At 33.6% G+C, this 72089-nt stretch overlaps 7 protein-coding genes across 15 annotated transcripts; 3 read left to right on the top strand and 4 right to left on the bottom strand.

Annotated features, from left to right (window-relative positions):
• The first annotated feature begins 19559 nt into the window (after positions 1-19559).
• LOC148788525 (uncharacterized) lies at positions 19560-20500 on the top strand. The gene has a single exon (XM_088879874.1). The coding sequence runs from the start codon at positions 19719-19721 to the stop codon at positions 20202-20204; it is 486 nt and encodes a 161-aa protein (XP_088736000.1). The 5' UTR covers positions 19560-19718; the 3' UTR covers positions 20205-20500.
• A 6041-nt stretch (positions 20501-26541) lies between these two features.
• LOC105161072 (ferredoxin, root R-B2) lies at positions 26542-28644 on the bottom strand. Its single transcript, XM_011078648.3, has 2 exons — positions 28445-28644; positions 26542-27255 (listed from the first exon to the last, which is right to left on the bottom strand). Exon 2 carries the CDS (start codon positions 27245-27247, stop codon positions 26795-26797), a length of 453 nt encoding a protein of 150 aa, XP_011076950.1. The 5' UTR covers positions 27248-27255; positions 28445-28644; the 3' UTR covers positions 26542-26794.
• Positions 28645-31263: 2619 nt separating this feature from the next.
• LOC105161071 (Iron-sulfur cluster biosynthesis family protein) lies at positions 31264-34059 on the top strand. The gene is made up of 3 exons (XM_011078647.3): positions 31264-31500; positions 32998-33115; positions 33714-34059. The coding sequence occupies exons 1-3, from the start codon at positions 31359-31361 to the stop codon at positions 33826-33828; spliced, it is 375 nt and encodes a 124-aa protein (XP_011076949.1). The 5' UTR covers positions 31264-31358; the 3' UTR covers positions 33829-34059.
• Positions 34060-34646: 587 nt separating this feature from the next.
• On the bottom strand, positions 34647-38279 carry LOC105161070 (uncharacterized). Its single transcript, XM_011078644.3, has 2 exons — positions 37458-38279; positions 34647-35057 (listed from the first exon to the last, which is right to left on the bottom strand). The coding sequence occupies exons 1-2, from the start codon at positions 37999-38001 to the stop codon at positions 34825-34827; spliced, it is 777 nt and encodes a 258-aa protein (XP_011076946.1). The 5' UTR covers positions 38002-38279; the 3' UTR covers positions 34647-34824.
• A 71-nt stretch (positions 38280-38350) lies between these two features.
• Positions 38351-40447, top strand: LOC105161069 (Pentatricopeptide repeat (PPR-like) superfamily protein). Its single transcript, XM_011078643.3, has 2 exons — positions 38351-38587; positions 38787-40447. The coding sequence occupies exons 1-2, from the start codon at positions 38490-38492 to the stop codon at positions 40435-40437; spliced, it is 1749 nt and encodes a 582-aa protein (XP_011076945.1). The 5' UTR covers positions 38351-38489; the 3' UTR covers positions 40438-40447.
• A 2886-nt stretch (positions 40448-43333) lies between these two features.
• Positions 43334-46716, bottom strand: LOC105161067 (Peroxidase superfamily protein). Of its 4 annotated transcripts, none has more exons than XM_011078640.3 (5): positions 46460-46716; positions 45889-46177; positions 44533-44721; positions 44256-44421; positions 43334-43922 (listed from the first exon to the last, which is right to left on the bottom strand). In XM_011078640.3, the coding sequence occupies exons 2-5, from the start codon at positions 46174-46176 to the stop codon at positions 43432-43434; spliced, it is 1134 nt and encodes a 377-aa protein (XP_011076942.1). In that variant the 5' UTR covers position 46177; positions 46460-46716; the 3' UTR covers positions 43334-43431. The 4 variants fall into 4 exon arrangements, with proteins under 4 accessions (XP_011076942.1, XP_011076943.1, XP_011076944.1 ...); XM_011078641.3 differs by having other exon boundaries at positions 45889-46113; positions 46460-46715; XM_011078642.3 differs by having other exon boundaries at positions 45889-46107; positions 46460-46715.
• A 13078-nt stretch (positions 46717-59794) lies between these two features.
• LOC105161066 (uncharacterized) lies at positions 59795-71816 on the bottom strand. Of its 6 annotated transcripts, XM_011078639.3 has the most exons (17): positions 71595-71746; positions 70368-70842; positions 69846-70086; positions 69042-69322; positions 67067-67228; positions 66121-66894; positions 65935-66026; positions 65259-65321; positions 65090-65178; positions 64930-65004; positions 64238-64723; positions 64076-64138; positions 63780-63854; positions 63545-63612; positions 63395-63452; positions 60955-61174; positions 59795-60714 (listed from the first exon to the last, which is right to left on the bottom strand). In XM_011078639.3, exons 2-17 carry the CDS (start codon positions 70757-70759, stop codon positions 60059-60061), a joined length of 3795 nt encoding a protein of 1264 aa, XP_011076941.1. In that variant the 5' UTR covers positions 70760-70842; positions 71595-71746; the 3' UTR covers positions 59795-60058. The 6 variants fall into 6 exon arrangements, with proteins under 6 accessions (XP_011076941.1, XP_011076938.1, XP_011076937.1 ...); XM_011078636.3 differs by having other exon boundaries at positions 64076-64723; positions 71688-71816; XM_011078635.3 differs by having other exon boundaries at positions 64076-64723.
• Between the last annotated feature and the right edge of the window lie 273 nt (positions 71817-72089).

The raw sequence follows: 72089 nt of genomic DNA, 5'->3' as shown, positions 1-72089 counted from the left end.
GTCAAAGGTGTTTGACAGTTGTCAGACGGACCATACGGTTTTTATGGCTCAACAGAGAGTGGCAGTTGGACATAGAATGGGCTTTTAGGAAGTGGAAAGGCAAACACATCATTAATATGGCTTTGTGTGCATTACTTGGATCCAGCGTCTACCACATCTGGAGGGAACGCAATTTGAGGAGGTTCAAACACACTGCAAGGACACCGGTCACGTTAGCTAGCTTAATAATAGAGGATGTTAGACTACTAATTATGAGCATAAATCTTCCTAACTCTGTTAGTACTAGTGCACTTTATCGATTGTGGCGTATCCCTTGGCCTATTGAAAGAGAGCATAACTTATGAGCACTGTTGTACTATACCCATTTTTTTCTTCTATGAAACTTATCTTTTCCCAAAAAAAAAAAAAAAAAGAACATAGGATGCCAAAAGTAATTTAATGCTAACAAAAAGTGAAATTATAGGTATTATTCTTATTTTTTTTTTCTATTTTATAATAATTTATGTTATTCCTTTTCCTCCAAATTGGTATAAGAAGAGGCTGTTTTGGGTGACCTTATAAGCTGTTGAAAGCATCTTGTAAGATGTTGAATAATTTATAAAATGTTAAAAAGTATATGATAATTTTTTATTTTTTATTTATAAATGAGCTTATAATATCCTTTAAAGCAAAAGGAGTTTTTAATTTATTTTTAATTTTAACAAATTCCTTTAATTTTTTTGATGATATTCCTAGTATCTATGCAAGTACCAATCCTTCATGGGGCCAGTTACGTAAAATGATATGCTTATTCATTATTGTTTTCACATTACAGTACTTACTCTTATTAATTATTGTTTACATGTTCATATCCAGATTTAATTCATTTACTTATAGAGTAAAAAAAAAAGACATCATAATAATAGAAAAGAAAAATAATACAAAAAAAAAATGAAAAATTGAAAGAATTTTTAACTTTGTTCATGTTATATTACATGTTATATCGTCTCTTTTCCTGCATAATACATCCGCGACATGCCTTTGATCATCTATTGGTGATTTTATCAACTAAAAAAAATATTACAAGGAATATATCACAAACCTACTTTAGAGATAATTGATAAGAAATAAAATTTTAAACGGAAAAATAAAATAACTAACTATTAACTTTTTCAACTTGCCCATTTCTTTTTAAAACAAATCTTATTTCAGAAGTTAAATCAAAAGTTGGTTGATCAGCTAATAAAGACTAATTTAATACTTTATTGTATTTAATTGAACTAGTTGTAGTTTTCTTATTTTAGTTTTATGATTTTTTATTAATAATATATCATGTTAATTATATGTATTCTCCTAAATAGTATAGTGTAATATTTGTAAATTTGTAGGTCGTCAAAAATTAAAAAATTAATTATATAATATACAACTTCCACATGGAACGTCACAATGTTGGCAAGTCAACTATGAATTGTGGGGTGTGTATCAAAAGTTTATCATATACAGACGAGGACAATGACTTCTATGGAATCATCAAGAGATCATTCAATTCACATACTCACTTATTCCAAACTTGCACATCATTCTGTTCAAGTGTCGTTGGAGCGGTCCAGTAAGAAACATGAAGGTACCCCCGCGCTATCACCTCGTAGATGTAAACTTCAAAAAGGTGTACCAAAAGAATGAGCCATTTATACTTGCACAACAAGCAGTATAAATGTAATACGATGAGCACCCAAGTATGAAGAGGGGCAAAGCAGATTGGATGGATGTTTGCAAAATGTTGATGAGTCCAAGTGGATTGTGATCGCATATCAGCCGTAGGAAGTCGTACTAGTCTCTAAAGTTGCTACAGATAATCAGTCGTACGATCTACATGGTTCCAATTGTTTACAAATTGTGGTCGATCTTTTGATTGCACACCAGCAGGGTGCAGGTACTTCACGGACTCAAACTGGTCAAACTAATAATAAAGATGAAGACAAGTTCGAGGACTATGAGACTGACGAGAATGATACGAGGTTACATAATGTATATTTTTTTGATAAAATATTTCTATTTTGCAATGTTTTAAAATAAAAAAATTATAATTTGTTTTGGTTTTTTTAAAATTTATTTTTTTGGAATGACCAATTTAATTAAAAAATCGTTACAAAGACTATTACAATGTAAGGGCAGCCAACTTCTGGCGCTAGGGGGGAAATAAAATTTTGTAACGGCCAAAACGCAAACAACCATTACAAATGCAGTTACAAACTAAAATTTTTGAAATCAAAATAAAAAAAAGGTGGGGTTTTTTTTTTTCGATTGACCGTTACAAAGACTGTTACAATGAGAAATTATATCAGCTATTACAAGAGCAGTTACAAAAAACAAGCTATCTCAAAAATTCAGATTGCAAAAATACAATATCTTTACATCTGAGCACCCGATTCATATCAAATCTAAATATATACAAGTATATGTCCATTAAATAATATTACACGGTATGATTTTAAATCACATGGCCTGATTTAGAAATACACCATCTTGAACGATTACTATTACGTTCCAGGAACCATATCCCGAATCCGTATACCCAAAAAGGCTACAACATGGCTGAATGGGTTCTTTTATAAGTGTGATCATATTAATCGTTTGATATTAATTTTGACGGCCCGATTAACTCATGAACTTCAACACTGTAAGATGATAGTTACATCAATATAATACTAACATTTATAAATATGCAAATTTATTGCATACTGCGTACATGTATCATTGTCAAGTAAATTTTTATTTTCTTTTAATGTATTCCAATTATATTGGTCCACTACAATGATACGTTTCCATAATATTATATCGTTGAAAACGACATTTTTAAAAATAATTTTAATAAAAAAATTATTAATTTGAAACACTCTTTGTAACGACTTTTGTTACGGCAATGAACAAAACGACGTCGTATCCGTACTTTGTAATGTCATTTGTAACGACTTTTTAAACAGTTACAGATACTGCATAATTTTTAACGGGTTTTCAATTATTGTAACTTTCTTTGTAATAATTTTTGAAACGAACATTATATATATAAACAACACTTTGCTGATTTTTCTTCTTCCCCTCTTCTTCTTCACTATTTTCTCTCTTTCTCTCTCATGCTGCCAGCACCCCCTGCCCCACCCCCTCCCTCTCTCTATCTCTTTCTTCGTCCGTTTTTTTTTTCTAGTAGATTTCTTCGTAGGAAGTTTCTTCATTTATATGCATCCTTGTCTTCTTTTATATGAAGATCTCAATATTTATCAACTCATCTTATCAAACCTTCAACCTTTTGGATAAATAACTCAAACTTTTGATCAATTCCATACTCGAAACATCGCCTCCGTTAGAGATTTGAATATTAATATGTAATATAAATAATTATTTTTTCGATAAAATCTAAGGTTTGATATTATTTTTTAAGCAGGTGATGAACATTTGCCAAAAAGCAAGCAAACGGACTGAAATTGTTATTTTTGGAGATCTAAAGGAGTAAAATATTCTTTAATCCAGTCAAAAGACTAAAATTTTCATTTTTAGGAAAAATAGGGGACTAAAATTGCAATAATAAAGTTAAGGGACTAAAATTGAATAGTAGTATTATTCAGGGACCAAGACTGTAATTCCCCCTATTACTGTTAAATAGTCATTCTCTCTAACAATATAAAATTTTAAAATAGGTGATTGTTTTAACACTTTTACCTAATTAAATTGTAATAAAAATAATTGAACACGCACTAAAATTTGCATCATTGTATATATTATGTGGAAACCATATATATATATATATATTCATATATCTACATGCTTTGGATAATGAACACAAAAACAAAGGGAAAAGATCACCCTAAAGTAGATGATTAACTTTGTATAGTAAAGATACACATTTATTTCTTAAACATAATTATATTTACAACTCCTGAAATTTGAGTATACTATAAAAAGTCCCTTAATTTTTAAAATTTACACTCCATCCCCTAGAGGTATGACAGTAGGACTCAGGCTGAACAGTGTCGTTCTCAAAAATTAAGGAATATTTTTGAAAATACACACAAAATCCAGAGAATATATACGAAACCATCCCCAGTCATATTTTCACAAATTCTAGCCCAATTTTGAACCATATACGATAAGTGCATTGTTACACTTGTCATGTGATTGGTATATAGTTCAAGGAAAATAACCAATCATATGATAAGTGTATTATACTTATTATTATGTGATTGTTGGACTTCGTCAGACGTGCTTTGGATAAGAATTTACCATCTTATTCTGTCTTACATTGTCGAACTTACCATTCTTTGTGGACGCGTAGCAGTAAACATGCAAATAAAATCACAACCACCAAAGCTGTCGGGCCCGGTATGCTTTTCTTGCAGCTCCACCCTTTGTGATGGGGGTGGCGGTTGTTTCCTGCACCGGCTGCATACAAGGGTATCATTCCCCCGCCTCCCTGCGCATTCGGGGTGCCCGATCCGCCACTGTTTGTGTTTCCACCGGGTTGGCTGCCGCCATTAGTTCCATGGCCGAGTTTGCTTTGGTGAGCTATGGTTACGTCACTTCCTTGATCATACCTGTTATTGATGATCAATTGTTCACTTGCAGCTCTACGTTCCGTCTCGCCCTGTGAATGAACTGCGCATAGGCATCATTTAGTACATTGGTTGATTTACACTCTGCCCAAGTTGGGGAGTGTTATATTATGTTACACTATGACCAAGTTTCTGGTTGGAAAATTCTTGCCCCAACCTGGTTTGATCGAACCAATCCAATCTAATTGATAACTTTATTTAAACTGTACACTAATAATATGGTAAGTGTATATTACACTTGCATGTAATTGGTTCAAGTTTAGCCAAATCAGGTCTGGACAAGAATTTTCCATTTTTATCGGGACCATACATGTTATATGTTGGGGATCACCTTTGTAATTTTACTATAATTGTGGGATGAGGAATTCTAGTTGCAGTTGATATGTGGAAGTTTATTGTAGATTACTGAGAGGGTATTTGGATAGAAAAGAACTGTGATGTGAGATGTTAGAAAAAGAAAATTATGAAAAGAAATAATCGGAGTGCGAGAAGATGGGAAAGAAATATGGCGCACTTGTGCAGCAGAGGATTTTTGGTGTAGAATTACCTACTGTTGTTAGCACTTGTGCACTTTATCGCTTATGGCGGATTCCTTGGCCTGTCGAGGAAACCGCTTATATTAAGCAAGATGTATTGTACTATTATACTTCTTTTACTTAATTAAATTTACCTTTACCGAAAAATATGGGAGAAAGAAGAAAGAAAGAAAAATAAAATTGTAAATGTGATTTATTAAAAATATGTAAGTTTGTGAGAAAAAGAAATGTAGAGAGGTAAGGTGTGAGAGAAAAAAACTTAGAGTAATAGGATAAGTGGAAAAAATAAATAATTATGAAATTATTAAAAAAAAAATTAAAAGTACTATTTTGACCCTTTTTTTTTTTTTTGAAGTGAAGAAACAAATTAAGGATAAATTTGATTATCAAAAAGTTAGTATGATAAAAGGTTTTTTGTAATAGTATCGATAATCTTACAAGCTCGTGCATTTTGTAAAATATTTTCAAGCTTATAAGATGTCAAATTTTATAAGAGTTCGAATAAAATAACATGACGGAGCTTATAAATGGTAATAATGATAATGCTGTAATTAATTTGAAGGAGATAAGATTTTAATATTAACTTAGGAACCCTTTTACTTTTCAAAAATTATATTAATTTATATAAAAAATTATCAAACACATTGTACGTAACATCTTATAAGTCTCGAACATTTTCTAAGATGTTTTACAAAGTTTATAAACTCGCCCAAATATCCGCACACATATTATTGTATCATAGTAACAGATGGAGTTATAATCTATGTTTTGATAGTTCTTGACAAATTATTCAATGACTAGTTTACGTATTTTGATCTAATAATATTAATCCAAATTTTACCCTTTTCTTGATTTATTCTTCAAATTTGCAGATGTAAAGTTGGTATTGGACTTTTCAAATTGTTTAGAAACTTTTACCCCTATTGAAATCTACAGTAACACGATTTTAATATTATGGAATATTTATATTTTATTGCTATTTTATTTTGATATTGATCCTATATATATTTATATATAAATTTAGCTGCTACTGATTAGTTAGTGGAAAAATAATATATTTTTGCAGTCAATTTACTAAATGTGTATCAACCAGCAATCATAGTGGAAGCATTATTTAGATAAACATTAAATTTTTTTCATAATTAATATTCAATATTTAAAAAAATTTAGATAACAATTATTTGAAAAAATTAAACATAAAATATACTAATCGAAATAAAATCTAGCATTTTAATTTTTAGAATGAATAAAAAAAAAAAACTGCCCCCCCCCCCACGAAATATTCTCACCTTAATTTTTATCTACTTCTTACTAGCTTTTATAAATACTCAGCAATTTTTTTTTAAATTATAGGTCACATGGGTTGGTCATACTTGTCTTATTTTATCAGCATGTCTTTTCTTATTTCAAATCAAATAAAATTGCTTTCTCTCCCAACCAATTTTGGTCGACCCTCATAATTAATTTCTGTCACATCAAAAATACATATACATATATTCTTAATTCTCACACCTATATACCTATATTTGGAAACAATTACTCCAAACATATTCTCAATTTTCGCACAAAAATCAATAAAGCATTTTCTACACAAATACAATTGTTGGAAACTAAAAATGAAAATGAAAACACAACCAATCGGCTCTTTTCCGATAATTCACTTTTGTATAATGCAAAATGGATCGCAAGCACTCCCTTAATCCCATAGAAAAGATAAGAAGGAATAAGACGTGGATAAAAGCTTATTAGAGAAGTATAGAACGACAAACAGACTCGTGGGCTCGAACCCTAACAAGGTATACCAAACCACTAGTCCATCGTTCATCAACCGTCACATCCACTTACTAACGGCCCATCTTACAAATTCCTCGTCTAGAATCAACATATCAAACTTGAAATAGTTCAAACGCTAACCACGCAAAACAAGAAACACGGATCCAAATATCAATCGGGCAAGTAAGCATATATATACATACCTGCAGGAATAGGGCTTGCAGATGGAGAAATGTAAGAAGAGAACAACTGCAAGGCCATGATCACAAACACCACAGCTCTTTCTTTGCTCCTCATCTCTGCTTCTTACTTTCCAACTATATATGTTGTCTTAAGCAGCTTTCTTGATTCTTCACTCCTCTCATGTGTGTGCGTGTATATATATATATATGTGTGTGTGTGTGTGTGGTTGTTCATAAGTTGTTAGTCCATAATTGCGCTCTCTACTTTTACCAAAGTCGTTAAAAGCCAACTTTAAAGCTAATCCACTTGAGAGGATTGGGGGACGTTGGTATACATCATTGCACCCCTCGAATATTTAGTAGATAGTGTTCGAGAATGATAAGGAATTGAGATATATGTTCTCTACTTTTTGAGCGCGTGAGAAGTGAGTTTAGGATTCCAAATTCGTAATAATAAATTTATTAGGCTTGTCCCAACAACTTTAGTTATTTGATCATTTAAAATATGTAAATTGTGTAATTCTTGAATTATTTATTCCAGCATTGTTATGTATATGCAAGTTGCCTAATTTTTTATAGATTTCGGAATGATTACATTTTTCTTTTCTAAAATTTGATGCAATTACACTAAATTTCCTGTTATTTGGACAATTGAACTGCAATTTTAATCTTGTAAGTCTCAATTTAATGGCAACTTTAGTCCTTTTGACATAAAAATATCAAAATTTTAACAGGGCAAATTGGGGCTTAGTGTTCTGACTACCAACAGGGCAAAATTTCAATATCGGACTTATTTTAAATTTAAATCCTTTCTCCAAATAAAGCTTTAGATTATTAAAGCAGGTAGTAAGGAATCAAAACACTGTGAAATGCCACGGAAACATTGTACATAGTCAAAAAGGAAATTAATTGACGATTAGAATTATGGTTTAACCCAAGAATATTTCTAAGTGGTTTTGTTCCTTTTTTCTTTTTTATAATAAGAGTACTGAATTATTATAATTGAAATAAATTGATTACAATTATTCATATCGAGTATCACAGCAATCATATTCTGATCAATAATATAAAATACACAAAATCTAACAAACGCCTACTATTACAGTACAAACACCACCTACTATTCAATAGAAATAACCTCCATACATAAGGTGGAGTTTGAACCCATAACCTTTAAAATCATGAAATCTCAACCTCATCAATTAAATTAGACCTGATCGACGATTTTGTTCCTTTATGTGGCCTAACAAAAGGTGTGACATTTGGAATGGGGCCTCAAACATTTATACAAAGAAAAGGCACTTTTGCTTTTAGGCCATTTTTATACTTTAGAATAGAATTCATCGAAAGCCAACTACCTCTTATTGAATTGCTGATGCACAATGTTCTTTTTTTAGCGGGTAAAATTGAATTTATCCCATTGTGATAAGTAAAATAAATAAATATTTTACTGTGAAAAAAAGAATTAGCGAATTATTCTCGTGTGTTTTAAAAAATAAAATAAATTACCCCTTTATCAATAGTTTAAATAGGGATAGTTAAATTGCTTCATTTTTTAAAACACAAGAGGTAATTTATAATTTTATTTTTTGATAATTACACTCCTCTCTCCTGAAGTTTAGTGTAATTATACGTACACCCCTTGTGATTTGAGAAATTACATCTAGCACCCTTGAGTCTTGCTTTCGTCCAACAAATAAGTCTACATGTTAGTCAAAATTCACTGAATTTATTAATATTAACAAAAAAATTAAATAAAAATTGATATTTATCCTTGATTGACTTAAAACGGACTTATTGCAAATCAAATAAATTTTTTCGAACTAAACTACTTTATATTGGTCAAGATATACCTCCTCACATGAATTAATGCATGAAGACGTATGAGGGTAATTTGATCATAAAAATATTTTTTTGACCTACTATAAGTCAATAATAAATCAATTGGGGGTAAATATAGATTTTTTTTTCTATAAATATTAACAAATTCTGTGAATTATAACTAACAAATAAACTTATTTATTAGACAGAAGTATGCCTCAAGGGTGTTAAATATAATTTTTCAAATCATTAAGGGTCTGCATGTAATTGCACCAAATCTCAGAGGAGGGGGAGTGTAATTATCCCTTTTATTTTTTCAGACTGAATTTTTTACTCATTTATCATATTACAGGAGAATAAATTGTATTTTTTCTTTTTTTTAGCACTAATTATAGAATAATTAAAAATAGAAGAAATTACATCGATGCTATCTAAACTTATATTTAATAACAAAAATATGGGATAATCTTATTTTTAATATGTTAACTATTTCATTAGATCAGCTTCGGTATCCTATATTTTAATCTAATTAATTTTAGGACCTAACATTTCTTAATTTCATCATTATTAGCACCCGTCATTAATTTGACCGTGAAATCTAACGATCAATAGCACATGACACTCACGTGTTGAAGGCTGCGAGAGCTCTCTCATCCTTCCTGAAATCACTCCAAAAAAAAGGACTCGAAATTGAAACTTTACTACGACCAAATAAAAATCCGAAGTTTTTGAATTGTGGTTCCATAATTTAGAGATTGTGACAATATTAGTCCTGTAAGTTTGAGTAGTAACAATTTCAATTTTCACGTGTAAAATAAGTGGAAAATTTCTTTCCAAAAATGGCAAAATTTCCAAAGTTGCATGAGCCTATCGGAACAGAAGTGCACAAACCTTAAATATAATCAGCAAGTTTTATCATCTCAACTTTACGAAATTCTGCATTGTGTCATTTATAACTATTTTTCCACTAAATTTTTTTTGTCAAAAAAACATCACAAGCAGTGCACATGTGATATTTAAGAGTTATGCGATGTGATATTTTTCACATATACACAACATGTGATGTCAAAAAAATCAGCAAAAATACGGTCATATATGGTAAAGTGCAAATTTCTCAAAGTTGAGATGGCAAGTTGACACACAAAAAAGAAAAATTTAGATCCCAAAATATGAAAGCGAGCATAGTTCGAATAACAAAATATATATAATTCACCTTATTATTAATGTTAGACACTCTTCTGTTTTCTTTATACTGTGGTCAAGGCATACGAATAGATGTTCTACCTATTATCAAAACATTAATCATTTTTTTAGTTGCAACTAATATTTTGACATCGCATATAAAAACAAAGACTAATAATAATTGTGGAGCATAATTCATCATTACTCGTCTCAGTTTTTCAACAATTTCCTCTTGTACCCAAGTGACCACGTCTATATTCTTGGTATGCAATTGGTCAGCGCATCCTAGAATATATATTTTGCCTTTTAAAAAATAATATGTGCAAGCCACGCATGTAACCACTTTTCAGTGAGATTTTCCACCGAATAGTGATGTAAGATGGCAAAGGGTAAATCTCGCATATACCGGGTAGTGAAGTGTAATGAAAAGTAATTTTGCTGAACAAATATAAAAAGTATTATAGTTTAAATGATAAAATATAAAATATAATTTATTTAAAAAAAAGAATAAAAAATAGAGAGCAAAATCATTTTTAATGATCACTTGCTTAAGGAATAAAGATGAAGGAACCAAGCTCATGACAGCCACATGGAATAGAATCCCACCAAAACCAGGTAAAAGAGATGTTGCTTCATGATCTTCTTTAGTTTTGGCAATCATGAAGATTTCTTTTTTTTTTCTCTCTCTCTTTTTCCCTCAAAATATATATTATAATATATATATATATATTACTATATTCACATATATTCTAGTATTATCATGAATTGTACCAACCTGTCTAATTAGTATTTGTATGAGCTTTAAATTAACCGTATCGTATTGAACATAAATAAAAAATTCAGTACATGTCGAAAATCATCAAACAACCACTGAATCCCCTATTGGAGAAAGTCCTGGTATCTGGGACTCATGCAGTCATCCCAGCAGAATGACATGCGTTATCAAAATATTATGGTTAATTCTCAATCCTAGCATTTATAAATATAATGAAAAGAGATAAGTGCGGTTTCTGATTACTACAAAACTTTAAATACAACCCACTGAAAGTCTACTACCTATGCAATTATGCAGCTCGAGCTCCCAACTCAAGATATTACGTTGGCCCACCTAGTAGTACTAATAATCCACTTATAATGCAATTCAGCTAGCCACTGCGACTTATTCCCTGAAAATTGTATGGGGAGAAATGAGATGCCTACTCAATAAGTATAACTAATTGGTGCATATATACAAACATACACATACGCAGTAAGATCATTTTCATGCAATGACACCAATGCACACATTTTCAACATGCAATCACCACAAAATTATGAAATAACTAATCTCACCACCATATATTTGTCCGCGATACAATATATTCATAATCATCACACACACAAGTCTTAAGATATCCGATCATCAATTAGTATCACATAGCACATAGCCCATATGATATGTCACAGTATCAATAATATAACACAACCCGTAAGATATGTCGCAGTATCAATAATATCACACAGCACACAGCTCGTATAATATCACGCTATCTCTATCGATTAATGACTGCACACAACTCGTTATTAATCATATCATCATAGGCCGTTGCAGTATGTCTTCCGTTAGACAAGTCATCTTTTTATCCCAATTCACAGTATTTTCATAATTAATTTCATTATTTAATTCCATCCAACAATCAATTTCCCATCAATCACTTCATCGTCCAACTTTGCTCACCAATTACATATAATATAACATAATAATTCATCAATTTTTACTATACAACATAATCTCAAATAAACATATAACGACAACTTCATAGGATATCAACATAATCCTAACAAATAATGAACAAGTAACAGTCAAGTATACCAAACATATAATAAGTTATAATTATAATTATATATGTAATTCAATTAATTATATTTATCTCAAGTTCCAAAACAATTACATAGTGAAAAGAGTTGGTCAATCATTTACTTTATCCTCGTATCCTATAATAAATTATAATATGTATAATTAATATATTGAAAATATCATAAATAATAAATAAAATATTAGATAAATATTCGTACATTTTTCACCACTCTTTTAATATTTTATTTATATCGAAATTCAAATTTTCATTCAGTTTTGTTTTAAATAACTAAACATTCTAGACTTTCCATATATATATATAGATAATTTATTAATTAATTAGCTCATAAGGATTTATTTTATTAAAATCCCTCATATTCTTATATTTACCATTCTTAATGACATCCCTCGATTACTTTTCAGAATAAAATTATATAATTTTAAATTAAGTATATTATTTTTCAAATATAATTTTGTATGTTTATAATAAATTATCATTAATACCTCATCTTTAAAGCAAATAATTAATCTCATAAATAATATTAATAATCATGACAAATCAAGTTAAATCGTCTCCCTAATTAGTAATTAATCATAATATAATTTATTAAAATTGAAAACTAAAGAATTAAACTAGTTAAATTGGGTGACTAAATATTGAAAGTGATGGTAGAAATTAAGTTAATTAATTTATTAGTTCATTAGTTTGAAGAGTTAGCAATTCCAGATGAGAGAAGCATACATGTTCACTAAAAGCTTAACTCTTTCTTTATATGTAATGGTATTTACCCATATACATAAATAGCAATTCAAAAAAAAAATGAAACAATTGGTTACGAAAAAATTCGATAATAAAATTAGCGTCGAACTAATTTAATAAATATAATTTTTGTTGTAATCTATATTTTGTAATATATATTTTAAACAATTCGTTGATATATTTATTAGCAAGTAAATTTTTATTGTTAAATTTATTAATGAGTAAATTTCTTGTATTAAATAATATAGATTGGCAACAAAAATTTTACCTATTAATTAGTTAGACGTTAATTTCTTACAGTGATATAAATATATGTATATATATATATATATCATTAATCCTCATCGTTCACCCTTTTATTATAATTGGTTTTCATGAATGAGGGGTTGGTAGCCACGTACGTATTGCCTTTCCGATTTCTAACTTTTTTCTATTTTTTATATAAGTTTTGATAAAATTATAAGGAAAAATATCACTTTTGATCCTACTAAATAGGGCATTTCTCACTTTTGGTCCCACGCTTTACGTGTTCAACACCTTTAGTCCCAAAATTCTATTTTTTTTAACAGTAATGGTCCTGTTCCGTTAACAACTAACGGAAATGGCACGTGCTGTTAGTCAGCTGGCAGCTGGCGAAGAAAACAGACAACTATGCTTGTGTTTAATTTTTGGAGGGAAATAAAGGAGCCAAAAACACATTTTTTTGCTATTTATATATTTAAATAAACCCACAAACACCACACAACATTTTTATCTTTTTTTCTTAGGCCAAAAGATGTCACAAACATCTCAAAATTCTTCAAATATTGAATGTTATTGTCACAAAGCTGCTCATTTAAAGACCTTGTGGACAAGTGACAATTCAGGTAGAAGGTTTTATACTTGTTCTTCGAGGAGAGGTAGAGGTGGATGTGGATTTTTATGTGATTTGATCCACAAATGTGCGTAAGAGCTACCGTAATAATTCCCGATTTGTTGCGCCGATTGAATTTGCAAGAAGAAGAAATTCAAAAATTGCGTCGAAGAAATCAAATTTTGATTTCTGTAATGGTTGGATTTTTTTTGCTGTTGTTATGTATGTTGGTAGTTTGAGCAATTAGATTGTTATGCGTTATTTGATGTTCTTATATATTACTAGATGACCTTTTAGTAATCGTCAATTATGTGTAAAATGACTAATGGATATGCCTTCTTTGCAAGTAATTGTAGTTTATGATGTGTTTAATGTGTAAGCATATATCCTGAAAGCAATAAAAGCAAAAATTAAAATTGCACAAAAGAATTAAATTGCAAAAAAACAGAAAATATACTCAAATGCACTGATTTTGATAATTAATGAAATGTGTTGTAAATTGCAACTTTACATGCTTAAAATCTGTCAAATACTACCACTTTACAGATCCAAAATGTGCCAAAAATCTTACAATACCTAGCAACATTTTGTTCCTTAAAACTTCACAAATTTTTCTTGTCAATACAAGCCAAAAATCTGTTGCTATACAAACCAAAAACGGCTGCCAACACAATTCAAAAATCTATTGCTATACAAGCCAAAAAACTTAATGCCAATGCATCTCATTTTACCTTCTTAGCTATTTTCTTCTTCTTCTTTTTAGTACAAACAATTGCCAGTTGACAGAAAACAAACCCAAGCTGAAAAATCGTATTTCTTGTAAAACAATTTTGCAAGTTTACTAATCGTATTTCTCGTACTTAGGGTTTGAAAAATCGACGAGCACTTGGTGCCTCAAGCTCATCTTCCTTCCGCCACTCTTTGCTCCAAAAACTGAGATGATTTGTTTCGTGAATTTGGGAAAAAGGGGGAGAATTTTTTTTTTTTTTTTCCCTCTGAAAAGGCCCCATGTGACTTACCAGTTGACCAACCCAGCTACTTGCCAACTGACTCACGGCACGTGACCGTTTCCGTCAGTTGTTAACAGAACAGAACTATTACTGTTAAAAAAAATAGGATTTTGGGACTAAAGGTGTTGAACACGTAAAGCGTGGAACCAAAAGTGATATTTTGCCAAATTATAATTTGATCACAGATATTTTATAAGCTCTAATCTAATCTTCTGTATTTTTAATATATTCAAATTTTAACTCTTAATTTATTTATTACTAAACATAGATTTTTTTAATATTAACAAACTTTTCTAGTCCCATAATTATATATAAAAGTGCATAAATATTAAATTAAATTAAGCCTCTCTGATAATAATTCACAAAGATATGAGCATTGTTTTTTGTTAAACATCTGCTCCAGTTAGAAAAGTATAATAATAGTTAAAATTATTGCTAGCCACATATTTAAATATTTCATAATTGTTTGAGCTATATATATATATATATGTCATTGCAACGACCAGAATGACATTTGAATTAAGAACTCAATTTAAATTATTTACGGGGCCATGTGACCTGAGACAATTGAACCCATATGTGAATTTGAAGCTATATTAATTAATCCAATTTGTACGAATTTGAACATTGACTTGAAAATTAAATGAAACCCTTAGATGGGTTTGAAATTTGAGAAGTTAGATCGTAAACCCAATATTCATAGGGATGTCAATCAATAGGAAAAATTAATTAATTGGTTGTTTTTTAATTTATTAGTAATAAATTTAATCGATGTAAAATTTAGAATTATGAATGTTGTTTATTTTTTTATCGTTTTTATCATATTATATTGCATGTTATATATTACTGCATTACATTAACAAAGTCCATAAATCAATTAAACCAATAAAATTGGGCCGCACATTTGATAGTAAATATGGAACCAATTTGCAAGAGTTGATCTGAAACATTTCAAGTCGAGAACCAAGACTGAAGGATTTCATCCAGATCGCTTATGGCGTCACACCCCTGTCGACTGAAGGTGTGCGATGGGAGATTGGGGATGGAAGTCAAGCTAACGTGGTGGGCGACCCATGGCTACCACGTCCACCTACTGTTTTAGTATGGGCGCTTTCTAATACATTGTGTGGTCGAACTCTTTGTTTTATTTGATATAAAATCTAATTGGAAAAAAAAAGTACTTAATAAATATATCATAACTGTTTGAGGTTTATCTATATTTGTCATTGCCACGAGGACATTTGTTACGTGTGATATGTTAGCCTAGTCAACAAGCTTGAATTTTGAAAAATTTTGGTTGTTATGGAATTAAGATTGTTTAATTAGGGGGCCATGTATTTTGAATAATTGAATCCATGTGTGAAATTTAAAACAACAATTAATTAATTCAACTTATACGATTTTCGAATATTGACTTGAAAATTAATTTGAAAAATTCACAACGTAACCCCAACGATAGGGATCGATGTCAATCAAAATTGACCCATAACTTGAAATCAACAAATATCAAACTTATATTAAAATTAAATTCAATCTTCCGTGATATTATAAATAAGTAAATTATCTTTTTTATGAAAAATAAATCGTAATTTATCTCTCTGTATTTTTTATAGTACATTAATTTAGCCCCCTGTATTTTTTTAAAATAAAACGATTTATCTTCTTAAATAGGAAGGTAAATTATTTCATTTTAAAAAGTATTGAGATGTAAATTATTGCCCCAACCCAACATATGATATTTTGTAATTTAAGTGTATTGAATTCTCAATCATATATTGATATTATATAATGGTGTCACATTAATATACACTGGTATATATATTTTTTTTATTTTTAAATTATAATTTAATTTAATTATTTTTTTTAAAATTTTATAAGGAAGGTGTGTGAATATTTTGTGAGACACTAATATATAAATATCATAATGTAATAGGAAATTCACACTGTCTAAATAACGATGGAGTAATAGAAATTGAAAGAATAAAGAAGAAATATCAGATTCAAATAATATTAAAAAGAATATAATTTTTTGCTATGATTCGTTACTTCAGTCAAACAGAAAATTTTTTTTTATAGCAAATACAAATCAAAACACGATTTTGCAACGGTTATTGTTGTTATTTCTACAAGTGTAGCCAAAATATTTATTATGGCTAAAATCAAGGCAAATATTTTGACTATGACTAAAAACCATAGCGAATATTAACTGTGACAAAAGTTTAAATTTTGTTTTGGTTTTCTTTAACCTGTTTAATAGTATTGATTTTACCAAAGTTTTTAAACCGTCGCCATTTATAATGCAGTGAGGACTCAATTTTTTTGACGTGCAACACCTATGAAAAATATGAAAAATACTTAAAGTCAACTGAAAAATAGAAAGAAAAAAAAAACTTCCGAACAATAGTTGAAGCGATTGAGTTTCAGAATGAACAGTAGCCCCTGTCGACGATAATGCCAGGGATAGGATTCTCCTGAAAAAGACAATCGAAATGATAGTCAGATAGTACCATAACTCCTTCAGAAAATCAGAACTTATATGATTGTTTGAAATTCCACCGATAAGCCACACAACTAAAGGGTTAATTATTTTTATATTATAAATAATATAATAAAACTATAACGAGTCTCGGATGTAATCCGTGGCTCGAATAAAAACAAATTTATTTTTTTAGAAAAACCCGTGTCGTTGTTCCAATCCATGACTACTTTCTATTTATTTATTTTTTATGTTTAATTTAAATTAATTTTATATAGATTAATTATATAAAATTAATTTTTAAGAACATATTAAAATCTAAAAAACATAATATTAAAATTGTATTAATTTAAAAAAATTAACTATACTAATGTAATAATGTATATTTTTTTACATAATTCTCAAAAGATACAATGAACTATACAATTATTGTTGACAATCCCGCACTGGCACATTTGATTGTGTAGAAGAATTTCTTTGTTGGGCTCGTTGCCTTTTACGCGTTTGTGGCCAATCCATCTCGTTGTGAATACGTGATGTTTTGTTTCAATCAAGGCGTGTAGAGATACGAATAGTAGTTTCGTGGACCAACTCAAATTTCGGGACATCCCAATAATTTTCGAAATGCATAGGTTCAAATGACTTATATATATATATATATATATATATATTCCTGTAAGCCATTAAATCATAATAATCCTTCACCTTTGATGTAGCATTAATCATGTATGCAGCGTATACCTTTTGAGCGTGATTGCAAGGGATATCAAATTGAATTCACTTACTGCATGTGAACATTATTGGTTCGCAATTTTGACAACATGGGTATTGAGTCCATGTCCATTCTGACGTCTTGTAACAAATGAGGTGGACTGTTGAAACTGATGGTATTTAGTGACAGTATGCTCAACAGAATTTTATTGCTAATGTGTGAACATCTTTTATGCAAAATCCGTCCACAGTTGGTTGTTGGTCAACATTACACTACTCTTTGCTAACCTCTCACTAAATAATGGACAGTACATTGAAGCGTCATCTCAACTATTGCTGTCAACGGTAGGCGGTGAGTCCCTTTTAATACTCCATTGATGCATTATAACATGTTGGTCGTCAAAATACGCACCGCCATTCACCATCATGAGATGTTGTCCATTTTTCTTGTTAATCTGGTTTAACAATTCAGGCACGGCTAGTTTTTTGTTCTTTATCTCTTCCATAATTCGATTGAATTTTTTGACTTGATACTCAGAGTTAGCTCTCCAACAAAGATCCTTCAACACGATATTGAAGGATATAGTTAATAGGTGGACAAATTCAAACACGGGTTATATATTATCAAGGAAGTCAGAATCCATCAGCCACAACAATTTGCTTCACCATCTGATGATGCTCCCACAACATTACACAGGCAAAGAAGAAAGTTCTAACCGAATGTTTATTGGTTCAGTTGAACGTCATGATATTGGGGTAGATATAGTCGGTCCTTCTACAGTGTATACACCTTGATATTATTACGTGCTCCAACTGCCTTAAGATTACTACATGCCTCAACTGTCTCAAGATGATAGGTTTCAATCGGCTCCATATATGCCAACCCAAACAGAAGATTATTCTTCACAAGTACATCTTAACATTGGTTTTGGCATTACTCAACCATATGCACTAGAATATAATATTTCACCAATTTCATTTCCATTATTTAGTGCATATCGTAATAATGTGGATTCTAATTCTGCAACAACATCAAGTCGGTTGGACATTAATCCCCGTGGTGATCATAATGAGCCACAAAATGAGGCAATGCAAAATGGTGGGCATGGAAATAAGAAAACATCGGTGTCAACACCACAGACGCAATTTTGGACCGGATGGATATTTTTTACATTTGTAATTGTATAGTTTATTGTACTTTTTTTATAATTATGCAAAAAAAAATACACTGTTACATTTGTATAGTTAATTGTATTTTTTAAATTAATATAATTTTAATATTATAATTTTTTGAACTTTAATATGTTGTTAAAAATTAATTATATATAATTAATTTATATAAAATTAAATTAAATTAAAAATAAAAATAAATAAATATATAAAATGGAGTCGTGGCTCCAATCCACGACACCAAGTCATGGATCCAATCCAGGACATAGTGATTTTTAAAACAATATATATTTTTAAATTGCAATCCGCAACTCATTATAATTTTATTAAATATTTTATTTAAATTATATTTATATAATTTATTTTTTTATAATAAAAAGATAATTAACCCCACAACTGAAATACTGAATTCTTGACTTTCATCTATTCAAACATATCTAAAAATACATCCACTTTTTCTTTTACGTCACTAACATATATATTTTTTCAAATTAAAAAGTAATTAAAATAGATTATAATTTAAAAGTGAGACCAACTGAAATAAAAATAAAATGACAAAAAGATCCTTAAACCCTAAGCAGGTGGTCTAATTTCACAGCAATATCCTTTTTCACACTTAAAAATCAGATATTATTGCATCCTTATTTCACCATATGTTCTTTGAAACCTCATTTGTCTTTGAGTGGGAAAAATAAACACCATGAATCCTTGTCATTATCTTATGGGAAACATACCCATATGCTCTGCTTCTTCCCTCTCTCTCTCTCTCTCTTTCTCTCTCTCACACGCACACAGAATCGTAGAGCAGCAACTGATAATCAATGGCTTCGGAATCCAAGTCGGATCAGCCAGAAACCTTCTCTGATCTTCCGCCGGAATCCTTCTGGGTCCCCAGGGACGACGAACAAGACTGGTTCGACCGCAACGCCGTAATGCAACGCAAGACGTCGTTGAAGCTCGGCTTCAACCGCAACTCCAACTCCCTCTCTCATCGCTCCGACGCCAGAAGGGTAGGCAGAACCTCGGTTTTCGGGCTCCCCGGTACTCCCAAATCTCGTGGGGTCGACGGCGGCCCGCCGGAGAAGAAGCTCGGCAGGTTGTTGTTCAGGAGCCGGTCCGAACCGGGAGGCAAGCCCATCGTGCAGGTGCCTGAACCCGGTTCTCCCCGGGTCTCCTGCACTGGGAGAGTCGGGTTCAAGAGTGGTCATGGAAAGAAAACCAGCTTCTCGAGGCTTTTAAGTTCTTTGTTTGGAGCCGGGTCCGGGAAAAACCGACCACGGACGAGGGGAAACGACATTGTTCGTTAACCTGGAGATGGGACCGCCGGTGTGGTGGCGACTGAGCGGTTCGAACCGGGTACGGGGTCAAATCGTGGCGGCGCCAATTTGGGTTGACTGGTTATTGTGTACGTGTGTATATGAACACAGAATTTTCACTCGGTTCACATTTTCCATACTATAATTAAGAATTATTATATAATTTTGTTTTTTTCCAATGAATAAAAATAATAATAATTTTCTTCTCCTTTTTCTTCCTCTCTTGTATGTAATTTCCTTATATTATGAAAGAACTCGTGCATTGAAATTGAATTTTTTATTTCAAATTGTATTGTAATTATATATATATATATATATATACATAGTATGTGTATAAAATATTTATCATCTATTTTTATTTTAAAAATTCCACACATTTGTATATATATGTGTGTTAAATGGAACAAAAGACGCTATAATAGAATTTTTCACCATTTATTAGATAAATTTGCAACAAAAAATGTAGAAATTATGCAAATATGAAAACATGTAATTCACTTTTATTTAAAATTATTGTAGAAAAAGAGGCTTTTTAGTTGAATATTATTTGTAGAATCATACTTTATATTAAAGTAATTTATATATTGATGTAGGCAACCGTTTCATGTTGGTTACAAATAAGGAGTTTGAGTGGTTTGTCAGTCCCAAACCTCCTCCTTTTTCTAGTGAGACGTTTTTTTAGGATAAAACCATAAGGTTCATATGAAGTTAGAACAGAAAATACCTCATTCAATAGGACACTGGCCGAGTCACAAACCACATTATTTGGTGTCGTTTGTGGGAACAAGGCCGGGTGCCCGTCCCAAACTATTATTAATTAAAATAAATTGACTATAATTATAATTATTGCTGTTGATATCAATATTTAATAAAAACTATTACAATAATCATATTTTGCTCAACGACACTAACTATGACAGCAGAAAACAATTACTATACAGTAGAATTGTTTCCACTTTCAATTTTCTTCTTTTGATAAATAATTGATTAGAAATTTTTAAATCCAACTTTTTATTTTTCTCCAAACTATGAACAAATAAATTAATTAAATCCACACTCCTAAAATTAGGCCTACCTAAACAAACACCTCCATCCTTTATAAATTTGAATGTGCCTATTTATTTTTATTTTTTTATAAAATTGAGGTTTTCTTTTAAATAATTTCTTAAATTTATAGTCGTATTATAAATTAAATATATAATAAATTAAACCATACAAAAAATTATTACTAGAAAAAATAATAGTTAAGACTATATAATGAACTCAAATAATAATTCGATGAACAAGCTTACAATAATAAATTTAGATGATAATAAATTCAAAACTGACTTAAATAAACTTTGAAAAAATAAATAAAGAGTATTAATAAAATAAAGTATTGAAACTTTATAAATAAAACAATAAAGATAATATCTTTTAGAGTTTCAAAAGTATGAAAAAAGCTACTAAACAATCAATTGAGAATAACAAAATAAAACTTATATGTTATGTATTATTTTATAAAAAAAAATGGCTCGACAGATCTAACTCAGGACCAGGTGGTCCTAACCACTAGACTGGGCTAGTCTCAAATTTTAATCCTTTTGACCGGCCAAATTCCAAATAGACCTGAACAACTCAACCCATTTTTTATTAATTCAATCTGATCTTTGATCCGACTGACCCAACCTAAACCACTGCACTTCTTGATCCTCAAGTATAGTGGTTATAAAACTTGATAATTATCATTAGTTCTAGGTTTGCGGAGGGGGAAAAAATGGAAAATATTATTTTAGGCTATTTTGAGACATTTTAGTATAAATATATATATTTATAAATTTATATATACTATAAAAAAATTATGTGAAAATTATGCTCCTCTATATTCTTTCCCTTTCCGTGCTTTTAACCCAACTCAAGTTGAAGAAACTTATTCAATGGTCACCGCTAACCGCTTTTGGTCCCAAATCTTTGGGGTTGCTTTTTTCAATTAACGTTGGTTACATTTCTTTATATTATTTGTACCAGTAACCGGTTTATGGATGAGTGCTCTTGGAGTAGTCGGTTTGGCCCTGAACCTACGTGCCTATTACTTCGTTTCTTAGGAAATTCGCGTAGCGGAAGATCCGGAATTTGAGACTTTCTACACCAAAAATATTCTATTAAACGAAGGTATTCGTGCTTGGATGGCGGCTCAAGATCAGCCTCATGAAAACCTTCCCTGAGTAGGTTCTACCACGTGGAGACGCTCTTTAATGGAACTTTAGCTGTAGCTGGTCGTGACCAAGAAACCACCGCCATATTTGGCATTCTAGTTGAGCAATTTTTTTAAAGTAGAAAAGATAATTATATTATTACACTAATATTAAAATATTGAATAATTATATTATTAAATAATATATCAATATAAATAAAAATTATGAAATAATAAAATTGGACTATAACACAACAGGATAACTAATTTGAGCTAATCAAACATGCATTGTGAGGGCAAAAGTAACTTTTTTTTGTATCATTTAACCCATTTTTCAATAAATATTCTTGGAGTTACATTTCGTCCAAATTACATTTTGATAAAAGATATAATTTGTAACTTCATTACCATAAAATATAATAGTAGTGATAATACATCAAATGACAATTTTAAAATAGGGTTAATTAGATTTTGCTATTTGAACTATAATTTTTTTTAGACTTTGGTATTTAAACTTTTTCTTGTGTTAACTTGCCATCTCAATTTTACAAAATTTTTCACTTTGCAATTTATAACTGTTTTTCAATAAATATTTTGTCAAAAAAAATTACGTTCAGTGCACGTGTGGTATTTCAGGGTTATTTGATATGATATTTTTTTTTCACATATGTACAACATATGATGTTTTCGGCAAAAAAATCTCATATATGACTAAGTACAAATTTCGTATAGTTGAGATAGTAAGTTCACATAAAAAAAAAATTAGATGCCAATGTGTAAAAACGGGCATAGTTCGGATGGTAAAATATAATTTACCCTTTAAAAATATCACTTATACATATTAATGAAAAAAACTAGTGCCCAAATTGACACTGTAAATAATTAGTGATATATTTATATTGAACTTAGTGACAACATAATATAGTGACAACAATTTTTTATTGTCATTAGGCAGTCGCTATATTTGTATCGCTAATGATCTTTAATTACAACTTTATACACAATTATTTGTCACTAATTCTTGCAAGTAACATTCTTTTACGGAATCATGATTGCTGATAAAATTATGAAATTATGTCTTAGTTTAATAGTCAAAGTTGAGGTCTTATGAACAAGTTCAAGGTCATGGATTCGAGTCCCACTATCTCAATTCATGTGAGTTGTTGTAATTTGTTTATTGTTCATAGTTGTAATAATGTATTTGGTCGAATTGATGAATTAATTTTCCAAAAGAACTTGATTGAGTAGTTAATAACATAAACTGGGAAGTAGAACATTTTTAGTATTATAATAATTTGGTGTAACGGTATCAAAATTATCATTTTGAGTCTGAAACCCTCTTCTCTTTATAATAGTATAGATACTGACTCGCAAAAGAACTATTGTAATTTATAACTCATATATCCACGGAAGAGGATTAGAAATCCAGTCCTGTAAATGTGACGCTCATTGTATAAGATGATGATTGACACGTACCTTATTTTTTAAATTTAAGGCCTACTTATTATTCACACGCGTATTGCACGACCTTTTTTTTTTTTATATTATTATCACAATGGGGATGCAGTATCGGAAAATTTGGATTTGAACCCAAAATTTTTCCTTCGTTGAGAAAAAATAATGTCAACTCAATCAAATATTAATGTCACCGTGTATTTGACTTAAAACCCCTTTTATGAACAACTCCTCTGAGTGAGAACACCACACGTGGTTGGCCAGGTCCCAGAGTTCCAATACAACTACGACCTCAAGGGATTAGGTTCAAACTTCCAACATAATAATACATGTATTATTAATGTTGTACTTCAAACTTAAACACCTTTGGCCCATGGCACGTGCCGAGCACATTGCAGCAACAGTTAAACTGATTATAAGACACTTAGACCTCATCTAAAAATATAAAATTATTTTTTTTTTCTAAAAAATTTTAAAATTTTTTCCTCAAAAAATTCACTGTTTACACGTAACACTCTTTTTTCATAATTCAGACAAAAAAATTGTTGACGTTAATTAAAAAAAAATACATAATTTTTTTATTTTAACCCTCAGTTAATATTTTTATTTAATAATTTTGTACTTATAAGAAAAAAAAAAGGTATAATGATGTTAACTTAACTCCACATGTACATTTGTATATAGTATATTTATCCCTTCATAAATACAAAAATATACATGAAAATATTGAATGAGGAGTAAAATTAAAAATTTATCTAAATTCTTTTGTTACCGTCAGTATTTTTCGTCCAAATTCTAATGACAGGATGTTTGTTGTAAATAAAATTTTTTTGAAGGGGCCGTAAGCATAATTTTTTACTCGTTACGTTTTACTCGAATAGCTTATAAGTTTTTTAGCATTTTATTTTTAGATTCTATGATATTTTTTTTTTCCTCTAAAAGAATTATGAAACACTTTGCAACATCTTATGAGTTTTAAAACATCTTATAAGATATTTTAAACAGTTCTCTCTAATGATAAATTTGAAATTAATCTTACAATAAACATATTTAAACTTAAGTAACATAATTGTTGCGAAAAATGCAAGCAATCCCCTTGTGATGTTGCAACTGAGCAAATTGTCCTCATACGAAGAAATAGTAATTTTACCTCCCTGTGTTTAAAAAATGCAGTAACTTACCCCCTATACTTTTTAAAATAAAACAATTTACCTCCTTAGATATATTTTAAAAAATACAGAGATAAATTGCTATTATTTTTTTTATAGGGGAATAATTTACTCTTTTGTAATATCATAGGGAGGTAAATTGTGTTAAACACCATAATTGTGAGTATAAATCTTCTTTTAGAACATTTTTTATTGATCTATTTCCTTTTAATGTGTATATTTTAATTTAAAATTATCAATATATTTAATCGATTTTCAATATTTAAGTAGATTAACTCTATCAAATATGAATTACAAGATATGTGTGTAAAAAATTACATTATTTATTTTATTTAAAAAAAATTATATACGTAATTTATATATTTATATATATTAAATAAAATAAAAAAATGTAATAGGATTGAAATTAATAAAACAAAATCCGCTAATCAAGGATTATTCAGCTCCTAAATTTCATCCAAAATTGTGCAATCTTTATATGAAAGTTTGAAATTGTCAACTTTGTCCTTTTACTGTTATTTTTTTTTAAAAAAAATTAAAAATTAAAAAGAAATTGAATGAAGTAAATGAAAATATTATAAAAAACATTATTCACTTGGTCCATAAATTTTTTAAAAATAAATAAAATTATAATCCATAGTCTATAAATGCATTTTGATAATTCATAGTAAAAAATGGATGCCTAATAGAGACTAATTGTTAGATGACTATTAAAATCATGAAATAATTAATATTCTTTCAAACAACAAAAAAATATTTATAATTATATAATTTTAAGAAAACTCATTGTAATTTACCCTAATTTTTTAATCGAATTCTTTACAATTTCAAATTAAGTGAAGCTTGAGCGAAAAACTAGAACTTGGATTCACGAACGAATCTAACTTTCCCTTGAACTCGACAATAGATCCTTCACCTATCAAGAGAAGACAACGGAGTGTCTTCTCTCAAGTTGCACGACAACTGATACTATTTTCGAAGAGGATGACCTCTTGTGTTTTCTATTAGGATTAATTACATTTTGTCAATCGAATTATAATCTTTTTATACTTCGGCATTTAAAAAAAAAAAAATTTATGTCAACTTACCATCTCAATTTTACAAAATTTTGCACTTTGTCATTTATAACTATTTTTCAATCTAAATTTTTATGGAAAAAACATCACATGCAGTGCACATGTGATACTTAAAGATTACGTGATGTGATTTCATATGCACAACATATGATGTTTTCTCGGTAGAAAAATAAATAAAAAAAAAATTGTATATGACAAAGTACAAATTTTACAAAATTGATACAAACATAATTTTGATGGCAAAGTAAAAGAATTGGTATAATTCGAATAACAAAATATAATTTGCCCTTTCCATTATAATTAATGTGTTACTTGAGTTTGTGGTTCCCAATTTATAGTGGAAATATGTAGACTCGTAATCCATTTTCTAAACCGGATCAACTGCCTCGACTTGGTTGACATCCTAAGCCCTTGAACACCATTAGATGTTGGTTCAGTTAGTAAAAACAGAACACTTTCAATCAAATGATTGTAGATTTGATTCTTTCTGTTGATACGAGAGTTGTATTGATACAAGCGACTTATGGGCCTGGCGCATGCATTAAGTCGTGGCACGCACGCGCGCGTGCACACGCTGAGAATGCTCGTACAGCATACATTAGGTCGTGGTGTTGACCGGAGTCGAAGTCACTAGAGAGAATATGACACTGCAACAACAATACCTAAATACAAACATGACTTCTCAAATTGCACAAAACTATTATCCTATCAATGGAGGTCTTCTTCCTTGTGTGTATAAATAACGCAATCCGATTTGGGGTACGAAACACAGGTCAGGACGTACCCTTTCTCCATTTGTTCGTCGCTGAGGAATGATCCCTCCGACTGGTCCACTGATCCCGAGACCAACTGGCCGGCACAGGTCGAGCACGAGCCAGCCCGACACGAGTAGGGCAGCTCCATTCCTGCATTTTCTGCTGCATCGAGGATGTACTCGTTGTCGGGGGCTTCTATCTCCTGCTCCTCGCCTTCTGGACTGATCAGCTTCACTTTGTACACTGCCATAGCGGATGCTCTGAAGGATGGGACAGTTTTCAAGCCAAATGCTCTTGAAACCCTCTTGACAGAGCCTATAGAGTAGGATTTCCTGCTTAACGAATCGGATCTCATGGACGACACTGATTTAAGCAAGCATGGCGACGGAATGCTGACAGTCGACATTTCTACACCTGATCCATACATAACAAGTTGAGTAACGAAAAACTAAGACAGCCAGCGATCAAAGATCATAAGGCTTTTGAGAAACGGGAACGCCTCATTGCAAGCGATAACTTGTACTTCCAGCTACACAAAGAGCATAATCATGGAAGTTTTCACGAAGAAGATACAAAATTCTTGAGGATGTAACGTACAGCCTAACGTTATGAAACGTTGACACATGCAATAGTACAAATGATTTGCAAGAAAACAGCAGTAACCGAAGGAGTTTTGCAAGTCAAAGAAGGCCTACTTCTTCCATGATCTGCTTCATCCATGAAAGCATTTGCAGGCCTGTGGAAACTTTAAATGGTGTAGCTGTATTTTTGAAAAAGACAATGCGTGTTTATGTAATTTAACACAACCTCAAGAGCCGTCATATACCCCTGTAATACGATAAATGTGCAAAAAAAACCCTATTTGTTTTGTAAAATAAAGCAAATTACTCCCCTGTCTAAACAATTAAAAGGGGCTAATTTGCTTTTTTTTTTTTTTTTGGAAAACACAGGGATATTTTACTAATTTTTTCTTTAGAGGGATTAGTTTCTCATTTTACATTATCTCGTAAATTGCATTTAACCCTATAATTTACCCTATCAAATAATGCTTCCAACCATCCTTCCACTCAAAAAATATCTGTTTGCTTTTGAGCAAGCACCAACAGCCAAAGTCATAAGCATCACACACAAAAATCAGAATGTAACAACTCAAATTCCACAAGGTGGAAGGGGACGGATGGCTAATACAATAAGTACAAATTTTAGTCCCCATCCGACTCGAACGAACCTGAACCAACACTATGACAAGTGCAATATTGGCGTTAAGTGTAACACTTCTATTCGTAATAGGTTTGGTTTGGCAAATCTATTTCCCGAAAAAGACTAACACAAAGATTCAATCTTTCCTCAAGTTTCAAAACCAAAGCATAATCTCAGCAACAGGGTATAGGATTTCCAGCCCAGCAAACCCACTCAAACAAGACAAATACATGAGTTGAGTATACACAGATTTCAACTGAAAATACCACAAATCAAGACAACCATACAACAAAGAGCTAGGAACCCATTACATATATGATTATGATGCGAATAAAGCAGTCATTCATCACCCCCAACACAGAAAGAACGGAACAAAGAATCAAGAAAGAGAGGAGAGAGAAACCTTTGAGAAAGCAAGGGGGATGCAGCAGCAGCAGCTTCTAGAGAGAAGTGGAGAATTACAGCTTGAGAAGATGAGAAGGTGGCCAAGAATCTGAGAGGTATTTATAAAGGGGGTGGGCAATCCATGAAAAGCACAGATCACGTCTAGTGCGTGAGAGAGAAACAAGTGTCGCTGTCTCCTGTGATCCGCAGTGGGGTGACCTCTCTTGTTGTGTCCCACTGAACGACTGTCCGTCTCTTGGCGTTCCTTTGATGTCATTAGCCTTTTCTAATTGTCGAGGGTCGTGATCAGATGAGTCTTATATATGTTTATAATTATATATATATATATATATTTGGTATTCCTCTACTTCTGTATTTGGAGTAGGTTCTATCTTGGTTGGCCTGAATCCAGTGATGGCGGTGAATGATTTGTTCGTCTAGTTTTTAAATAGTATATTTACGATCTTCTACTCTAAAATTCGGTATAATTACGAATAATTTTTTAAAAAAATATTAATATTTTTTATTTAACAATCATCTAATAATTAGCCCAATTCGTTAAGTTTTCGTCCATTTTTATGATGAATTGATCAAATGCCCTTGTGGGTTAAAAATTATAATTTTATTTATTTTTTAATTTTTTTTAGTTTTTTTATGGACTAAGTGGATTTTTAAAAAAAAAATCATCCATTCCGTTTGAATTTTTTATAAGTTTTTAATTTAAAAAAAAAAAAATACAGTAAGGACAAAATTGATAATTTCATACCTTCATCCAAGGATTACCTAATTTCATTAAATATTATGGTGTATTTGTAATTTTTCAAACAACGAGAAATATTCGTAATTGCGTCAAACCTCATGAAAGATTATTGTAATTTACCTGTTTTTATATTGATATAATTCAAACATTTTTTTTCTTTTTTTTTTCCCTTAATAAATTCCATTTTTATGATGAGAATAATTTCTAAAAATAATATAAGTTAAGCAGTAATACAATTGAGAGTGCTAAGAAAAATAATTTAATATAAAAATCCTTATCTATACCAATATAAAAAAAAAAAGTCCTTCTACACTCACGAGCGGTGTTTAATAGCATCATCGCACCAATTTTTATTAAAGTGAAAAATATCATTCATGATAAAATAACTAACTTATTCAACTTTTCAAAATTTACATTAATTGATAAATTATTTTTTTTCTTTTTGTATTTTGGTTTTCGTCCATCAAATATCAAAAGGAAAACTGCAATTTATCCCCTCTGATATGAGAAATGAGCAAAAAAATTCTTGTGAAAAATAAAATCGCAAATTACCCTTGTTTTTTGAAAATACAAACAAATTACCCTCTATCTAAATCATTGGTTAGAGAGTAATTTGCTTCATTTTTTGAAACACAAGAGAATATTTACTATTTTTTTTTACAAAAATATTTGCTCATTTCATATAACCCACAGACAAAACTAATATGGGCCGAGCAACATTTTGTCTGCATTAGCATTGAAAAATAATGGGAAGAAAATTACTTCACACAAGAAGAGCTTAAACTCATTGTTTGAGACTTTTCTCTGTTGATCCTCTCTCGGATGCCTCAGCCAATGTATTAGGTATGAGTTTGGGTCTGAATTTATTACAATAAGTTATGGTTGTACGTGATTTTTACGAGCATACAAAAAGAACTTTGGTAAGATAATAAGAAAAAAAATAAATTGTGAAAAGAACAAATTATAATTATAAATTGCAATAAATATAGAGAAGTTAGTTAAGAAAAAAAAATGTAATTATGAGATTATTAAAAAGAAATTGAAATTATTTACTAATCTAATCAAATTTTTTTAAGGAAAGAAATGAAATAAAGGGGCAAAGTATTTTTTTTACTCCCACAAAATAAGGATATAATTTTTTTTTTTTGATACCATAACTATATATGGGTGACACTTTTAGTCGCATAAAATTTAAAATCACGTCTTTTAAAATCCCAAAAAAAAATGAATTTGGGCATTTTTAATCTCAAAATTACAACACATTTTCAATCCCAAAATCACAACGCACGTGACTTTTCAGGACTAAAAATACGTGATTATATGGATTAAAAGCAACACATGCTATAGTTGTAGTACCAAAACAAATTCTACATTTTGTCATAAATAAACGATAAATTTAAATATTTAAAAATTAATATCACAAAAAATTTTCTTTTATAACAGTATAAATGAGGTAAATTTGGGTGATTGACAGACTGGGACCTGGGAGAGAAGAAATAGATTGATCTCAATGATTGTGCCACCTGTGTGTTGACACCAACACGAACAAGAACAAGCTCTTTTGCATGGCTCAGAATTAGGGTTTCCCGCAGCTTCTCATAAGATTTATCTGAGTGTTGTAAGTATTCAGAAACAAAGTTTGAGCCCTTGGATCAACATTCAGAGATAAAAATCAGAAGGTTATTGCATTTGTAAATATTTTAACCATTTCTTATTTAAATTAATAAAATTTATTTTTTTCTTGTTTCGTAATTATTTTTTTGCATACTCAATAATTTGTGTGAAAACTTATCCAAAACGATTAAAATTAAGCATGATTTAAATATTAAGTACTATAATAATTAAGAATATATTTAAAATTAAAGTGATATAAAACCCATTTATAAAAGAATTATTAATGTCTAATGATATTAATTACTGTAGATGATCCAAATCCAAACTCCTTGGGCCTGTCGGGTCGGATCCAAACAAATCCAGTCAAATGGGCAATTTACAATTGGACTGAGACCCGAATCCTTGTGCTTTCCTATTCGTTCGCGTCCATTCAATCTTAATAATCCATATTTTTGGGTCCAAGTTTCGGAGCCTAAGCCCATCTCCGATCTTCCATCAAATTTCAAATGGGCAGCTCGAATCATTTCTGAAAGCAGCCGGAGAGACGATCGGACCCACCATGCGGAAGCAAGTGCTGTCGTTAACGGAAGCCGCCGCCGGTAGAATACGCCAACTCCTCGAGCAGCGTCAGCGCCCATTCCTCAAGCTTGGCGTCAAGGCTCGCGGCTGCAACGGCTTGTCTTACACCCTCAATTATGCAGGTAATATTCTCTAGCTCGTCCATCTATGGATTTTGATCGAGAGGCTTTTCTCGATGTGTGTTTGTGTATTTGTGGAACTGGTGTTGGTTGAATTAATCTGCAATTCCGTAATCGTGACATGATGGAATTGGTAATTTATAACATAGTATGATTTGAATTCTTGGGGAAATGGAAGAAAGAGTATATTAACACCTTTTCCCTTGTTGCTGATGTATACTTTTGATCCGGACTTACTCTAATCTGTTAGAGGGCTAATGGAAATATGTCTTCATTGTACTTGTTGCATATGAAATGTATTGACATCTTGTTGGCTCTGGAAGTACTGCAGGATGCTGTAATTAACTACTTCACGATATAATTTTAGTGAATTTCATGTAAATTGGACAATTTCTCCTTATTTTCTTTGTTTGTAGCTTCTTTATATATTAGGATTTGGACGAGCATCGAGTGAGCATGGTTGTGAAATATTGATTGCCTGCTATAACCGATGCATCATCATAAATGAATTTTGTGTGATTGTCTTCTTGTTGGATATTTATGTCCAAGTGCGACAACTTTTTAACTGGTGTAGGTGGTGACAATATATATTTTATTTCGAGTTTGTAAAACTATCTTTCCATCTCTTGCTTCTTACATGTTTAAGTATACCAAACACATGATGCAGGACCAATTTTTTTATTCTCTTTATTTGTCTCTTCAAGGGTGATTGACATTTGCTACTTTACATTTATTGTGGAAATCATCAGGGTACTGACGGGTTTCTCTAAATATTCATCAATATATTTATGAGCATTGGTCGAAATTTCTTAAATTGAAATTATCTCTTTTCATGCGTTCCTTAGGACTTTTGGTTTTTGCCACTGCCTATTCTTTTGCACTTTCGCAGGTTGTTTATTTTTTCATTTCTTGATCACATTCTTCTTTGTATTTGAACCCTCTGACATTTTTCTTTACTTGAACTTGTTTGAAGTTTTCGTTTGACATCTGCTCATCCTTATTTCTTGGCTTCTAGCAATTCCATGACTTCATGGAATGAAAACCCTCAAGCAGTCTTTAGACTATTTGATCACATAAATAAACTTCCATTCAACCTAAATTTCTTAAGCAGCATTGTTATCACCACTTTTGGTGCGTGGAGGATGAGCAGTGAGGGAAGGGCACCATACCTGTTGGGAATCAGGCCTCAATCTCTATGATTTTAATTAATAATGCAAGAAAGAGGTAGAGATATGAAATAATTCCTAAAGCACTGTAATTTCGGAAGAAACCATGACGTGAGGTAGATTGCTCTAGTGAATGGTGGATGAGGGGAGCCATTCAGTCAGTCGTGTATATTATTTATCAGCAGCTATATCATATAATAAAACCATGAAAACTTAAGGAAGGAAGAATTACTCATCTGAATCTTCATTGCTATTTAGTTGTATTTTGCGCTCTCTGTTCTTTTCTCATTGTTGATCAATTTGTTTTGAGTTATTAAATTTCTTATATTCACAGATGAGAAAGGCAAGTTTGATGAGTTGGTTGAAGAGAAAGGAGTGAAAATATTGATTGACCCAAAGGCCCTAATGCATGTCATAGGAACCAAGATGGACTTTGTAGACGACAAACTGAGGTACTTTATTTTTCCACTTATGCACATTAATCTGCTTTAAGCTAATTTCTGTAAAGCTAGTTTTATATATGATAACGTATCGAGCTTCATAAATTTGGAAGTTGGAACCCCAGTGGTTGTCTTCAAAGTAATTTGTTGAGGAAGTGGAGAAAAAAAGGTAACTGAAGCTTTTCCATATGGTTGTTTGATTTCCTATAATAGGAAATAAAACAAACTGAGGGAATTGATTTTACTTCGAACCCGGAACTTATAGTTACATGTTTTAATTTGAAGGAAATTGGAGTTCTACTTCACCTTTATTACTTTCCATATCTTCCCTATGTAGTCCAAATAAAGTAATGAAAACCATTAGTTCATAAATGTTTTATCTATTCCCCTTTCCTTCACCCTCTTCTCTTGGCATACGTTCTGGATAAAAAGTTTAATTTAAATAGTGCATACTTCCATGTCAATTTCGAATCCTGTAAAATTAGTTGAGGTTATGCCTCAGGAACATAAAAAATTCATGGAACATGATTGTGTGAGTTGTGCTAAACCTGACACTTGTTGAAGGTAACTGTTAAAATCTCAAATACTCTGACATCTCTATCCTGAGCAGATCTGAGTTCATATTCATCAACCCAAATTCTAAGGGCCAGTGTGGCTGTGGAGAATCGTTTATGACAATGAGCAGCTCAGAAGCAGCTAAACGTACTGGTAGCTCCGGGACATAGTTACTTTAGCTTCATTTACAATAAGCTACTGTTATCTCCTAGACTAGAAGAAATTCTGCAGCTGGCTTGTTGAGCATGGCCTTCTCTGAGTTTGTAGGTGGAAATGTTTTATTGGTATAACAGCGGCGAATGGTTGTGTTGAGCTTCAGTGCTGTAAATTCTCTTTTTGTTGATGTGTTGTTGTATTGACATTGTAAATCATTATGCTCTTTATAAAAGAAATAAGCACAACTTCCCTCTTTTGTTTTTTTTTTTTTTTAAATTAAACCACCCGGGAGTGGTGGGAACTTTTTGGAGCTCCCGACCCTTCTCTATTAAGATTAGAAAATATTTCTATTCTGCTGATATGCTTGAAAATATTTTTATTCATCAATTTTGCTTTTATGTATTACTTCCAGCTTAGAATTCTCCACCAGATACCAAGGGGATGCCCTTAAGGTTGAACTTTTTAAAACTAGTTATACTCTCTGTCAATTGCTGCTCCTTACATCTGTCTTAAGTTTACAATCTCTATTTGTTTTTTTTAGGCATCTTGAGATAAGACTGTACTCTTTAAAGTGACTCTTCAGACATTACCACCTCTCAAGTATTATTTTTAAGAATGATAATGCAAATTACATATAGAAATTTTTATTTTTACAACTAATGAAAATTGAATTCTGAGTTAAATGGGAGTGCTTTTTTCCTTTTCTTTTGTGGATAGAGGTATTATATTCAAATCTTTATATCTTAGCATGTATTTTTCCAGTCTGCTAATATGATCTATGATCTGTCAGCAAAAGTCTATAAAGGGTAACTCCACACTGTTAACACGATGATAGTCGATGGCAAAGCATACAATAGAAAAAGAGGGAACTACATCCTCTTACCAAAGGTAAGGAAACAAGTTCGCCAAATTGGGTTCTTCCATTTGAGAGAGCTAACGGTAAATCAGTATATAGTCAGAATACAACAAAGAAACCAAGTCAGTTTTTGACATTTTCCTGTACTAGGTAATCAAGATTGTGCAGAGGCACTTGATAAGATGACTGAACTCACACCAGACTGTCCATTTCTTTTAGGTGGAGACAACCGGTGCTTAGACCATTCTTCTAGAGCTTTGCGGTGAAGACCATTCAGACGAATGTAAGGCCGTTTTTCTTTTATCAACTTCTCTGCATTTTTCCAATCTTCTGCCAAGCCAAGAGCAACCAAGAGTGCGCACATTACTGTAACACTTCGTCCATGACCTGTAGCGACAACAAAAATCAAGACGAGAAATCAGGTACAAACAATTTACTTTGACCAACAGAAGAAACTAACAGTAAAGAAAATTTTATTTCATGAAAATGCAGAAACAGTTTTTAATAAAAGGGATCATTGCTTTTAGTACTAAATAAGAGGAGAAAAATATTCCAAAGTGTTTGCAAATGTTCATCTTCTGAAAGTCTACATTTGACTTTTTCGGGGTCTATCAATGAACGAAATGGTTTGTCGTTTTGTACACACTGCAAAAGATATATTCCAAAGGGCATGTTAGGTTACTTGGCCCAGCATAAACCATACAGATATGGTCAATCTCCTTCTCCAAATCAGACAATTAAACGAAATATGTAACTTTCTTTATATCATAACCCCGTTGAATAACATTCTTATTACATGTGAAACACAAGTTCAGAATCAAAATGAGGCTATAGCACGAAAATGGTTGGACAAATAACAGGTTGGTAGCTTAAACTGGAAATTCCTTCCCACCTTAAGGAAAATACTTTCTGGTTGAAGAGACTGCGACGTTTATGAAAAAACAAGCCTTCACAATTGGTCTTTTGCAGTTTCAAGAAGAACGATAGATAGTCTAGAAGACTCTATCTTAGGTTCTGTACTTGGATCCCAGGACTTAAGCTATTCAGATATACAAGTATATGCACGTAGCCTATAAGAAAGAGAATCTTGCTATGATTGTGTAAGTGCATCTTTTCCTCCTTCCCGTCCAATTCCAGCATTATAATATTAGCATAAAATATTTTTAAGTTAGGGTTACTAATAGTCACACTCCCGTTGAAAATGCTAAATGTTACCAACTCCTTCTTCACACTTCAGAAATGACAGCTACATACATATGTAAATGCAACACTAATGAACCCAAGCAGCACCTGTAACCTGACAATGTCACCCTTGATTTAAGTGTGGTTGCCCCAATTTCTAATTCAAGTCAGTACTCTATAGATCCCAGTGTTTGATTAGTTGCACCTGTCCTGATACACATGTTTTGTTGTTTCGTGAAGAGGGTCTGGTCTCCTTGGTCCTTATCCGGATAAAAAGGCTTTCTCTCCATACCTTATTCAGTTTGTCGTGGCCTCAACTCAGAGCATGCATCTGAGTGTATCTCAACCTTTACTTTGTATGAGTGATGGAGTGTAATCAAACAGCTAGCAAAGAAGAGAATGGTAAGAAGCTTCACATCTGCACGTAATCTTTTGGTCTATGGGCTCTCCTTGTAAGCCACCTATTCATTGATCTTGCACGACCTAGCATAAGCTTTGGCTAACTTTAATTTAACTTACTACAGGCTGAGAATTCATTTCCAGAGCATCAAAATGATAAAAAGTTTAAGAGAGAAATTTTAAAATAAATAGAGGACTGATACCATAAACTAATAACGAACAGTATAGTAGGGTATTGCACATGGAAGGTAGGGTATATGATACCATCTACAAAAGTAATAAATAGACGAGTCAAGATTTAACTGTGGAGGGAGTAACGGGTTTTTTCTTTTTGGAGGGCTCTAGATCAGGACAGCACAAACAAATAAGAAACATCCCCACTCACCAGCTAATTATTCAGTCCATCAAGAAAGCAGGACATATATCAATATGCTGAATTTACATTTAAAAATGCACAAATAGGAAAATGAAGCACTTTTACAGCAAGACAAGCAAGCGCCGTTCAGCACATTGTGGCTTTATGCTCTAGCCATTGAATATGAGAAACGTAAGATAAAATAGACTGACTAACATGACAAGATAAAGGTGCGCTATGTATATATTTATTTTAACAAAATAATAGACATTTACAAATTTTCGGTTTTCTTAACCGCAACTGCAATTGCAGGATAACACTAGGTTTTGGATCTTCTAATTTAATTTGATAGTTCATCTTGTATTCCATAGGTCAAATGTATAAACTGTTCCCTCAGATATACACTTGGCATTACTCATATACACACAGAATGCATGTGTGAACTGAAACACAAGATGCAATACTAAATTGAGATATCCAGGGTCCTAAGCATTGACAACTACACTGGTGGAAAGGAGTTGGTGGGAAGGTTAATGATGAATCAAGAATAAATTTTTTTAAATCAAAATAACCATGGGCAGCCTAGCTTTATATAGAGTCATCACTTGAAGAATCTATGACTTTTCAATACGGAAGCTCTAAATTCAGAAAATAACTAATTCATCATATCTCCACCGCACTTCCCTCCCGGTTCAGGCACTCAAAAATGCTTAAAAGGTCCAGTAACTTAATACTAAGCATTACACAAGGAACAAACATAAGCTATCATCAAAACTGAAATATTGCTCAATAAAAGGATCAATGATGCTAGTTTAGACTATCAAAACTGGCTTCCATGGTAGATAGCATACCATATGCACAGTGGATAAAAATGGGAATCTTCTGAGTTCTTTTCCTGCAAGCCCAGTTCACAGCCATCTCAATCTCGCCCGGTTGAGGCGCCCGGGTATCCCAAGTAGGAATGCACAAATATGCATGCCCTGAGAAGTCCTTTTTCCTTGGGAATTCACAGGTGCAATCAATTATGGCAGGGTTACCAGGTGGCAATTTATCGGGTGAATAAGGCCACCCTCCTACATACAATCCTTCAGAAATCTCACTATATGGAGCCTCCCCACTTGTAAATCTTCTAACAGTTGAAAACGCTCTCACGAAATACAGGTATGGGAAGAACATAATCTGTGACCATATGGGAAACGACCCATCCGAGCTTTTCCCCAATAACATGGGCAGATTGATGGATGGATGGGAAGCAATTGCAACCAAGAAAGAAACCAAAGATGCATACAAGAATGGTATTGATAGCAAAGTGAAGCGAAGAATTTTAAGAGATGCAAAGAGAAAGAACAAAGTTGCAGCCTTTAGGCCTATGAGAACAGATAAACCCACACCCATTGTATCTTTTGAATTGATACACTATTAATGAGAAGAATCAAGAAATCCTGGAAAAATTATGGGGTTTGAACTTTGAGCCTGAGCAGTAAGCAATCAAGATGATTTCACTGGAAAACAAGACTGCTTTTTCCGCAAAGAAGACTGCTAAGGCACAGTTTTACACAGATGAAGAAGGAAAATCAATCAGAAATCAAGATTTAGGATTGTAGTAGAGAAGATCCAAGAAGGAAGGAATGAGTTCTACATGCGTTTTGGGTTGTGGCGAGGAAACGAACAAAGTCGGGTTCATCACCAATTATATATGTCCAAGTTATTTTCGTGAGATAAAGTAATAAAGTAGCAAGATTTATGCATTCGACCCGACCCGGGCTCCCCGAACCCAACCTGGGACTGAACCATGTTAAAAAGTGACATGTGTTGCTTTTCAAATGCCCCTTATCCAAAGGAAAGCATAATCCAATAGTACTTCCAATGAAAATCTGAATGTGATGGTGGCAAGCGGATGGACAGGAAAAAGAAGAGAGCTCCACAAGTTGTTTTTACAGCAAGCTCCTCCTTTCCATATCCCATTTTTCACCAATCAAAGGTATCTCTCTCTCTCTCTCTCTCTCTCTGTCTCTCTCTCTCTCTCTCTTTCAAGATGATGCTCCATGAGAACTGAACATAGGGAGGGGTTAGTAACTAATGACTACAACTTTTTATGCTGAGTTCTTTCCTCGAGGTCTCATTTTTACCCAACAAAAACTCAGGACAAGGTCTCATCACAGTTCTGTTCTAATATGCAGAAGCCATAGCGAGCCCAAGATTAGAAATTATAGAAACCCAGTGAGGGTTAAGGTCTCTACTGACACCAGACCACATCAACTGCCCTCCTACAATGATTTCAAAGAAGCCCATTTTCTGAAATTGCTCCATAGGTCCTGTAAAGCAGGGAACTATGATGAGGGTCTTTATTTTCTTGAGTGTATGGTGAATTTGGGTCACAAGGCAGATGTGATTCTTTGCACAAAGCTCATCAAGGGGTTTTTCAACTCGAAAAGTGTGGATAAAGCGGAGAAAGTAATGCGAATTCTGGAGAGATATGGTGAGCCTGATATATTTGCATACAATGCTTTCATTAGTGGTTTATGTAAAGTGAATCAGATTGATACAGCAAATGAAGTGTTGAGTAGCATGAGGGCTAGAGGATTTGCGCCAGATGTGGTGACGTATAATATTATGATAGGCAGCCTTTGCAATAGGGGGAAGCTTAATTTGGCACTGGAAATGTTGGATCAGTTGATAAAAGATAACTGTCAGCCTACTGTGATTACATACACGATCCTAATAGAAGCAACGATTCTTGAAGGAGGCATTGGTGAAGCAATGAAGCTCTTCGATGAAATGTTGTCTCGAGGGCTACAACCCGACATGTACACCTACAACACGATAATTAGGGGAATGTGCCGGGGAGGTATGATGGATGAGGCCTTTACGTTTGTTAGGAACTTGACGAGTAGAGGTTGCAAGCCGGATGTGATATCATACAATATTTTGTTGAGGGCATTGCTGAGTCAAGGAAAATGGGATGATGGGGAGAAGCTGATGATTGAAATGTTTTCTACAGGTTGTGAGCCAAATGTAGTTACATATAGCATCATGATAAGTGGATTATGTCGAGATGGGCAATTAGATGAGGCAATCAACTTATTAAAGCTTATGATGGATGAGGGACTTACTCCTGATACTTACACGTATGATCCATTGATTTCAGCACTGTGCAAAGAAGGAAGGTTAGATTTGGCAATTGCATTCCTGGATTACATGATTTCCAGTGGTTGTTTTCCTGATATTGTGAACTACAACACGATACTTTCTGCATTGTGCAAAAATGGTAATGCTGATGAAGCTTTGGAAGTTTTCGGGAAGCTTGCTGAGAGTGGCTGTCCCCCAGATGTGAGTACTTATAACACAATGGTAAGTGCATTGTGGAACAGTGGAGACAGGAGTAGAGCCTTGAGACTGGTTTCGGAGATGATCCATAAAGGAATCGATCCTGATGAGATTACATATAATTCACTTATATCATGTCTATGCAGAGACGGGATGGTGGATAGGGCTATTGAGTTACTAGGGGATATGAAGAACAGTGAGTTCTTACCAACCGTTGTCACTTACAATATTGTGCTTCTTGGATTATGCAAAGCTCACAGAATTGGCGAAGCTATCTCTATACTGGAAGAAATGGTTAAAAAGGGTTGCCAGCCGAACGAGACTACATACGTTCTACTAATTGAAGGTATCGGGTTTGCAGGATGGAGAGTGGAGGCCATGGAGCTCGCGAATTCTCTCTATAAGAAAAATGTAGTTTCCGGTCAGGCTTTGAGGCGTTTGAATAGAACATTTCCTATACCTGGTTTTTATGGAGACTTCAGCAAAATGGAAATTAAAAGCTAGTTTTGTGTTCCTCTGACCTTTTTTTACTTTCATTCATTAGCATTCTATTTCTTGAAACTTCTACTTCATTCTGTTTCCTCTGTCTTATGTGGGAATGGCTAATCATGAGTTCATCATCAGCGGTTTAAGCCCTTGAATATAAGAAGCATTTACTTCAAGATGACTGAAGAACTTACATTGAGATACACGCAGCATAGTTACATACCGCCAGAGCAAATAGCAGCCCCTTCTAGTCTGGTGGTTCCACCAAAACATTTCTGTGACTCGACGTTTAGCACGACACCCCAATGACCAGCAGAAGAAGCTGCATTCTTGTTCATTAGTTGAAGACTTGAAGTGGCTCTCTCTACACGGCTTCCGTCAGGCTTTTCACCTTCTTGCTACCACTTACCCCATCGCTTTCAAAAATGAAACTCTTCTTCGCATTTGTGAAGGTTGAGGTACTTGGCGATCTCTTTTTATTTCTTATTTTTTGTACAAGAGAGCACGAGTAGTTTCAGCTCCAATCACCATCGAGAACCGCCTACTGATCCACCAACACAAGGATTCAGGGACTCGAATGAACAACTTTTTGACTAAAAGTGACCCTTTTTGTCAATTGAGCAGCAAACATTGGCGAGGTACTTCATGATTTCAGAAGCTCCAAGCTCTTGAATCCACATGCGGAAAGAAGAATCAGGAAATTATTTTAAATACAGAGATTATAAACCGCTTTATTTAAATCAATAAAACTCATTTGATCTTTATTATTTCTTGTCTTATAATTTTTACAGACACCAAACTTGTGTGCATATCTATTTCTATCGACTCCATTTGATTGCTCCAATTGGCCTTTTCCATAGCGTCCTTTATGATTTGCTAACGTCGCGTTCCCCCCGCCAACGCTCAAGCTAGTCTGCCATTGGCTTTCTTGCACTAGGAACTTTTTATATCATACCAACCCTCTATTGTGTTATTTCTTTTATGGTCCACATCATAAACGATAGCGACAAATATAATACTTCATATTCGTTGATTTACGTCATATTCTCATTTCGTAAATCAACGAACTTCTTAACTTTTTTTTTTATAGTAAAAGTCAATTTTCATCAAGATTTCAAATATGGTTCAGTTATTAAACAACTTCTTTTATAGGAACGTTTTGAGTTGCCAATTGTTCTAATATATTAATGTCGTCTAATAATCACATCATATCAAGTGAATAATTAAAATAAACTTTTACTTCACACGATCACCTTTTAACATGTCTATTCTATATCAATTTGACAAGCGCCAAATTTCAATTAAATCAATTTTTTTATATGATATGAATATCCAATTTTTCGTGTCAAATTTATTTTTTTCTTAAATTCTACACTTTTCTTTTCTTTTTTTTTTTTTTTCCTATTTTCCAACTTTCAAAACAAAAAATATATGAATTGTCCATAAATAATTTGTCTCCCCATAAGAAACTTTTACCAATATACGAAATAACTGTCCGATAGTAAATTCTTTCAATTAAAATAGTTTTATTTTTTTAAATTTATGTGCGATGAACCAAATTACAAATTGAAAATGAAAATTGAGGGACTAGAATAATTTTTTTATAAAAAAAAAAAAATAGAAGGATAGTATGAAAAAATCACCCACCAAAGAGACTAATATAAAGTGAATTGAGAAAATATGAACTATTTTAAAATTGAAATCAAATATCAGTAACTGATTAAACCAAATGTACAAGACAAAACTATCAATTCACAACGTTCTTAGAGAATAAATTATTCAAAAACGAATTATACTTGAAAATCTTGAATAAAAAATTAAATTTTACGAATAAATTAAGAAATTCATTTATTCACGTGTAAAAAAAAATACGAGCAATACACTAATAAGAAGTACCATAGTTTTAATACAATAATTTAGTATCATAATAAAAGCTTCTCATGATGAGACAAATTCTCTATTAGTTAATTGTGTGACATAAAAATTTATTTTAATCGTATCACATAAGTTGATGTGATTTCTCCATATAAATATATAAAAGATTTTTATGTCACAACAATATCTTAGTATAAGTTGACAATCCAAAACATTCCTAAAAAATAAATAGTTCCAATGACAAACCACATTTGGAATCTTGAAGAAAATAATTTTTTACTATAAAAAATATTAAAAAATTGAGTTAATTAAAAATTCTTCGAAAGAAATTTTGAAATTATACTTACACCCTTATGAAATTTTCAATTTAAATTTGGTCTCCGTCCGTTAGGGTTTAAATGAAAAATGTTAATATCAGCAAAAGAAATTACCTGATTTTTCAATTTTGCTCCTTATTTATTGTTCCTATTTATAGTTTTGTATTTATAATGGAATAAATATAATATCTATATATGGAGTGAGGTTAACATCATTATATTTATTCTCTTATAAGTACAAAATTATTATACTGGAATGTTAAATAAGGGATAAAATTAAAAACTTATGTAATTACTTTTTGACCTTAGTATTTTTTTGTCCGAACTCTAATAAAAGGAGCTCAAGTATAAACAATGTACTTTCGAAGGGAGTGTAAGTATAAATTTTAAACTTTTTTAAAGGAAAGTGAAATTTTACATTTTTAAATGGAGTTTAAGTGTAATTAACCCCAAAAAATTGACAAAGTGAGAAGAAGCTCGCTTTGGCAATTGGCATGGCCATAAAGCTCAAACAAGCCCAAAAGAGGGCAGATTGATATCAAAGACAAGCCCAAATAAATTCACAAACATTTAAGAAATTAATTAAATTAAGTTGAATTATAATCATTTGATGAACACATTCAATATTCAAATCAAAAGTGTCTAATAATGAGTTTGGATTCAATTATTCAAAATATTCAGAAACTTGACATAGTGGAAAATTGGCAAGTAAAAAACAGGGATGACAAAGAACAGAAAAGTAAAGACTTTAAGTCAAGATATTGCAGTAAACAACTTCAAAGTTAGATTAGGCTACAGAACACGTTCATCCACACAAGTTTCAGTTAACTTTTCGGCAGTTGAGTCGAACCTGTCCCTTTGGTGCTGTCAGAACCTTGAGGTTGGATAGCTTGATCATTGCAAGACCAAAGTCCCTTTGGAACAGGGAAAGGTCGGAGGAGTATGCTCGGACCCAAGTCTCCGTTTCTGCCCCAGATGTCAGCTGCTGATCCACAAACAGTAGTCCTTTGCGCTGCAAAAGACTACGATAGTATAGTGTGCCGAAACCTGTTCGTGGCCCCTCATAGTCCATCTTCATGCCTGCATCCTGGGATAAGATAGTTGATAAATTGTTGTCCTCTGATGAGGGCAAAGGTGATAATGATGGAGAAGCTGATGCTGGTCGGGATGAGTGATGGATGCTGTTGCAGTTTGATCTTAGCAGCTGAAGAAACTCAGGGTCAATAGAAGGGTCAGGGCCATCACCTCCACTGAAGTTGTAGAGCCGGTGGAAGAAGAATTTGCAGTGGATTGTGCCTGTGCTGTGAGCACCTGACACGGAATAGGAGAACAAATGAAGATACAAAGAGAAACAGTCTAGCCAAAGTAGATTTTTCAACAAGAGAAATTTAGAAAATCAAAAATATCTATAAAGGTGATTGTGTGCTTGGTTTCAAGAAAAGAGAGTTTGTTTTACTTATAGAATGTAAGCAGATGTGATCACTCGCAGAGATAGAGAGAAGGCCATTGGATGTCAGCAATATATTTGCAAGCATAGGGATTCACCATAGCTACTACATAAGTCCCTCTAAATAGTTTGTATCCCCAGAGAACTCATTGCCCTGTAGTGTAGAAAAGAGAATAACCAGAACAAAGTTGTCATACCTAATAGACTGACTGTCTCCCTTTCGTCGAACCCTCTTGATGCGAATGACTCAATAGTTTTCGAAAGATCGTCTAAGGGACTAGGAAGCTCATAAGTTGCTATGATTGGATAAGCAACTATGCTGTCCCTTCTACCAGTATACAGAGGATAGAACGGACCGCCAGCCTGAAATTCAAAAGTCGCCAGAAGTTTGAAACAACGAAAATGAAAACGAAAAGATTCTTGATACGCATGTTTACAAGGATTGGTGGTAGAGTTATAGATAGAGAGTCTTACCATGAGGACGCTTTCTCTTGCAGCCAAAGCAACAATATCTGCGCAAGAAACAACTCCAGGGCATGCTTCTTCAAGTTCTAACTTGATAATGTCGATGACATCATAGCCCCTTAGAGATTCATTTGGGAGAGAGTCTTTCTCACTCTGAATTCCATCGCCATGATCCAACAACACTGAGGCATCACACCCCTTACAAATCATTCAGCAGACAGCAATTAGAAGAAAGCTACTGGTAAATACACGTAAACTGACCTGATCTCAAAGAAACCACTAAAATACCTGAAACTAGACATGTCCATTGTACAAGAATATCTACAAGCATTCCATCTTCAAGAAAAAGCAAATAAAAGAAAACCTTGAATACCACAAGTAAACTTTCTTTCAGAACAAACTGTTGAAGACAAATCATAGTTTGGATCTTGAAGAAAATCAGAATAGACTTAAAACCTGAAAGATGCCAAATAATGAAAAACATCGAAAATCTATCAAAAACTGATCAAACAACAACACTAAACAAACAAGAAACAATTGGAAAAACTAAGAACTAAAAGTCACCTTCACAATGCAGTCATTGAAAACTAGGCATGCTTATAATCTGATCATTAAGAATATTGATAAGCATTCCATCTCCAAGAAAAGATAAATGAAAGAAACAAATCATATTTCCGATCCTGAAGAAAATCAGAATAACTTGGAACTGAAAGATGCCAAATAATAAAAACAGCAAAAAGCTATCAAAAAGTAACCACACTAAACAAGCAAGAAATAATTGGAAAAACTAAGACCTAAAAGTCACCTTCACAATGCAGTCATGGAAAACTAGGGATGCTTATAATCTGACCATTAAGAATATGGATAATCAGTCCATCTCCAACAAAAGATGAATGAAAGAAACAAATCATTGTTTGGATCTTGAAGAAAATCAGAATAAATTAGAGCCTGAAAGATGCCAAATAATGAAAAACAGCGAAAAATCTATCAAACACTGAGCACACAACCACACTAACAAACAAGAAATTTTGTGAAAAACTAAGACTAAAAAGTCACCTTCACAATGCAGTCATGGAAAACTAGGCGTGCATATAATCTGCCCAATTAAGAACATTGATAAGCATTCCATCTCCAAAAGGAAAGATATATGAAAGAAACAAACCAACACCCCAAAAAGGTTCCTGGAGAACAAACTGTTCAAGAACAAACCATACTTGAAATCTCGAAGAAAATAAGAACAAAGTCAGAATCCCAAAAGGCGCCAAATATAGGAAAAAAACAGTAACAATCTTTCCAAGAACTGATTACATAACCACACTAAACAAACAAGAAGACTATGGAAAAACAAAGAACTAGAGAAGTCACCTCGACAAAGCAGTCATGGAAAACAAGCCTCAAAAGAGCGGGGGCAACATCAGGCCGCAACCCGTATAACTCTTCAACGGTTGATCGGATTATCCGCTCCGCCAATGGACAAGACTCATTGTAGTAATCATACCTGAGCCATTCGTGAAGCCCATCATCTTCTTGGAGCTTCCTCTCCACCGGGTTCTGAAACGAAGCCTTTCTACTGGTTTCTGCATTCTGGTTCTTGAGAGAGATGAGAACACAGAGCATAAAGACAAGAAAGCTCAGTTTTCTTGTGAAATCCATTCTGAAATTTAGCATGAATGAAATCGTATCAAATCCCCCCTCTTTTTACTGCTTTGTGTGTGTATAAATGAGATGAAGTTGCAGAAGTTGATGAAAGCTGTGAAGAGAGGTGGTTCTATATATCGCCTAAAGTGCAGGAGAGCAGTGAATCAAAAGAACTACCCACAACGCGCGCGCGCGCGCGCACACACACACAAGCAAAAATACGCACACCACCACACACAGAAACACACACACCCCAGACCCACAGAAATACACACACGGGGGTGGGGGGCATGCCAACCTCCATAGCAGCAACCACTCATGCAGGCGCCGTTTCGTTCCAACAGATTGAGGGACCAGTGCTACGTGGCGAGGATTGAGCTAGCGGATCCAAGGCAGGGGATCAACATCATCCCTGATCGTTGAGGAAAACCACCAGATGCCCTCTCCACCTGCATTCAGATTCTGATTCTATCTTAGCAATTTCTCCAATCTGCTGCAGCCTGCAAGACTGCAAGAACTTAGAGGGTGGGGGTGGGTGGAGAGGAAGAACTAAAATTTTGATTAATTTACATATACTTTAAACATGTATTTATTTTAAATTTCATTTATTTAGCTTAAGTTTTATTATACATAAAATTAGAAGACAGTAAAATATAAAAATACATTAGGTAATGTAATCTTCATTAAATAAATAGTACAATCGTACAGTACAACAGTACTCATTGTGTGGCGTTTCCCTTAACAGTCCAAGGGATACGCCAAAATTTATATAACGTACAAAAATTAACAGAACGAGCCAAAAAATCACCAAGAAAATATAAAAACATAAAAATACATTAAATTACTGATTATAAATTTTTCTCATATAAAGTTTAAAAGATAAAAATATACAAAAAAAGATTATTAAATGTTCTAAATCTTTCATTAGTAACTAATATCTTTTTAATATACAAAAAAAAAATCTAAAACTTTTAATGATTTTCATATGTAAGATTTTACTGAATTTGTACTTAAATAAGAAATGAAAAAACGAGTAAATGAATAATGAATAATTATTAATTTAAGAAGAAAATTTTCTTTTAAAATTAAAAATTTTAAAAAGAAACTGCTGAGGGAGTTTTACCTTTTTATTTTTTTCGGAATTGAAATTATAAATTTAGATATAAAACGTCTTTAATTTTTAATCAGAAAAGGTAATTAAATTAAATGCAAGTTAATTAGATTAAGAAAAATACATATTTCAAATATTGTTTTATTTAATTATATTGATATTTCTCAAATATTTTTTCTCAAGCTTAAGGCTGAAGAGGCGTACCCCCACCAAACAACCGTATAGGCCCATGAGTAAAGTATTTAGTCCAAAATTCATCTAGTTTTACTAATTTGGTAGGCCCAAAAGTAAGCCGAATTCAACAGGATAACTCGACGGACAACAGAAACGACACGTTATAAATATTTTTAACATCATAAAACACATCATTCCAAAAACTCTCTAATAAACTTCTCCTAGATTGATGGCTGCCAACCTAACACCAGTGGGTCAGATCGGCAAACCTCGACTCGACTGTCAGGACCTATTTAAATAGTCATAACTTTTTCAAAATAAGACTAAATCGTAATCTTTTTTTGTTGTTAGAGAGCTAATTCGTGCAGTTTTCCAGTGATATATCACAGGCTGCAACCACTTTCGAATTTTGCTGTCCGTCAGCCTATAAATAGAGGTGTGAAGAAAAACATAGAGAGAATTTGATTCGAAAGAAAGAAAGTGATGGTTTGCTGAAAATATGTTCATGTACTAAAGAAATGAAGTTCAGCTCTGTATACATACTCTTCTAGTTGCCTAAGACGTGAAGAAGCTAATAAGTTGGACCTTGGGAAAGCTAACCAAGCCTAACTTGCACACTGCAGAAGCAAAAATAGAGCCGGACAACACTTTAGTAATCAAATCGGCTAACTATTCGGAGTTGCGAACGCATAGTGAACAATATGACAATTAATGTCCTAATGCTTCGTGCGTTCGTGAAAAGCAGGGTTAGCGGTAATATGGATTGCGGCATTGTGGTCACAAAACAAATTAATAGGTAATTAAGCAGTAACCCTAAAATCCTGAAGCGAATAAGTAATCCATCACAATTCACAAACCGTAACGCCCATGCTATGATACTCAGCCTCCATTGTCGAATGAGAAACAACAGTCTGCTTCTTGGTCTTCCACGAGACAAGAGCAAATACCAGAAATATACAAAAACCAGTGAGGGAGCGGCGGGTTCCAGTACAAGTCACCCCGTCTACATCACAGAAAGTGCGGAGCTGGAAGGAATTGGTTGTAGGAAACATAAGACTGTGAGCAGGAAAACCTTTCATATAATGAACAATATAGAGAGCAGCAGTCCAATGTAAATCATAAGGGTGTTGTAAATATTGGCTAAGTTGCTACACCGCGTGTGAGATATCAGGCTGAGTGAAGCTGAGGTAAAGCAAACGACCAATCAGATGGCGATAAAAATTAGGGGCAGACAATAATGCTCCACAATCAGAAATGAATTTGACCCCTCGTGGTAGTGGCGTGCCTGCACAATATCTCTGATATATTTAGACTGAGCTACATAAGTTCCTTAAGGCAAACGAGCAATCTCTAAACCCAAAAAATATTGCTCAGTCAAACAACTACTCATTGGGTAGGCATGTGAGTTCATGGAATGTAACATCCCTAGATATGAAAGTGGTGTGTGAGTTTATGTCAAACAACTTATAGGTCTTTTGATGAGGTGCATAACCAATTATGATGCATTTGTGTGCCCTGGGATCAAATTTGGTTTTATGTGGATCAACATTCGTAGAGAAATAAAGGCAGCCAAACGTTCGAAGGTGGTCATAAGCAGGTAGCCAAACAATAGCTCAAAAAGGAGTTTTCCAACCTAAGACAGAAGATGGAACCTTATTGATCAAATATGTAGCTGTGAGAATGGAGTCCCCCAGAATTCTTTTGGTAATCAAGCTTAAAACATGATAGCTTTTGCAACAAGGCCTAGGTGTCTATGTTTTCTCTCAATCCGCCCATTTTGTTGAGGTGTATGGAAGCAAGATCTTTCATGTATTATACCAAGTGTATGTAAAAGCGATTGGAATTGGTTGCTCAAGAATTCAGTCCCATTCTCGATCTTGAAAAAATTAGACAAAAGTGAATAGGTTTGGGATTTATGCCTCATCAAGTAGGTCCAAGTGACTATTAAAATCATCTACTATCGTGAGAACATAGCTACAACTAGAAAGAGTATGTGTCCGATAAGGCCCCCAGATGTCCACGTGTATGAAACCAAAATTTATGTGAAGCATGAGATCACTTATAGGAAAGGTTAATCTAGTTTGTTTTTTATGAGTGTCGAATCCACCAAAAATATTATTCTACTAAAACTTGTTAAAGTAGTGAGTAGGGTCGAATTCACAGAAATTCAAATAAAAATAGAAATAAAAAGATCGTGGCATTAAAACCAAGTAAGGAGAACAAGTAATAAGAAGAAATTAATTTGAAAACACCAATCCCTAGCAATTGAGCCAAAAAAATTTATGAGTACCGAATCCCACAAAAAATATTATCCTACTAAAATTTGTGAAAGTAGTGGGTAGGGTCAAATCTACAGAGATTAGTTTTAAATTAATTTCATCACATAAAAACCAAATTAAAAAGAGGGAGATTTTTGTTTAAAGTCTAAATCTAGAAACAAAATAAAGAATACAAATAAATATGAGAAGAAAGATCTCCAGTGAAAGACAGGATCATGCTTGATTCATTATTGATCATCGCAAATATAACCATCATTCATAATAGATAAATTGATTATGGTCGAATTTAGGATTTAGGGTAAGACCTAACGACCTCACCTTTTCTTACTTTGCCTTATCGTTAGTCATGGAATTCTATTGACTAATTCTCTAATCAATAAACAACCCTGGGAACGTCCTTAAGATTTAGTTTACCAACATAACTAATAACTAGAAAGGCACAGTTCTAATCAATAAATTCCTACGATGATTTATTTAAATTATATTGTGCATTCCCCACAACATAATCGACCACTACGACTTGATGAATTATGTTGCGTTACTAGTTACTAAACTAAGCAAACAATTATGAATTTGCAAGTTTAATTGGCTAGGCAAATATTCTTGACAATGAATAATGGTACATATCATTCATAAATCAAATTATTTGTGATGAAAGCATAGAGAACAACACAATACCTCTATGAACAAAAGTAGAAAGCACAAATTAGATCCCACAACATATGTGAATCAAGCATTCACAATATCGCCAATTAGAAATTAAAAGAACTAGCCTAACATGCTAATGAGAAAACACATACAAATAAAAGAGAGAATATTATAAAAACGTAGAGAATCAAAGATCAAAAGAAGTTTCATATGATGAACTACATCATCTATTTATATTAACTAGTTACCTAATATTTCTAGAACTAAAAGATAGATTTCTAATTAAACTATAAGTCCTATTTAATTAAATAATTAACCCTAATAGACTCCTCAAAAGAGATGATTCCAAAATATCAAGGGGCACTGTGATTCATGTGTGGACTAGCTTTTCTCCAGAAAATTCATCTTTGTTTTCCTTGTTTTTCCGATTTTCCGTAGGGTTAGACGTGGGCATACCTAATTGGATAAGCAAAGTTGTTATGTTGCTAATTGTAACTCACTTTTCATCCCACAAATCTCTATTAAGCTAAATCTGCAACTATATCACTTGATTAGGAGTGTTTTTAACATCAAATGATAGTCAATCACCACTGAAATTATATCAAAATGTGTCCTATCAGTTTTGCAAGAGGACATATATCAAACCGGAGTTTCTCATGATTAGAAGACAAGTTGATGGAAGGTATATGTTTTATTGCTTATACGGAGGAATGGCCAAGACGTTGATGCCAAATTTTATTACAACAAAAAATGTTAGATTCAACCAACTGCCAAAGTGTGTTTAGATACCTGATCCTACAAAACACAGTACTAACGATCAAATTTGAATTTGATGGTAAAGATGTACACAGTTGGTTTACAGATAGAAGATTGACTTTGAAATCAGGATTATAAAAGACATCAGTGAATAAGACAGTTTTTGAAAGTTGTACATGTCCAACAAAAGCAACGGGCCTTTGAGAACCTGATGAGTGTCGAAGTCACCAAAAATAATTCCTACTACACTTGTGAAAGTGGGAGTAGGGTCGATCCACAGAGATTGGCTTTAAGTTGATTTCTTTGAGAAAATAGAAAATAATGGGGGGAAGGTTGTGATAAATAGAAGTGATCAAAAACTAAATAATTAAAAATACCTGATAGAGATATGAGAGAGAGATTTCCCGGTTAAGGCTAGGATTATGCTTGATTCTCGTGAGTTGATCATTGATGCAAGAATAACACATGTATGGACAAATAAACCAGTTATGGTCGTTGGTACGACCTAACAACCTCACCTTTCCTTACCTTTTCGTTAGCCAAGGTACGACCGTTGGCTAGATCTCTAATTAACAGACAACCTTAGGAACGTCCACAAGATTTAATCTATTAACAGCATTAAGAATTAGAAAGGCCTGATTCTAATCAACAAACTCCTACGAGGACAATTCGTTTAAACTAGATCATGCATTCCCCATAACATAATTAAATACTGTGACATAACTAATCATGCTACGTTGCCACTAAGTATTGAACTAAATAAACAATTACACGGATTTATAAAGTTCAATTAGCTAAGCAAACCTTCTTGATAATGAACAACCGGCCGAATCATTCATAAATCAGATGTTTGTAATTAAAGCACAGAGAATAACATGAATATTTGCTTGACAAGTGTAGAACGCAGATTAGATCTCACAACATAATGAAAATCAAGCAATCACCATACCTTAACCAGGAAATAAGGAATTTAGCCAGACATATTAATGGAAGAACACACTAGAAAGTGGAATTCCATTAATTCCGGTAGTAAAATAAAATAAAAGAGAAGAGATGAACAGAGAATTCTATAGAGTTCTAAGATAAAAACTGAATTGCTTCTAATGAAGAGATCCCCCCTATTTATAATAAAAGTCCCCTACGAATCTAGACGTAGTGGGGGGATAGATACGTGATAAACTCTAAAAAGGTAAATAGATTACAAAAGATAAGCTTAAAAGAATCCTTTCTAAATCTAAACACTTGATTCCTTTATCTCTTGGGGAAATCGTTCGTGCTTATCCTTATCCCGAGTTGACTACTCCATTAAGTGTGGGCACGCTTTGTCAATTTTGCAGAAACGTCCTCGTAATCTTCCTTTTTGCTGAATATGCAATAAAATCACATAATTAGGAATATTTTGGCTTAAAAAGGAAGATTAAATTGCTATAAAATCATTATAATTGTAGAGTTATCAAATACCCTCACACTTAGCCATTTGCTTGTCCTCAAGCAAACTCAAGATGCATTCAAAAATCCCTCCAAATTTTAAACTACTCAAGGCAATTTGTAATCATGTGCAAAGTAAATGACATATTTTATGAAGGAGATAATTCAACATGTATCAAACAAGTTTTCACATGATAACTATTATCAAAACCAATCGCATAAAACTAGTGGACTATTTTCTCTCCACTTTCCATTCTCTCAAGTGTATGTATGGCTCAAGTGTATCTCTCGACACTTACTACGACAATGCTTCACCATAGGCTTGCCTATACACCACATCTCCACCACTTTTGAAATATGCACATATAAGGGTCAAAAGGTCTTTTATTTTGGTTGTAATGGGGCTTTGGTTTGGGGTAGGATAAAAGGATAATGAGGTTAAATTCCAATAAACTAATTAGAGCACCAAAAGAATTTGAGTGAACAATAATTCGAAGCTCTCAAAGTTTTTTCGACAATTCCTTGAACTATGCCTTTCTTAATCCTTTTGGAGAGTTCATATATATTTTTTTTTTCTCTCTTTTTTTTTTCTTTTTCTTTTTCTTTTTCTTTTTCTTTTTATTTTTCTTTTTCTCCTCTCCAATCTTTTGTGATAGGCACAGACCAAGAAAATTGATGTCGGTTCCCACAAAGTGAAAAGGAACATAATTTTGGAACCCCCACACTCATTTTGAGATACATCTTTTAAGCATGTAAATCACAAAGGTTTTGAAAATCTCTCATTTTGAGAACTTGTTCTTTTGAGCATAAACCCATTTCCCTTGATGCTTTAATAGTTCTTAGAGGGATCAAAATCAAAGTTTTAAACAAACGACGGGATATGTTCGTATATGACGGGTTATTCAACAAAATAGGTCGAAAGGCTCAAAGGGGTTCTCTAAAGTTAAAATGTGTTGGGTGGTTAAAAAAAAGGCCGAAAGTGGTTTCTAATGCCTTTATCATATCCAAATAAATACACATTTGTGTGGCCTCGACGTGGTTCAAGCCAAGTTCTAGGAAGACAAAGCTATAGAAGTGTTATTCTCTCAAGAAAGAATGAATTTTTTTTTATATATCAAGCTCAAGATCTCACGAGGTATGTTTTAGTCCACTAATCCTATATCAGAAGGTTTTAACTCAAGTCATTTTGGTGAAGACAAGCTTTCAACTAGTGAATTATCCTCAAGCATAAAACATGTATTCTTCTTACACATAACATCATCAAACCAAGATTAGTCCAAAATTGAAAGGGTTTTATCATGCCAAGAATTATCATGTATAAGCTCAACAACCACACCCCCACACTTAAAATTCACATTGTCCTCAATGTGGACATTGACATGCAACTCAAGGATTAAAAATTAAAATGAGAGAGAGTTTAAGGAAGCGTCCCTGAGTGCATGCCGCGAAGAGTTCATGGCGTGGTTGGGCTGGTGGCAGATGATGGCGGCAACTTCCGGTGGATATGAGGGAGAGAGACTTGGTGGTAGGTGAAGTTGCTGTGAGAGAAAGTGAGAGAGAGAGTTAATGAAGATAAAGATGAAGTCAAAGAAAATCTTGGTAAAATATATGAATAAAAGTGAAAAGATTTTCTTTTGATTTTTTTTCGATTTTCTAATTTTTTTTAAAAAAAGAAAATGAAGAAATAAAAATAAATAAATAGATGAAGATAGATGAACGTAAATAACAGCCTACGAAGTGCAACTAAGCGTGGGCACGCTTAGTGGAAACTCCAAATCTGTTTTGGTGAAGTGAGTTAAAACAGTTTTGAAAGATCGACTAAGCGTGGGCACGCTTAGTGGAAGCTCCAAATCTGTTTTGGTGAAGTGCGTTAAACAGTTTTGAAAAATCGACTAAGCGTGGGCAGCTCAGTGGAAGCTCTAAATCTGTTTTGGTGAAGTGAGTTAAACAGTTTTTTAAGATCGACTAAGCGTGGGCACGCTTAGTAAAACTTTCAAATATGTCCAATTTGAGCATCCAAACAGATTTGGATGTTTCATTAAGCGTGGCACGCATCGCAAAGCTTGAATAAAAACACTAAAACTAAAATAAAATGAAACGAAAAAGAGAAGGGATAGAAATTCATGGGTTGCCTCCCATCTAGCGCCTTTCTTTAATGTCGTTGGCTAGACATTGTTGTGCTTCAACTTGAATAAGTTGGGAACTTTATATTCTCTTCTTCTTCGTCATAGTGCACCCAAAGATGGTGTGGACCAAGGAAAACTTTGAGGTTCATGAGAGAATTCTTCCTCGAACTTATTTTGTCGTGAAATGCTTTGTTCTTATAAGTTCTCGGACCAGAGACCTTGAGGAACTTTGCATAGTGGGGTACTCTTTTGGTTGCGTCGATCAATGGAATGTTTACCACCATTATGCTAACAATTTCAAGTGTTCCCTTCGTTTTCCATTCTTCTTTTTCAGCAAATCCTTCCGGTAATGGAAGTTTGACCATCAACGCCTTGTGATGTTCACTGTCGGTTGTTTTGGGCTTGTTGGTCTGTTTTTGAGAAATTTCCATCTTTTGATCTGGTTCACCTTGTTGGACATCCGCGCACTTGGTGTCATTTTTGTCCATATTTGGTTGCAACTCCTTTTCACTGTGAAAGACAAAAACACTAGCATTTTGTTTGGGGTTAATAACAGATTGAGAAGGTAGCTTACCTTGGGACTCGAGCTTACCAACAGATGACGCCAGTTGACTGATTTGAGACTCTAGATTTTGAATGCTCGTCTGGGTCTGTTGCTGGAACTGCTGGGTCTGTTGTTGGAATTGTTGGAAGCTCGCCTGGGTCTGTTGCTAGAACTGTTGTGTGTTGGTCACTAGTGCTTTCATCATGTCTTCGAGAGATGGGCTAGGCGTGGAATTAGGCGGAGGAGGTGGTGGCCAGTTTTGAGATTGCGAAATGTAGCCAAAACTGGGGTAATTTGTCCTTTCTGGATTGTACGTGTTGAAATGAGGATCATATCTTCTTTGTGGTGGTCCAAAAAGTCCTCCAACAACATTGGCATGCTCGATGGTTTCTTCTTGAAGCATAGGGCACAAATTGGTGGGATGTACCATGGAATTGCATATTCCACAAGCCTTCACTCGTTGGTATTTTTCTTCGACATATCCTTCAACAATGGATAAAAGTTTATCAAAACGATCATAAAGGGAAGATATACTTACCTCATTCACCAGAGGATTGTCGTATCTAGTCCCAAACTGTTGAGTATTGGCCCACATGATTGCAATGGGGTTGTGTGTTATGGTTTATTCCAAGTGTCCAATATCTCTTGTTCTAACTATGGCTCGGAAGAAGCGATTCCCATTAAATTTTTCAACTTGTTGCTTGGTTAAAATTTTCGTCCAGTCCTCTCAATTTCGAATTAGATTCAAGTTCACCTGTAAGAGAAGATTTTAGTATTAAACCAAGTAAAAAAAAAAAAAATAAATCAACTAGAAAAGAAATCTTCTTAAAAACACCAATCCCCGGCAACGGCGCCAAAATTTGATGAGTGTCGAAGTCACCAAAAATAATTCCTACTACACTTGTGAAAGTGGGAGTAGGGTCGATCCACAGAGATTGGCTTTAAGTTGATTTCTTTGAGAAAATAGAAAATAATGGGGGGAAGGTTGTGATAAATAGAAGTGATCAAAAACTAAATAATTAAAAATACCTGATAGAGATATGAGAGAGAGATTTCCCGGTTAAGGCTAGGATTATGCTTGATTCTCGTGAGTTGATCATTGATGCAAGAATAACACATGTATGGACAAATAAACCAGTTATGGTCGTTGGTACGACCTAACAACCTCACCTTTCCTTACCTTTTCGTTAGCCAAGGTACGACCGTTGGCTAGATCTCTAATTAACAGACAACCTTAGGAACGTCCACAAGATTTAATCTATTAACAGCATTAAGAATTAGAAAGGCTTGATTCTAATCAACAAACTCCTACGAGGACAATTCGTTTAAACTAGATCATGCATTCCCCATAACATAATTAAATACTGTGACATAACTAATCATGCTACGTTGCCACTAAGTATTGAACTAAATAAACAATTACACGGATTTATAAAGTTCAATTAGCTAAGCAAACCTTCTTGATAATGAACAACCGGCCGAATCATTCATAAATCAGATGTTTGTAATTAAAGCACAGAGAATAACATGAATATTTGCTTGACAAGTGTAGAACGCAGATTAGATCTCACAACATAATGAAAATCAAGCAATCACCATACCTTAACCAGGAAATAAGGAATTTAGCCAGACATATTAATGGAAGAACACACTAGAAAGTGGAATTCCATTAATTCCGGTAGTAAAATAAAATAAAAGAGAAGAGATGAACAGAGAATTCTATAGAGTTCTAAGATAAAAACTGAATTGCTTCTAATGAAGAGATCCCCCCTATTTATAATAAAAGTCCCCTACGAATCTAGACGTAGTGGGGGGATAGATACGTGATAAACTCTAAAAAGGTAAATAGATTACAAAAGATAAGCTTAAAAGAATCCTTTCTAAATCTAAACACTTGATTCCTTTATCTCTTGGGGAAATCGTTCGTGCTTATCCTTATCCCGAGTTGACTACTCCATTAAGTGTGGGCACGCTTTGTCAATTTTGCAGAAACGTCCTCGTAATCTTCCTTTTTGCTGAATATGCAATAAAATCACATAATTAGGAATATTTTGGCTTAAAAAGGAAGATTAAATTGCTATAAAATCATTATAATTGCAGAGTTATCAGAACCATTAGCAAATCGAATGGAACGATGAAGTTAAGGAGTGGAATAAGATTAAAAAATTTTGACGCCAGCACATATATGATTAGTTGCTCTAGTATCAACTATGTATGATCGCGAATCAAATACGTCGTGACTAGAAAGTCCTCAAACTTAGCTCTGACTTGAAAGGCTGCACCTCAATCCTTCATTGATAGATCTATGTTTCTCAATCAAAAATTGAGCACATGCTTATATTCATCATTTAGTCCCATCAGAAATTGAATCATCTAATTTGAGATATTCTGATCAATAATCTACTTGTTAACATCACAAGTGCATCCTCCACAAGCATAATTTGGTGTAGGTACCAAGCAAATCAAATCATCCCAAAGGTTTTTTTAATTTTGTGTAATAAGCCATAACTGACATACTACCTTGCGAAAGTGAAGCCATCTCACGTTGGATCTGGTACACCATAGGTCCATTGCTATCCCCATACTAGTGGTGTTAATGCTTCCCCTACCCAGACTTATAATATAATTCAAAAACTCATATCCAAACCCAATGAATATTTTTAGATCCAGGACCAGATCCAGACTCATTATAATAAGCATATTGATTGGATCTGGATTAGTCTCTATCCATGGGGTCTATATACCTAATTTGGACCCAAAAAATATATCTATTTTTTTCTCAATTCAATTAAATTATTACTTATTAATCGATCTACTAGTGTGTGCAATTTTCGGTTAACCAATCGAAAATCGACTAACCGATAATTTGGTTCAAATTTGGTTAATTTTTGTTAAATTTTGGTTATTCTGTTTGGTTTTAATTTTTTATGCTAGTTAACCGAATACAGAATTTTGAATAATTTTGGTTAATTTGGTACAAAAATCAAATCAAACTGAAATAAATTTGATTTTGAACGAACCCACCGAATATTTAGGTGGCGTATTGACCGTATTTAAATAATTTAAGATACCATAACATTATGTATCATGTAATTCTTTAACTATGTACATGTTTTAAATAATAAATAATTAATAACAAAATAATTAAGATATAACTATATTATCATGCTCGGTATATTGTCTAATATCTCTTAATAGGCAATATTATTTGTTTGAAAACTTGAAGTGATCAAAATAAATTTTAATTTTTTTTAAAATTAAACTCAATTGTCATTAAATATGTAGAATTTGATATTTTCATAAAATTATTTTGTAAATAGTACAATAAATGATATAATATTTTAAAAATTCTATAAAAATAATTATTTGTGAATTGATCTCAATAATTCTAAATTTATTGATAAATTATGTAAAAAATAAAAATAAAAAAGAAACAAATTTAATTTAATCAGTATGATTTACAAAAATAATGGATAAAAACAATGAATTTGTGATGGGTGTTGAGACTACCAAAAATAATTCCTACAAACACTTTTGTAGAAGTGGGAGTAGGATCGATTTCTCAGAGATTGACTTTAAGTCGATTCCTTCAAAAATAAAAAATAATTGGAGGATTTTGATTGTGAAGAGGAATAAAAATAAAAATTAAATTAAATTAAAGAACTAATAAAGTAGTAAGCAGATACGATTAGCCAAACTAGCCTGGAGGCTTCACTCTTTAAACAGTAAACTAACCCAGCGATACCTAGAAATGAAAGCAATATGGTCATTCAGCAAGTAAGCATATTCAACAACCCCCAGAGTAATTCGGTTTCAACTTGAGCAGAATGAATTTTATATATTCAACCTGTTCATCACCAGCCGCTATAGTAACTTGCAAACTTTCATATGCATTACTACCCAGAGCTTCCAGGCACTGCGTCACATTTAGAAAATTTACGGTACTTGCGTGTATTAACAATCAAATACATACCAATAAACTCAGAGCGAAGACCATAACAATGTAATATACTAGAACAAGTAAATAGCTTCTGTTCTACATAAAGCAAGCCAATTGCGGAGGTGGAACCAAATTTGCTCCACATCCTCTTTGGTGGGGCTAAATTCTGAAACAAATATGTTCACTCAGAGGATTCTAGGTGCTTTTTATAAAATGAGACTGAAGTACAACTGGACATCATTGTGTATTATTTGGGCATTGTCACAATATTCTGTGAGTAGTAACTCCTAACCAGCAGAAGAAGATATCTGACTAGGTGAAAAAGGAAAATGTGTGGAAAATGGTGATAGTAAAAAAAGACATTTAAATTAATCCCAAGGGCAACAGAGAAAAAGGACAGTGAATAAATACCTTGCCGACAACCACGATCATCAACGAGGTCGACTGCTTGTATACTGATTCAACAGATAAAGAACTTCAGGCCACCCTTAATTGTCCTTCCAAAAAAATCTGAAATGGCAACTTGATAAGAGACATATGGTGCCGTGGTATTTCCAAGAAATTTCATCTGGAAAACTATATTTGTCCCACATTTCCATACACAAAGTTTGAAACAATGCAATCATCTAACAGAATGCCATTGAATATTTTTATACTTCTTACTAGGAAAATTTCTGAATTACATGACCTATAAGGAGTTTCTGAACAATTTTCCTACAGTATCGTAAAAGAAAAGGGAAAAAAATGCATAATTACAACTGCCATTAGGCCAAGACATAAGGTGGAGAAACCCAGGCTATTCCCAACCCATAGAAAAAAAAAATGAAACAGAAAAAGCGTCATCCTCTAACCAATTAAGTTTTTCACAAGCTGTACAACAAGGTATCATGATCAAAACATATTTAATTCGGAGAGGTCATCCATGGGTATGTCGAGGCCAGCAGTATCTTGGTCCACCCCCTCCACTTCAAAATTGAACCAAGAATTGAAATCCTGTGGTGCACCAATTTCAGAATCTAGATCTTCAATACCATCTATGTCATTAACAGGCAAATTAGGGAAGTCCACACTTTCCTTTATCTCTTTTGATGACACTGAAGGGGCATTACCAGAAGATACGAATCTAACATCTTTTTTTCTGTTGCCACTATTATTGGCTGATTCACCAGAACCACTAGCTGAGGGAAATAAAGAATTTGTTGTATCTGTAAATTTATTGACAAATGCGCTTCCTGATGTAGAAAGTTGAGCTGTTTTCTGTTTTGGTTTTGATTTTGTCTTACGCTCACCCTTGGAGCCACCCATAGACAACCGTCCAGCCTTGGCAACAGCATTTTTAGTTGAAGCATCCCTATCTCTATCTCTTTCACTTCTTTTTCCCTTTGCACCACCCAAAATGCCTAATGAGGCTCTAAAAACAGCACCACCAACAACATCATCAAGCAATACTTCCTTTTTCTTTCCTCTATTTGACATTGGCCCATTTTCAGAAATGGCCTGATCAGGTTGATGAATTGAAGTCTCTAAAGCATCTATAGAACTCCCATCTGCACAACCATAAAGAATCCTTATAAGTATTTACACATAAACTATATGAAGCAAATCCGGAATGACATGGACCAATAACGTAAAACTAAAATGCAAGATGCTTCTAAGAGGTTAAAAATAAATAATAGAAGATTATGGTATCATATTCAAACAGAACCCCAAGCATATTATAACTGCTGACACTGCGCTGATACAAATATCATCTAATGGCGGCTTCATTTTAAAGATTCTAGGCTTACCATTACCAACTGGCAGGTTAACACCAGAAAGTAGCTCTCTTTCAGCAAACTGAGGAGGTGCCGCATAAACAATCTCCCGGAATGCAGGCTCGGAAAAACAACTTGCTCCTGAATCTTCAAATTTACGGCACCTTGCAAGTGTCCTCTTGGCAAAAGCTAAAGCAACTTGTTTCGACACCTTAGGAATCCCAAGTTTAGATGCAATGCTTCCTCTAGTTGCCTGTCAATCATTCCAAAAAACATTGCACTACTGAGATATGAAGATAGCTTCGAAATTAACATTCAAGAATAAGAATAGGTGCAGCAAGTCTAACTGATAGACTGGAAACAAAAGTTCAAAATTTATAGTGGAGAACTCATTTTGTCAAAACTTCCAGGTGACAGAAAACATACTGGAACCCATTTCCAAGCATAAGTTGCCATTAGGCGGACAAGGACAAAACCAGGTGTCATCACCCAAACCCACCCAAAGACATGCCATAACTGAAGTTGCATGAAGTTGGGCATGGGTGGGGGGTGGGTGCATGGAGTCGTGGGAACGTGAACAGGAGAGCATCAAAATTTCTAAAATTAAGGAGCGGAGCCCCTATAGAATCTATTAGAACACCTCTCCCATCTTTGAAATAAAATAAAGGGTTAATTACAATTACCTCTTGGGAGTGAGAATAATTACATAGTATACCTCTCCCCTTTCCCAAATTACAAAAACATCACAGTTATGTTCCACCATTAAAAACCCCGGCAAAACTACATTACCATAATTAAAAATGAAAAAATAAAAATAAAAGTATAGATGGTCAACTATAACAACCACCTTCGTGAGTTACAGACTCTACTCCTTTTAAAAATTAAAAAAAAAAAACCTCCTCTTCAAATTTACAATATTTCCATGCTAAGCCCTTTCAAGTTTATAACCTGTACATGCCTCATCTCTAATGTTAAAAAATACAAGGTATAATTGTTCTCTATCTAATCCTAGAAGGGAGGTAACTGTAAGATTTTGTTTATGTTGGGATGTTATGATTGTTTTCTGAAACTAAGCAAGGTTCTTTACAAAATTGTAAATGAAGATTGTGTTAACTTTATGTCTACTTATTCCATATGTTAATTATAGCAAAGTCCTGAACATCTACAACAATGGAGTTAAACTATTACATCAACAAAGGAGAACACTCACTAGTTCAAAGAAGTGAGGCTTAAGTACATGATTCTATAAAATCATTATATATCGAAAAATATTTAAAGAGCTACAATTACAAGATAGTGTTAATAACATTAATTTAGTCTAATTTCAGCTGCAATACAAAAATTCAGTATGTGACTCAATTAGATGAAAACATTGGTTGTTTTTACACATGAAGACCTGAAATAATCATAAGCCTGAATGTGGCATCCAACAAGTACATAATACAAACAATACCACCTTATGATTGGACCCTTGCACATTTTATTTCATTACAAAAACTTCCCTCCGAGTTTGACAAATTTTCAGAGAATTAAGTTAATGTTTGGATAGATCATCATTTTTTGTGGAAAACCCTAGAGGGTCAGTCATGTAAACTCTGTAAACTTGGAGGAGTAAGTTTTAATAATTCCAAAAGGAGGAATATAGTTTGTAACTATTTCACAGAGCGACTCTATAGCACTTTTAGAATTGACAATGACAAGCCCAAGTTTGGTTTCATATGCATATGTGCCCATAAATTTAGGTACGCTCAATATAGTAAAAAGTAAAGAGAGATAAACGAAACCCTCCTAATGCGACCTAAACTAATAACTGGTCTTCCCTCCATCTCCACCATTTCTTCCTCCAAGTGTGTGTATGTTGTTCTGGGGAGGCATCTTTCACTCAGTCCCACCATTTACAACCAATGGAAGGGGCATGTGACATGTCATAAATGTTTTCCATGCTTACATTTTGGGGTTCGAAAGCCAGTCCAGGCAACATCTAGGATAAGCTTTTCTTGTATCAGCCTCGTCTAGATTCATGGTTCAGTTTTAAAGTAAAAGGTGAAGAAGAGGACCTAAACGAGATTGAACGGCAAGGAGTAAGAAAGGTCTACCTAATTCCAATTTACAGGGAGCTCAACTCAGCCTAAGTGTAATGCATTTTGTTTATAACCTCCATTTTTTACCCTCCCTATTAGATTTTATTGTAAAAAGTTAACCATCTTTGTGGCAAATTTACTTTTGTTATGACAATACTTGAATTTGATATGCTAATGTCAATTACAAATTTCTATAGACAGACAAATTTAACACAAAATAATCTAATGATATTCCTCACTGCATTAGCAGCATTCAGTAACTTCTTTATCCGGCTTTCTATAAGCATCATAAAATTGATGGACACATCCAACAAATATTAATTCACATGAATGTACAGTTTCAGGGGTGCTGAAGTTCTGCAAAAGAGTGATCCAGAGTGCTTAATACTAACCAAAAGTTTCTTGTATGCCAACTCAAGAAGTTTGTCCATTGCAACCTGCTCAGGGTCCCTGAGGCACAATTAAATTATATTTGTCATAACATGTGGTCACACAAAATTTGAATGGTCATGAACAATGTCCAGTTATTTAAGTAATTTTACCGTCCAATATCCTTTCCTTCTTGAATAGCTGTGTGTACTTTGTCCAGGCGTGCCTTCTTCTTCACAATCTATAGGTTTGAACATAGACACGAAATGAATATATGAAGATCATAAAATATTGCAGAATATTTACAAGAGAGAGAGGATTGGTTGGGGGAGTAACGAAGAGACTTCAAACATAAATCAAAAGAAAAAAGTAGTAATCAGAATGGCCTGACGCAACATCACTGATGACCTGTTCAAGAAGTTCCCTCTCTAGCTGAGCAAGTTCCTGGTTGATGACCTCATCTTCTTTATCATCCAATGCAGGCTGTATTAAAGAAACCAAGAATAAAGTACCAGGATTAAAACTTACATGAATAGGAAAAGATAATTGAAAATATAATATTTGTACAAAAGCTGCTGCGGTTAAATATAAGGGAAAGTCATTCAGAAAATAACAAATTAGTTCTATACAAGTAGGCATAGGATAGCTGGAACTTATGGCAAAACCATATACTTAAGTCGCAATCTCCAGAATCTGAAACTTACCACGGCTTCCAAGAAGAGGCCAATGCTCTGTAGTTCTAGTACAAGTTTTTGTTCAAGACACATCTGCTCATATTGAAAATTAAAGTTAGGAATGCCACCATTATTTCCGTGTAGACTTTGTGGAGCATAATCACATCTGGAAAGTGTAACTAAGATTTCAACCTCTGAGTGCACATATCCGCCATCCCTTTGCTTCAGCTCACCATTACATATACCATCTGGGACACTAGGACTCCTAGGGATGTCTCTATTCCCATTACAAGGAAAAATTTTATGTGCATTACCATTTTGCCAAGTTTGAACACCAAATACTGGCTCAGAAGAGTCTAGCCTGTGCATAGGTTTACTGTCATTACCAATGAGGCATGAGTCGTTAACTGAACTCCTTCGCCCTCCAAATCCAGTTTCTTCACATTCTTCAATTTCATCTTCCACAATGAGAGCCGATAGTACCCTTTGATAAAGTGGTGTAACTATGTTGAATCCTTTCTCTGTATCAGAGCATCCATATAGAGAAGAATTGTGCATTTGTTCAACAAACTCCACTTTATCAGAAGAAGACTTCAATTCATTTTCATTTTTCATGAATCTATTTCTTCGGCAAGAAAAGGAGTCAGATGCTGTCATTTCTTCATGGCAATAGTTATCCTGGTAAAAGATAAGCAAGCTTTTAATATGAGATGTAGCAGATCATTAGAGACTAATTAATGCCAATGAACTTGTTCGCCCAATGATTTTGAATTTAAAATATTCCAAAGACAAATAGCGCATCCAGAATAACTTCTGGACCCAAAAGGTAGTTTTGGAAGAGTGGTCCATGTGCAAGATAAAACGAAAGAATGCAAACTACAAACCAATTTCGCTTGAATAGAATTGCCATTGCTACAGTTCTTGAACAAACTGGCACACGATTCTTCAGCCAATTTCAGCTGATCAAAAAGGGAAAAGAAATTATTAAATATAAACTGACTACAAAAATTGGATAATCTACTACATAACCAATGAAATAAGAACCTGTTGTGATAAGTATGATTTGTCATCTGCCCCAACAGAAGCAAATAAGGCCTCAATTGTCTTCCAGAATGTGCTCGAACATGCATCAACTGCATAAGATAAAAGATTCAGTGAGTCATAGAGAGATGATATCTGAGAAAGTAACCAAAGATTGATTCCAGATGCATACTGCTAGAACTACACGCAAGATTAGCCGCTGTCAAAAGCTCTTCCCGGTCATCTTCTGATTCCCCTGAAAAGTAACTAAATCAGTGTGGGTTTTGTTTCTCCCCCCAAAGTTAACCAGTGTGGTTTAATGACTACAAAATTTAAGAAATACAAAGGTTTTGAGTTTCTTTTTCTTCTTTCTTCTGCTAGATAAACATAGTTCACACTGGCCAAAGCAGAAGTGGTCCGAATCCAACATGATGAAACAGCTTTTTATATGAAAGTTTAATTAACTCAACAAAAGCAAGTTTTCCACAATGTCTATGAACTATATCACCTTGGTAACTGGGAAATAAAAGACAAGAAATGGAATGCAGACTTTAAACTTATTCTAGGATAACATATAATCCAACAAAATCAGCAAACGGAAAGGGCATATCGATAACACCCTAAAAAGAGATCAGACCTACATATGCAATTAGTAGCAGATCCACAGTCAGACCATCACAAAGTTGACTACTGATAAAGTGCAAAGACTTACAGCAGACCAACAAAATTCCATCGCTACCAATCCAAAGTGAGTTATTAAACACCAATATGAATAATATTCTAATATTGCATTGCCATTGATAGCACAGAGGGCAAGAAACTGAGAAAAGCTATGTCCAAAAACTGTAATGCACCATTTAAAGGTTTACCACTACAATCAGGGGAACCCCCATTTGCCATGTGGCCAAGACGAGAAAAGCCTTTGCGATCTGATAGCTTCTTCAGAGGGCGGCCAGACTTGCTGCAATAGTTACAAAATATTTCATGTGTGAAAAGGTGGAACTTACGAACATAAATAACAGTCAGTTTAATCCACAACCAGAATTATCCAGTACCTTCCACTCTTGTCAGAGCCAGACCTCGCATTTCGAAGAGGCTTGGTTGGCACCACATTATCCAATTTTTCTCTTGTCGGTGAAATGCTAGTCCTAGAAAATGGTGAGACCCTTCCAGTTCGTCCTTGTCTTCTCACACCATCACTAATTTCTTCTTTGATCATAATTTTATTCTTCTTTATAGGAATTGCAGATGGCCCAGCACTTTGACCAGCATTAGCAGTCCTTTTGTCTATATCTCTACTGCCCAAGCCTTTATCATTTATTCTACTATCACCCGCACCAGATTCTTCACTTTCAGACAATCTCGCAGGGGATGGAACATTTTCAGGCTTTACTTTAAAATTTTGGTTTCCATTGGGTGCACTTTTGGAGAGAAGAGAAGTATTCATCCCACCAATGCCTACCCGAGGACCAAAATCTGGAGGAGAGTATCCTTCAGATGGCGTCTGTCCTTCATCATGGTTTGATACAGGAATAAGATTTGTCCTCCTTGTTCTAGAGATCTTCTGTGGTCTCTGACCCACCCACTGAGTTATTGGTGGAGAGGATGATCCTGCAGGCATGGCTCGCTTGCGATTGTTAGACCCAGCAACTGAAGAGTTTTTGTTTACACCTTGGGCCTGTTCCCAGCTCTCCAAAGTTCCAGACACACGAGGAGCATTAGCAGCTGAATTAGCTGCAGATGTAGACCCACTTCGTGGTGCCCTTGAGGCCTTCCCTTTCAGTATTGGACTAGAGCACATGGCATGGTTGTCTTCACGATTGTTCAATCTAAAGAATGACCCAGAACAAGCATCAACACCAAAAAATCCAATTAAGGTAAAAGATTTTTTTTTAAAAAAGGAAGAGAAAACTGCTTATGAAACAATCAACAGCATAAGGACAAGTTGCTAGGATGGTCACTATCAATTTCTAGACTCACGAGGGAATCAAAGGTACATACTTCACATTTACTTTTCCCAAGGCTCGCTCCTTAATTGGTCCGCCAGAAAGATCTCTTGAGAGCATTGATTTTTCTTGTTCATTTTTGAAGGTTACACGAGCAGTAGAACCAGCAGGAGATGGCATAGGATCTAATTTGTTCCCGGCACCAGAAGCTCCTGATCTGTGTGGAAAATTTTTCAAGAGTAAAAACCAAACCCTTTTGACACTAAATCAAACAACCAATCCAACAGAGTTCTTTGGAACAAAATTATGCCTCAAGTCAGGAATACCCCATCCGCTGGATAACACCAAGGTCAGCTCCAACAAATTATCCAAAAAAATCAATTTGTAGTCTTACACACCCAATTAGATGAAACTACAGGTACACTAGGTATAGATAAAGATAGCTTCCACTCATCAAGATTGGACACAACTCTAGTGCAATGCAGCGATAAGCTTCTTAATCTAGAGAAGAAAATCAGTTTCGGAAACAGCATGCATGTAAATATACATAAATTTAAGACTTCGGACTGAAAGAACCAACAAACTCAGCAGGAAGAATCATTTTTCCTGCGGCCATTACAAATATACACTAAGGATCCAAAATTTGTTACACATAACTTAAATAATCTCCAACGGAAGTTTCTCCATAAGAAGTTGAGGTAAATCATGCACCAAAAACTAGCAGTTAAAAATTAACCAAACTAGAAGAATTTAGATCCAAGAGCTATGAGCTAAAGATTTTCAAGCTTGATTAATCAACTTAAGCAAACCAATTTAGAACACCTTCGGTTATGAGAGAACCATTCATTTCTTTGATTCCTAGATAAGTTTTTATATAAGAAAACTAAAACAACCTGATAGTTTCAAGATTAAAGAACTTTTCACCCACTCAAAAGATTCAAGCTGTCATCCAAGGTGAAAATTATGAATCCAAAACTGGTCCATCTTCAAATAAAGACAGCATTGTGGAAATTGCATGCACAGCAGAATGGATGACCAGATGCACACTGCAAAAAGTTTCCAAAAGGTGTCTATCTTTCTTCTTCTTTTGTTTTTTTTAAACTGAAGTACGCACCCACTCACACACGCTCCCAGCGGGTTTTGAGCACAGCACCTCAACTATTAAATGTTGGGTTCTCAACCATTGGTGTGTATCACAAGGTATCTTTAATGCAAGGAATTTTGAAAAGATTTTTACAAACAATTAAAACGGCCTCCGGGCAAGTTGTTCTCAGGAAGTTGAGCAAACCATGCACAAAAAGATTGGCATTTAAAACTAACCAAACTACTTGAATTCAACTCAAGATCTCACTTAAAGCTTTTTCAGTATACTTAAACAAACCAAGCGTCCGCAATATCTACCATCCTATAGATTATCGAGTTCACTTAAATTCAACTCAATAAGCTAATGAATGATAACTTATATTGAAACTCAAAGCTATATAACTGCAACCAATGCTTGCTCCTGAGATTGGGTACAATCAAATCAATTTTGGCTAGATAGGCTAAAAATTAAATCAAGCTCAAACACAATTTAAGCTTATTAAGAATTTGATACCAAGCATGAGACAATTTGTACTTTCCTCGTTAATCATTCAGACTCCTATATAGTCGATTGAGGTAGTGCACCTCTATAAATATATTAAGCTCTATACTGCTGTTAGATCTGAAAAGAAGTCAGAATTAAACCACTTTATCATTGTTTCCAAGTGTTCCAGATAATGATTCTCAGACCAACCAAAGAAGATGTCTAAAAGAAGCATCATAATTTTCCATACGATTAGCTCCACTCATGAGCCAAGGATGCCACCAAAATGGATGCATGGGTTCTAAAAGATCAGCTCCATTTTTAAAACCCAGGAAATCAGCTACAATCTACAATCATGTCACTAATGATAATACACTAACGCCATGCAAAAAGAATGAAAAGAAACCAGCCAACACAGTTACAGCAAGAAATACAGTTTGGTTTCTACAATGAACTTACTCACCTGAAACCATGGATGGAATCACTCGATTGCAAGCTAGATTCAATAGTAAGCTTATGATGCATAGTTCGTTTCACTTCCCCATCATTGTCAACAGATCTTGAAAATACAGCACCAACAGAACGTTTCCTTTTCATTTTCTTGTCCCAGCCTTCTCCACCAGCAGGTAACCTCCTGTTTTTTTCCTCCACCATATCAGAATCTGCATTATTATCTTTAGGCATGTCTCTTTCTTTTGTTGCCATCAAAGGCTGCCGCAGGACCCCATTATTCCTGCATTCTGCCTGAAAGTTGGAAAAAACAATTATTTTTGGATATAAAGAAAATGAAATAGGGAAAAATCCCTCCCACATAATTATTGATGAAACTTAACTAGCAAAAATGCAATTAAATAGGCAGAAGGATATCTAATTGGAACTAGTTTTTACTGCATGCAAAGAATTGTAAGATATCTATTGGATTTCTCACATGAAGTTACTGTTAACATAGTGATAGAGCATCAAGAATATTTCCCTAATTGTCTACACTTAAGCTTTCACGTATTAAAAGACACAATGAAATTGAGAGCTTGGTGTGCCTTATGGCACTTAAATACAAAATCAGCATTCTTTTCTATAGCCCTCCTGACCCCTATTGACAGAGCTGTGTTGCAATGAAGCAGAATTTAGCGGCATTAGGTAAAACCTATAAAGAACAGATGTAATACTCTAACATATTTGCAGCAAATCTTCTATTGTCAGATAGGCAGTAACATCTTGAAAATTAGCCAATCAGGAAATGTTAAAAAAAAATTCTATTTATACAAACCCGAGTTTCTGCCACAGATGTACGCAACCTCTTATTCAGACCATTCTTAGGCCGATCTTCAAATTTCTGACTTGCTAATTCGGAAGGGTTTCGATGTATCTGAGATCCAATCTTCAAGGTTGAACCACTAGATCGCTCATTCATCAACAGCTCATTCCGCTGCTGCTGCTTCTTATAAGGCATGGCCTCAAAAAACTTGTTTAACTTGTTTAAATGCTCATCCAACTTTTTCACTCTACCGCTAGTCAAAGGAAGAATATGTTTCAGAATATACAAAAAGAAAGTGACTAAATCACAGTATGTAATGAAGGTGACTTAGATTCAAATAATCCTAAGCATCAAAGGTTACAAGTGATCAAGTTAGCATAAATCTCAACAAATTATTATACAAGCAGGAATGTGCAAGGTAAAATAAAAATATTTGTCCTTTTGAATAAATGGCCCAGAATAAGAGGATCTTCCTCAGATCCTATCATCAGGAATATTTCCAAAAAGAGTAACTATGGCGAGGTAAAAACTTACCTGGCTTTAACACAAGTATCCGCGACACTGGCTCTCAATCGTTTAAGTTCCTCAACAGCCACTGGAGGTGAATTTCTTTCTTCAGAATTGCTACCAACAGAAAAACCCAAAACCCTCCGTAAGTCACCAGATCGTAAATATTTTGGATCACCCATAACAATTGGCTCCAACATCAGGCATTGAGATAATGAGGGAACATCTCCAGATGAGGTAGCACTCCCCCTAGAATTTAGCTTCGCAGAAGCAAGATTCCTACTCTCTGAAACCTCTCTGAAACTTGAAGACCTACCCAAAGCCTGAGCAGAGTACCCCCTCTGCCCATTTTGGTAGTTCCCTGCAAAATTTGAGTCAGGACTAGCTGATGTCAACTCAAACCTCGCGTTTCCATCCATTATAAGGGTGAAAATCTCATATCTATGTAGCCCTTTCTCTTCAAAGGTTGTCAGCGACCTTGACAGCTACAAACTGGAAACACCTAGTAGAAACAAGTCATCAAGAGCATCAACAACATCAAATCACATCACAACATATTAGTCGAGCAACTCTAGGAAATTTCACAAGGAATGTTATTTGAGGACTTGCACAATTACTCACGAATAAGTATGGAATACTCATGTTTCCACCTGAAACGTTTTACAGTCAACGGCACTCATATAAAAACAAGGTTTTTAAAAATTTGCATGATCAACAAAATTATTTCTATAAATAGTACACCATCTATGTCCTACCACTGAAAAGTGTTCCCTGTATTTACAAACAAGCGACCAGAAACAGAATTCAACATATGAAAATCCATCAACACACTCCAAGTGCGGACCACGCTCCTCAAAATTTCATTTTTAGAGATTAAAAGCAAAACTGAATGTGAAAATTAACCAGAAACCCAATCCCATTCCTCCGAAAAACACACAGAACAGTTCAGAAAACAGAGCACATTAAAAGCATTACAAACTATTAACACCACCAAACTCTACACACAAGGAGAACGAAATTAACAGGAAAATTCACCAAATTAAGCAAACAAAAGTAGCATTGAAGAGCAAACCAACACGCAACTCGCACGTTAAAGAACTTCAAGGCTTCATCCAAACACTCAAAAACCCTAATTGAGCAAAGTCCAAATTAGGGTTTATCCCTAAATCCCCCATTTCCTCCAAAATTCAACAAATTATACAACTCCCAGTATAATTCAATCACGCGAACTACGAGAGAAGCCCACAAACGCACCTGCATTCATCGATCCAGCGGGATCGAAGAGAAGACAGAAGGGAGAAGGAGGCAGAGAGAGAAAGTAAAAGCACGTAGAGAGAGAAACCGCACCGTAATAAGTTCGTGCGCTCGGATTTTTGAGTTTCTTTTTTGTTGTCTTTTCCTATTTTGTATTATTTTTCTTCCTTTCCGCGTTTTTTTTTCTTTTCATCACTGAATATTTCGGAGTGGGGTCTCTTTGCTAAATTTTGGGGTAAAAATAGGACGCATTGGAGGTACAATTGCCCTAAAATTTAGGGCATTTTTGGTTGTGTGAAAATTTTTTATGAAATCATATATATCTGTATCTATATCTATTTATTTATACTATATATTAAAAAAGAGCATTTGTTGGAGTTTCTTCCTTTTTCTTAATCTATTTTTTATGTTTAATTTATTTTTTTAAGTTTTTTATTTAATTTATAACTCCTATGTTATCTTTTGATAATTATTTCTTTTTTTAATTTTTTTTGT

This window comes from Sesamum indicum, linkage group LG4, assembly GCF_026168435.1.
Source record: "Sesamum indicum cultivar Baizhima isolate 11 linkage group LG4, ASM2616843v1, whole genome shotgun sequence".
NCBI lineage: Eukaryota > Viridiplantae > Streptophyta > Magnoliopsida > Lamiales > Pedaliaceae > Sesamum > Sesamum indicum.
The sequence above is the reverse complement of the archived record's forward strand: the minus strand, read 5'-3'. Positions and strand labels throughout refer to the sequence as shown.

Coding starts and splice junctions, on each gene's coding strand:
- LOC148788525 (XM_088879874.1), top strand. CDS start 19,719: ATGGCTTCGGAATCCAAGTCGGATCAGCCAGAAACCTTCTCTGATCTT.
- LOC105161072 (XM_011078648.3), bottom strand. CDS start 27,247: ATGTCGACTGTCAGCATTCCGTCGCCATGCTTGCTTAAATCAGTGTCG.
- LOC105161071 (XM_011078647.3), top strand. CDS start 31,359: ATGCGGAAGCAAGTGCTGTCGTTAACGGAAGCCGCCGCCGGTAGAATA. Junction 31,501..32,997: donor TTACACCCTCAATTATGCAG/GTAATATTCTCT, acceptor TTATATTCACAG/ATGAGAAAGGCAAGTTTGAT. Junction 33,116..33,713: donor TTTGTAGACGACAAACTGAG/GTACTTTATTTT, acceptor TATCCTGAGCAG/ATCTGAGTTCATATTCATCA.
- LOC105161070 (XM_011078644.3), bottom strand. CDS start 38,001: ATGGGTGTGGGTTTATCTGTTCTCATAGGCCTAAAGGCTGCAACTTTG. Junction 35,058..37,457: donor TTTTATCCACTGTGCATATG/GTATGCTATCTA, acceptor TTGTCGCTACAG/GTCATGGACGAAGTGTTACA.
- LOC105161069 (XM_011078643.3), top strand. CDS start 38,490: ATGGTGGCAAGCGGATGGACAGGAAAAAGAAGAGAGCTCCACAAGTTG. Junction 38,588..38,786: donor CCATTTTTCACCAATCAAAG/GTATCTCTCTCT, acceptor TCTAATATGCAG/AAGCCATAGCGAGCCCAAGA.
- LOC105161067 (XM_020693256.2), bottom strand. CDS start 46,191: ATGCTAAATTTCAGAATGGATTTCACAAGAAAACTGAGCTTTCTTGTC. Junction 44,722..45,888: donor TCCATGACTGCTTTGTCGAG/GTGACTTCTCTA, acceptor ATGATTTGTAAG/GGGTGTGATGCCTCAGTGTT. Junction 43,923..44,255: donor GGAGACAGTCAGTCTATTAG/GTATGACAACTT, acceptor ATTCCGTGTCAG/GTGCTCACAGCACAGGCACA.
- LOC105161066 (XM_011078636.3), bottom strand. CDS start 70,759: ATGGATGGAAACGCGAGGTTTGAGTTGACATCAGCTAGTCCTGACTCA. Junction 66,027..66,120: donor GGCTCTGACAAGAGTGGAAG/GTACTGGATAAT, acceptor TAACTATTGCAG/CAAGTCTGGCCGCCCTCTGA. Junction 63,613..63,779: donor AGAGGGAACTTCTTGAACAG/GTCATCAGTGAT, acceptor TCAAACCTATAG/ATTGTGAAGAAGAAGGCACG.